The sequence below is a fragment of the Macrobrachium rosenbergii genome, chromosome 36, assembly GCF_040412425.1.
Source record: "Macrobrachium rosenbergii isolate ZJJX-2024 chromosome 36, ASM4041242v1, whole genome shotgun sequence".
Taxonomy (NCBI): Eukaryota; Metazoa; Arthropoda; class Malacostraca; order Decapoda; family Palaemonidae; genus Macrobrachium; species Macrobrachium rosenbergii.
The window spans coordinates 6,195,610-6,267,698 of NC_089776.1; the positions used below are offsets into that span (position 1 = coordinate 6,195,610).

At 36.6% G+C, this 72,089-nt stretch overlaps 3 protein-coding genes and 2 long non-coding RNA genes across 9 annotated transcripts in view; 2 read left to right on the top strand and 3 right to left on the bottom strand.

The window, feature by feature from the left end:
- The window catches only part of LOC136856571 (uncharacterized), a 14,299-nt gene extending 2,869 nt beyond the window's left edge, over positions 1 to 11,430 (top strand). The window contains exons 3-4 of the long non-coding RNA XR_010858406.1: positions 6,087 to 6,178; positions 7,128 to 11,430. This is a non-coding gene — a long non-coding RNA (uncharacterized lncRNA). The remainder of the gene's footprint in view (positions 1 to 6,086; positions 6,179 to 7,127) is intronic.
- A 14,588-nt stretch (positions 11,431 to 26,018) lies between these two features.
- On the bottom strand, positions 26,019 to 29,417 carry LOC136856461 (uncharacterized). Its single transcript, XR_010858344.1, has 2 exons — positions 29,313 to 29,417; positions 26,019 to 26,509 (listed from the first exon to the last, which is right to left on the bottom strand). It is a non-coding gene; the product is annotated as an uncharacterized lncRNA (long non-coding RNA).
- Positions 29,418 to 31,908: 2,491 nt separating this feature from the next.
- Positions 31,909 to 43,359, bottom strand: LOC136856574 (uncharacterized). 3 transcript variants are annotated; one of them, XM_067134441.1, is made up of 7 exons: positions 43,225 to 43,359; positions 36,769 to 36,985; positions 34,614 to 34,872; positions 33,766 to 33,887; positions 32,875 to 33,002; positions 32,644 to 32,762; positions 31,909 to 32,304 (listed from the first exon to the last, which is right to left on the bottom strand). In XM_067134441.1, exons 3-7 carry the CDS (start codon positions 34,638 to 34,640, stop codon positions 32,092 to 32,094), a joined length of 609 nt encoding a protein of 202 aa, XP_066990542.1. In that variant the 5' UTR covers positions 34,641 to 34,872; positions 36,769 to 36,985; positions 43,225 to 43,359; the 3' UTR covers positions 31,909 to 32,091. The 3 variants fall into 3 exon arrangements, with proteins under 3 accessions (XP_066990542.1, XP_066990543.1, XP_066990544.1); XM_067134442.1 differs by lacking the exon at positions 43,225 to 43,359 and adding an exon at positions 37,591 to 37,706; XM_067134443.1 differs by lacking the exon at positions 43,225 to 43,359 and adding an exon at positions 37,580 to 37,650.
- A 116-nt stretch (positions 43,360 to 43,475) lies between these two features.
- On the bottom strand, positions 43,476 to 57,530 carry LOC136856572 (lysosomal acid glucosylceramidase-like). Of its 3 annotated transcripts, none has more exons than XM_067134439.1 (13): positions 57,307 to 57,530; positions 54,451 to 54,642; positions 53,089 to 53,224; positions 51,614 to 51,776; positions 50,261 to 50,421; positions 49,464 to 49,587; positions 48,307 to 48,420; positions 47,593 to 47,737; positions 46,493 to 46,572; positions 46,038 to 46,148; positions 44,945 to 45,129; positions 44,721 to 44,830; positions 43,476 to 44,559 (listed from the first exon to the last, which is right to left on the bottom strand). In XM_067134439.1, the coding sequence occupies exons 1-12, from the start codon at positions 57,380 to 57,382 to the stop codon at positions 44,728 to 44,730; spliced, it is 1,590 nt and encodes a 529-aa protein (XP_066990540.1). In that variant the 5' UTR covers positions 57,383 to 57,530; the 3' UTR covers positions 43,476 to 44,559; positions 44,721 to 44,727. The 3 variants fall into 3 exon arrangements, with proteins under 3 accessions (XP_066990540.1, XP_066990541.1, XP_066990539.1); XM_067134440.1 differs by lacking the exon at positions 57,307 to 57,530 and adding an exon at positions 56,529 to 56,811 and having other exon boundaries at positions 43,476 to 44,545; XM_067134438.1 differs by lacking the exon at positions 57,307 to 57,530 and adding an exon at positions 56,529 to 56,810.
- Positions 57,531 to 65,310: 7,780 nt separating this feature from the next.
- The window catches only part of Hydr2 (abhydrolase domain-containing protein 2), a 63,250-nt gene continuing 56,471 nt past the window's right edge, over positions 65,311 to 72,089 (top strand). The window contains exon 1 of the mRNA XM_067134445.1: positions 65,311 to 65,645. Coding sequence (XP_066990546.1) covers positions 65,326 to 65,645 — 320 coding nt within the window. The 5' untranslated portion in view covers positions 65,311 to 65,325. The remainder of the gene's footprint in view (positions 65,646 to 72,089) is intronic.

Here is a 72,089-nt window from a genome sequence, read left to right on the forward strand (position 1 = left end):
ACTATACTATATATATATGTATTATGTGTGTGTAAATACTGTATGTAACATGAAAGTGAAATTGGTTTTGTTATCGTCTCAGTCACTTGACCTGTTTTATCAGCCTACCTTTATCGTGATATATCAGAAAACCTACTATATCTATATTAACTGGTATTAAACCTACATTTTATGCATAAACCTTAATCTATCTCAGTCTCATTATGTAAAGAGGCATGCATCATTATTTAACCAGTGTATTTCAAGATTTCTCACTATTAATAACCTTATTTTTTACAGTCACATTATTAACCTACCTTTTAACCTATCGTCTCATTATTAAACCTACCTTTTATCGTCTCTCATTATTAACCTACCTTTTTATGGTCTCATCATTAACCTTCCTTTTACAGTCTTATAAACCTATGAACCTACCTTTTTCATGGTCTCACTATTAACCTGCTTTTAAACCTATATTTGATGTCTCATTAACTGAACCTTATTAACTTTTTTATGGTCTCACTATTAACCTTTAATTTACAGTCTCATTATTAACCTACCTTTTGCTCTCATTATCAACCTCACCTCATTATTAATCTACCTTTTAACCTTCAGTTTAGTCTCATGATTAACCTAACCTCATTATTAACCTAATGGTCTCATTAATAACCACTTATTTTTACAGTCTCATTATTAACCTACCTTTTCAACCTACCTCTCATCTCATTATTAACCTAATTTTTACAGTGTCATTATGAACCTACCTTTTACTGTCTCATTATTAACATACCTTTTACAGTCTCATTATTAACCTACCTTTTATGGCCTCATTGTTAGCCTACCCTTAAGGTCTCATTATAAACCTATATTTTATGATCTCACTATTAACCTACCTTTTACAGTCTCATTATAAACCTATATTTTATGGTCTCATTATTAACCTACCTTTCATGGTCTCACTATTAACCTAACTTTTACGGTCTCGTTATAAACCTATATTTGATGGTCTCACTATTAACCTATATTTTATGGTCTCATTATTAACCTACCTTTTTGCTCTCACCTACTCTTTTACAGTTTTACTCATTATTAACCCTACCTTTTATGGTCTCATTAATCTAACCTATCTTTAACCTACCATTTATGTCTCATTATTAACCTTCCTTTTACACTCATTATGAACCTGCCTTTTATGGTCTCATTATTACCCTACCTCCTACTACCAATAATAAGGGCAAAAATAAAGCTTCAGTTTCCCGATATTAGGGGAAAGAATGCCCCATTGCATTGTAAGCATTTAAATTCATCATTAAGTTGAAGTTTCAGCCACTGTCAGTGGCCATCTGTATGTCATTTTGATTTTTATACATTGTTTGCATAGAGTTATAGAGGAGCATTTTTAAAATTATCTTTGTGGGTTGTGTTAAGGAGTTTTGGCACTATGTTTGCATAGAATTATAGAAGTTAGTCAGATTTATAACAAAGGCATTTGTTGATTTATTTTGTGATTTAAAACTCGTTTTTGGGACACGACAAATTTATTATGGTTATCATTCTTATAGTAAGGTTGTTAATTTGATGAGGGATTATAATTCTCTCTCTCTCTCTCTCTCTCTCTCTCTCTCTCTCTCTCTCTCTCTCTCTCTCTCTCTCTCTCTCTCCTCCACCTCTCTGCCCTCCACCTCAACACCCCTCACATCTGCCAACAGTCATCAGCCCACAGTCGAAGCCACAATCATCCATCCACAACCCTTCACCTATAACCTTCCACTTACAGCCGTCCACCCACAAACATCCACCCACAAACCCACATCCACCCACAACCCTCAGCCGACGATCATTAACCTACAACCTAAGCCAGAATCATCCAACCATAACCCTCCACTCAGTACCTTCCACCATCAGCCATCCCATCATTATCATCCACCCACATCCCCTCACCAATAACCTTCCATCCACAACCTCCTGCTGACAACCATCCACTACAACCCTCCACCCACAGTCATCAACCACTCTACCCACAACCTTCCACTTATAACCATCCACCTGCAGCTCTCCACCAAAATCCATCCACCCACAACTGTCACTCCTTCCTCAGTCGACGTTTCCTCTTCTGGACACGTCTCGAGGCCTGGGCCACTGTTTTGGCCTCACCAGTTTCAGTTAGTTCCTCTACTTCCTCGACTTCCTTTTTCGAAGACCGCAGTAACAAGTAGGCGTCAGTTAATTTTTCCAGGGCCTCGCTGACTCTCCTGCGGTCTTCGTCGCTCCGGAGCGGGAAATTCGCGAAGTTGGTCCACCACATCTTCCTGAACCAGTCGAAGCAAAGGTCAATCTCCTCTGCAGTCGCGTTTGGAGAACATCCTAATATCACATGTGGTTCGTAGTTATTCTCGATGAACTTGACCACATCCATGAGTCTTTGCTCCTTGTCTCTGTCGAATGATTCAGGGGGCTTCACTTTGACTTTTTCTCCGGATTCTCCACTGCGTCCTGGTGTTCATTCGCTTCTCTCTGTCCATTTACCTTCGCCGGATCCGCAGTGTTGGTTAATTTTCCCGTGGCTAGATAGTTTTTCAAATTGTCGATAATCTGCTGGAGTTCACCAATCGACCCACGCAGTTTGCCATTCTCTTGCCTATGTTCTTTTGCAGCCGATCTCATCTCGTGTTCTGGATACCTTGTCCTTCGGTTGTTCCGATCTCCGTCTACGTTATTGTCCTCCACGAGTCTGTGGAGATTGGTACATTCGTTTTTAAGACTCCCTAGTCTTCTCTCCAACTCCTCAATGTACTCTCGTTCGTTCCATAACTCAGCGTCTCTTTCCTTAATAATTCCTCTCAGGTAATCTATTTCTTCCTGTTGGTGGTAAATTTGCTCCTTGTTCTTGTCGTCGATGTTCCGCAACCTCCAATATTCTGAGGTTAAAGCTTCGTTTTCCTTCTGTGCCACATGATGAGCGTTCGACAGCTTCTCGTACTCTTGTTCTAAATCATTTATTCGCCGTCTTTGAAGGGAGTTTTCTTGCTTCGTCAGCTCGTTCGCTTCGTGGATACGAGCTACCTCGGCAGCTGTGCCCATCAGGTACTCCTTTTGGTCCCGTAGCTTTTCCAAGGCTTCTTGTTTCTGACGAGCGCAGGTTTGCAGTTCTCGTTGCAGATCGGCGTAGTGAGATTTGAGTTGCCCTCTTAAGCTGCCGAGATTCACCAGTGCGGCTTCAAGTACCGAACGGCTGTTCTTTTCCTTGAGGTACTCTCTCTGCATGCGGAGGTATTCTTCCTTGGGTTGAGTGACCTCATCCTTCAGCTTCTGATGTTGTTCTTGGAGGCATTTGTTCTTATTGTTCAAAGCCTCCAGTTCCTGTTTTAGGGTGTTATTTGTTTGCCTTAAGTTATCCAGCTCCTTGACAATCCGGAGGTTCTCGTCAGCAGTTGTTTTATGGGCAGCTTCCAAATCCTCGTAGACAAAATATAAATAACCAATAAGTCCTCCCAACATTCCTGCAAGGAGGTCGGCAACATTCGAGGAAAGAAATTCTGGGAACCAGTTACTTGCAAGGAAACCGGCATCATTCCAAGAGGAGAGGACTTTGGATATAAAAGAGAAATCCACGGATGTAGCAAATAAGTACTGGGCCATCAAAGTTGTCGCAATAGATTTCAAAAGTTTAGCCATCATACTGAACTGTACCTGAGTTAGAGGTCGTAAGCCCTTATAAATAGGGAGAGTTGGAAAAATACCTACCAAAACCAATTAAATGAGGGAGAGAGAACTCTGTTATGAAAAACCTGTAGACAAATCTCGCTTGAAAACCACGAGACATATTTTATATAAACAGTTCAACGCTACAGTTAGAGTTACTGTAGGATTTGGCCTAGAGTCTACAGTGCCACAGACCTAGCATTTACTTTATATTCTTTGGAATTGTTTAGATAAATTCCGAAGAACAGAAAGTGAATGCTAGGTGCATGGTACTTTAGACTCTAGGCCTAATGCTACAGTAACTGGAACTGTAGCATTGAACTAAGTTTATTTAAAAACACATCTTATGGTTTTTAAAGGGAGATTTTTCTACAGGTTAAACATTACCTCTCTCTCTCTCTCTCTCTCTCTCTCTCTCTCTCTCTCTCTCTCTCTCTCTCTCTCTCTCACTGGTTGTGGGTAGGTGGGTGGAAGGCTGTTGAAGGGTTGTGGGTGAGTAGTTATAAACAGAGGATTGTGGGTAGGGTTTGTGAGTGGAGGGTTATGAGTGTAAGGTTGTGTGTGGAAGTTGAAGGTGGAGGGTTGTGGTTGGTGAGCAGACGGATGGTTGTGGGTGTAAGGTTGTATATAGCGAGTTATGGGTAAATACAAGGTACATGACTGTGGGTGGAGGGTTGTGGGTGTAAGATTGAATGTGGAGGGTTGTGGTGGGGCCAGTGGAGGGTTGTGGATGTAAAATTGAATGTGGATGGTTGTGGGTGGATGACTGTGGGAGGAGGGTTTTGGGTGTAAAGATATGGGTAGAGGGTTGTATGTGGAGGGTTGTAGGTAGAGAGCAAGTGGAGGACTGTGGGTGTAGGGTTGTGAGTGAAAGGTTGGTGATGGATGGCTATGGTTGTTAGGTTGTAGATGGGATGTTATGCGTGGATGGCATCATAATGGTTGTGGGTAGAGGACTGTAGTTGTTAGGTTGTAAATGGAGTGTTGTGGGTATAAGGTTGTTGGTGGAAAGTAGTGGGAGGAGGGTTGTGGGTGGATGGGTATTGTGGAAGGTTGTGGTGTATGGGTAGGAATTTGTAGAAGGTTGTTGACTGAAGGTTGTGTCTGGAGAGTTGTTGACAAAGTTGCTGGTGAATGTTTTAGCGGAGGGTTGTAGTGGATGGTCGTGGGTGTTGTGAACAGATTGTGGCTTAGGTTGTGGGTTGATGACTGTTGGTGGATGTTGGGTGTTGTGAGCAGAGGGTTTTGTGTGTGTGTGTGTGTGTGTGAGAGAGAGAGAAAGAATATAATCCTTCATGAAAAAATTATAATACATTATATATATATATATATAATATAATCCTTATATATGAAAAATTATATATATATTATATATATATATAGATATATATATATATATATATATATATATATATATAATATATATATATATATATATATATATATATATATATATATATATATATATATAAAATCTGCATATATATAACGGATATGAGTTGAAATCATAGACGTCAGTTGAACTACAAGTATTGTTTTTCCTCTTCTTACCGAGCATATTCGTCACAAGTGAAAGATTAGGTTTATGAATGACTACGAAACCGTGGCGTCAGATGCTTGGCCCCCCCAGTTGAAATTCCCTTTGTAGTTAAACTTTAACTCTTACAGTTTTTTATACATTTGCATATAGTAAGAGTTGAAAATTGTTTGAAAATTGAGCTCTAGAATATATATATACATTCGAGAAGAGTAGATTTTACTGGTTACAGAATTGGTAAATTAGTTTTGTGTAATTATCTTTGGCCCCCTCCCCCAAAATATATCTTGGCCCCACCTAGGCCCTCACTGATGGAATGCCAGCTACGCCACTGCTTGCTGGTGCCCACATCTTGTGTGCTCTTGAGACAGCCATGAAATGAATGAGTGCTTGCCTTCTGAGATTTGTTCTTTAGGTCTGTTCAGTGGCGTAACTAAGGGTGGAAAGTCTGCTCTGGGCGGCACTCGCATCTTTTGAACGAAGCTTCTCCAGGTTAAAACTAATCAGTAGCTAAGATCAACAGTGAGTTTATTTTCAAGAAAATTCTATGGTTAGTTTTTAAGATATGGCGTCCCGCTTTTTTCAGGGAAAGATCTCGTTACTCGGTTACACCTCGGGGAAAATGCCCCCTGGCACCAGTACCAATAGTTACGCCACTGGGTCTGTTTTCCCAAAAGTCATAAACTACTGCTTGTTTTCAATATCTATTCACAACGCTTGGTCCTAACTGTCCTAACCGGACATTCAGACAGTGGGAAAGGAAAGAGTTTGTAGCTGAAGATTTGTGTCTATTTGAATTGTCTCAATTTTTTTCTGCTTTGATACATGTTTGGTGAATTTTCATTCTGACGACTTACTTTCCTTTCAGAAATAAGAAATGGGCTCACTGATGGGTACAGGTTTTGTATGCAACATCTTCAGACGGTTTAAGACAAGAGAGTTTCCTTGTTGCCAACAAAGGTCATTGTTTTTTTGTTTTTTGGATGTTCACAGTTCTGCCCTAAAATGGAAAACTGCAGTTTCTGCAAAATTTTCGAAATTGAGATATGCCACCTGTTGGACTCGTGAAACACTAATACACAAGTTACTGCAGTTACAGAATGATTCTTCAATGCTTTCAACGAGTATTTAGGGGGTCCCATTTGCAGTCTCTGCAAAATCAGTAGTAAGGCAAGGGAGTATCTACCATTTTAGTCAGTTTTGTGTTTTTTTGCAGATACTGCGGTCTTCCATTTGTCTCTATAAATCCATAGTTTATATCAACTTTTCCTGGATCTTCTTTGCATGGCTATTGGCCTTTCTGGTGATTTCCAGTGATGTATAATTTTTTGCTTCTGTCTCATTTCCGTTTCATTTTCAATAATTATTTCAAATAAAAATTCCATAAATAATGAGAATCATGGTTATTATATGTCTTCCTTTCAGTGTTCTGCATTGTGGGTCCTAGCTGCCCAAACATTGATAACTGATTTAGAGGATTTTTGTCTGTATTGCTGCTTGCTTCCTGTACACACACACACACACACACACACACACACACACACACACACACACACACACACACACACACACACACACACACACACACACACAGAGCAAGGCCTCTCTCCTGCAGTTAACATCAACAAAGCCAAAATGATAGTAATCTCTCTGAAATATTTTTCTCTGTTGCTTCAGTGCCTTTCGTCTCATACTCTTGCAGTCTTATTTCCCCTGTATCTTGGTCCCTTTCTCCCCTCAGTGTATATCTAAGGTAACGTCAGCATAAACATCTTGGGGTGGTTTATAGAGACTTAATCTCTTGGCATCTTCACAATGATATTCAGAGTTGATTTTGAAAAAGAAAGTCTGTAAAGTGTTGTGATGACAGTCATGCTTTGAATTCTAAAGTAATCTCTTTGCTTTCCAGGTATATACAGTATATCTGAGAAGCTGGAGCCACCCAGGGACAGGCAGACATTTCGCTCAGTTCCCCAAGTTTCAACTCATCGGATGAAGAAAAATTTGTACTCCCAGGAAAATCAACAGAAAATTTGCTTTTTTTTTTTTTGGAAACAAAAGAAAGAGTTTTTTGGGGACCTGGGGGGTATTGAATTGCTGCACCCTGACATCTATCTCGTCCTCTAACTTTATCAATAACAGAATCAGTCCATTATTTTTTTGCAATTTTCAAGAGTTTCTTGGCCTGTTGTCCATGAACGTAAGGACCCTTATATCACTGATAACTAATTTAAAGACTTAGCTTTCACTGAAAAAGGAAAAAATAAGAACTCATAACTCTGGTCTTAAAATTAACAGCTCTTGGCAAGATAAAAAATAAGCTGTAGAGTGTATAAATTGTACATTGTTGTGTCTCATGATGCCAGTGTATTTTGATTTTCATGTAATAAGTTGTATTTCATTTTTTTTATTGAGGAAATGGTTAATGTGTATGGTTTGGCCACTCTTTCGTTTGGCAGATAAGCTAAATGCTAATAACTCATGTGAGTGCTTATTGTAATAGTGCCTGGGAATACACTCCATATATCTGACAGTAATATTGGGGTGTAGTTTACCAATATTTTATTTTTGCATGTGCCTGAATGCCCCCAGTGAGAACAGGCAGTGGTGGAACTCTGATAGCTAGACGAAGGTTAGCAAATGGTGAGACCTTCCTATGCTAGTATTTCGATATGCACTGATTCAAAAATGCAATGAATCTTTTCAGTTTAACCTCATACGGTGCACTGTAGGCGTTATATAAAGTTGTAAGGTTCTTTGCAACCCCTTTCGTTCCTTTCATATCCTCTCTCTTCCATCTTACTTTCCTCAACCCTCTTCTAACAATTGGTTCATAGTGCAACTGTGAGGTTTTCTTCCTGTTACACCTTTCAGACCTTTTACTGTCAATTTCCGTGTCAGCGCTGAATGACCTCATAGGTCCCAGTGCTTTGCCTTTGGCCTAAATTCTATATTGAACTCAACTCAGCTCAACTCAAGTCACTCAGGTTAGATTTGGATACCTCAAAAACAGCTCCCTTTTACCAGTTTCAGTTAGATAAGAGACATTGCATCCTTGACTTGGCCCAGGCGAAATGATCAGGAATCGGTTGTACTGTTCAGTAGCATTCAGGAGAATCAAAGGGCGACTGAATGCTGCCAAGGTGTTTGAATCAGGGAGATGAATGCATTCGTCTGAATATATGAGGAGTATTTGTTTTGTGTCCAATGTATTAAATTGTTTGTCTTGTTCATCTAGTGCAGTACTCTTTATACCCCTCTGCCATTTCCCTACTATTCCTTTATGGACGATTATGACTAATATAGAAAACCTTTACTGGGCTAGACCTCACGGTTTTTTGATGACGTATTGTCCACCATAGCTAGGTACCGCTGTACACATTTTTGACTTCTAGTTATACCATTGTGTTTGGGCTCTTTTACAAAATATTCATTGGGCCCTTGAGACAATAAGTCAAGCTAGAAGGTCGTGGCCGCCGCCTCCTCCTCTCAGCTGTTACTGTAGGTTTTCTGTCCCCATATCTTGCGGCTTTCTTCAGGGTTCTGTTCTAGAACCCACTCTCTTTCTCTCTTGTCAGTCACACACACACCTTCCTGTTTACCTCTTCTCCTGCAGATGATTTAGTCCGTGTTTCATCTCCTTTTACCTTTATAGTCCTTCTCCTAATTGCTCACTCCTCATCTGTTGTCTCTGGTCCCAAGAACATATCTATATGGAAAGCCCAGCCCAGTCTGCACTTGCAAAAGTTGAAGGTTTCCAAGACACTTTTTGCAACTTTATTTGTCCTGTGTCGACTCCTTTTCTTGACTCATTGATTCGTTGTATTGATTCCATTTAAAAAAAAGTGTAATCCTTTTTCTAAGATCCATATTTTGGAAGGTCAGAAAACTGGTGATGTTGATATCAGGAATCAGATGTTTCAGACTGGTAATCTCCTAGGAGCTTAGATATTTTGTTTATATATATAATTTTGTGTATTGGCCTTGTTTCTCCTTGTTTTGAATATTGCTCCAACATAAGAGGATGAAAATGGAGAGGTGTATTCCCCTGAAACAAAGACGATGAATTCACTCGTGAGTTTTGTATGGCTCCTGTTGGTAAATATTTCATTATTTATCGTTTCAACAGAGAAAGAATGTTGTCATTGTTTTGAACCTCTTAGCTTGCAAGCAGGGATCGAAGTTGTAAGCCAGTGTGCTAAATAATAGTATTCACTATGTTAAAAGATAAAAATGTAATATATTGAATGTGAACCTTGTGTGTGAATCCAAATATGTTAAGCAGAGAAAGGTTTACCAGAGGAAGATTGAAAAAATAAGTTATTAGTTTTCTCTAAAATGTCTTTTAACAATTTAAATCTCAAGCATGCAAATATCATTAGGGTAAGTAATGGTTCATTGGTTCTCTGCAGTCTTGAAATTTCCATAAATTAAATATAATTCATAAGCAGTATTTGCAATTGCTCTGGAGAGCTAAAATAAAATTGTATTTCTGTAATTATTGCGTATTAAGAGAATTTGATGTGTTGGCCATATTGCATTTGAAGTAAATTGGAAATCCAAACTAAAGGAAGTGTTAGGCTTTGGGAGGGGGGTTGTTTTAGAAGTGTCATAGCGAAAATCATAATATAAAATGAGCCACAACTCAAGATCGTTAGATGAAAGCGTTGGATTGCTCGAAAATTCATTTTCCCGTTACACTGAATCGTAATTTTTTCAGATGAAGACTAAACTTGTGAAAGCTGACAATTTGAAACAATGTTAAGCAACAGTAACATTATTAACAACGATTTTTAAAGATAAAACTAGATTAAAATGTTTTGGTTTTTGTTTATACAAATGCTGGAGGCATTTTTATTTGATCTTAAAAATGAAATGGGGAACTTTGTGAGGATAAATGATCTAACTGTTGGTGGAGTACTTTGAAGAAAACGAATGGACCAATTGTTTCTTTTGAACCGAATTCTCTTGTACATAGAATCGTTGCTCTCCTAGCAACTCATTATAAGTTGACCACTTTATTGTAGCAGATTCATTAAGTGCCACACCTTCCTCCTTGCCCTCCTCAAGTTGCATCTGTGCACTTGTCTCTGCAAACGTTCAGTCTTCTAATCCTTATACAGTTTTGGCTTTGTGTGAGACTTATCATTTGTGGTAACTTCTCTGTTTAAAAGTTTTTGTATAATTTTGTATTTTCTGTTGATCTTCCCATTTTAGCAGCTCCTTTGTTTCATGTAAAGTTTTCTGTTGAAGTTCAATTTTAATATGGAATCATTTTGGCTCCTAACCTTAAGATGACAGGTGTTTTCCATTTTTTTTTTAATTGGAACTTCTCCTGTGCCTTTAATCTTGTTTCTTCATCTCTCTCTCTCTCTCTCATTAACAAAGTTTTGCCCAGGACCAATGAAGGATTCTAGTTTCATCTTGCTGTTGGTCTCTCTCTCTTGATGGAGCCCAGAGGATCACTTCTGTTGAACCTGTATTTCATCATCAGAATGAAGTGTCTCATTTTCATTTTCATCTATAGTTCACATGTCTGGTTTCTGTGGCAGGAGTTTAAGATAGATACTGACATCTTTCCATTCTCGTCTGTCAGGTGAATTACAGTCTGAATTCCTGTATGTTTCCTGTACGTTATGTGCTGCCCTTCTTCCAGCCATTTTGTTATTTTCTAGTCGTCTGATTTTTTGTACTAACTGTCCCCCCAACAACTTCTCTCGTCACCTGTCAGTCAGTGTAGTCTTGTCTGTTTTTGAGAGTCATCAGTCTAAAGTATTACCCGTAAAAACTTTTAAGTGACCTTCGATTCACGTTATTTCATTCCGTACAGAACCCCCCACCCCCCCATGACGTCATGGGTGATAAGTATTTGTAGGACGAATGAATATTTGATGACGTCATTCCATTCACATTGTAAAGGTTGTGACGTCATAGGTGACATTTGTATTGAATATATGACGTCATGGGTTGTGACGTCATGGGCGATGCCATTTTAGAGAATATTTGATGGAGTCATAGTTTGTAACTTTATTCCATTCACAAAAGCAACGTATAGCGTAGGTTGTGACAATTGTATAGTGAAACTTGATGACGTCATAGGTAGTGACGCCATTCCATCCCAAAAGCAATCACGGTAGTAAAGGATGTGACGTCATAGATGTATGTGTTTATAAGCAAACTGAAAACATAAGAGGAAATAAAGCCATTAGATAACCGGACGTCTTTTATTTATATCCAAGAAATAATTTCGAAGGTAGGAAAGTATATTTGTGATAATAAAAGAAAAATTAAAATTATTTTTTTGCCACTTGGAGCCGGCATTGCAATGCCCCGAAGGAGGGAATGCCCCCAGCAGGAGGTATACAGCCAGTCTGTTACCAACCTTGAAGCCGACCCAAAGAGCTTAAGTTTTCTAAGCTGACAGCTGATTGGCCGAGGTGGGATTTGCCTCATATACTTCCCTTGTGCTTTCCCAGATGTCTTCCAATTTTCTGTCACAAATGAGTGTTATAGACCCTTTCAAATGTCAAAGAAAATGGACAGAAATAACAAGATCGGGGTGGTCAAGTTACCACTGAGGCAAGCCCTAGCTGAAGTTCACTCTAAAGACTGTGGTTTCATACTTGGGCAAATGCTAGCTTGACGTGTAGTGTTCAATGCAATATGGTGTGGAAAAACCGTAGGATTGAACCTCCTGAATTTCGTTACGAAGCATGATGACCTCAAGAAATTCCAAGTCCTGTTCCTCTATAGACAACTTATTAGGAAATCCACGGGTGTAAACATACATTCCAACATTGTTTCCCGTTTTCCTTGAGATTTCGAAACTAAGAGTGTCTCTCTTTCACGTCTTCTTAACTAGAAACCGAGTCTCTTATTCAACCTTCATAGAAAACCGAGCAGGAACATTAAGCAAAAGACACTTCAAGATAGATATGTCTTGAACGTAAGAGCCATCTGATATTGACTCTATACCTGACAGAATCTTGACTTAGAGAGCTGTAGAGGATAATTTACTCATAATTATTCATTGATATGGGCTATATAATCCTGATTTTCAGAGATAATTATATATACAACTGACTTCATTCTTTTCAATACGGAGTTGACTGAAGTAACTTGGTACATTTTAAGGGTCTCACACAACCTGTTAACCTGACATCTTCCAGTCTTTTGACGTCAAATTTGATGTCAAGAGGCCAATACTGGTGGCAAAATTGGATTTTTGTAGTGCTCATAACCTGGTTACAAACATGAGAAATCAATTTTGACTCAAATATTGCCATTTGATATCAAATCTGACAAACTGCTAAAATGTCAGAAAATAAGCTCCCCTGACACTCCGTCCGTTGTAGAAATGCTCTATAGGAGTGACTTCAAATACCTTTATTATTTTTCGACTTGGTCCCACTTAGTTGAACTTTTTTGAACTGAAATTGGTAATTTTCACTTGACAGTTTTAGCATTAGATTTCCTTCCTTTAAATACCTTTGATTGACTACCTGTTTCCACGTAAATTTAATGATGCAATGTGTTTAATTTTAACTTGTAAGGCGCCAAGTTCCAGGATTACAGGGACATTTCATTTTACTTGAAAAATCTACTCAATTTCTCTTATATACTGAATTTAGACTATTTTTTGCCAAGTCGTTTCAATGTCTTCAAAATCACATATTTGCTGCACTCTATCTTACAGATTTGCTAACTTTGTTTTTAATTAAGAATTTATCTGTATTTTAAATTATTCCAATTTTATTTTTTAGACTTAGCCTCATAACCTGACACACACCAAAACATTGTTATTCAAAACTAAATTTCCGCTACATCAAATTAAATTTATTCATTCAAACGTTTTAAAAGTTTTATGCTTAATTTGGATGCTATTTTCAGTTTACATGATATTTTCGTCTACAAATAATTTATATTCTCAGATGTCTCTATGGGCAAAAGAATTACAGGAATTTCACAAACAAACCAAACAAAAGCTAATTAACTTTATTCCATCTCACAAGTCATCCTCCAGTCTTTTGTTACAACAAAAACAATTGATTACACCAAGACACACAGTCCCTCCAAAAGCAGACAAGTGACCCAAACCCTTCAGGTGGAACAAGTGTGCCTTGAGGCACCCCACCCTTCCCCAAAAAACCACTTCGTCTTATGGCCTCAGGACACCATTCAATGTACGTGATTGAGTCAGGTAAATGGTCAGAGACGTGCAAAGCTACTGTCCTCCTGCCCCGTTCTTCCTACCCCAGCAGGACAGCAGGTCGGACTAACGTCAGCCTTCACCGTACACGCGGACCACCAGGCCAATTTAGGTTCTGTGTGATGCACCTTGCAAAAATCCATCCCATTGCCAAGTAATTAGGGAGGAATGTCCAAGACTTGATTAGGACATTCCTTCGGGTGTTTTGAAGCTAGGGTGTCTATCCTCAGATTTTCAGCTTAACAGTTTTTACAAGAATTTGAAAGGCAGTCTTCTACAGGTCAGCAGAGCAGGGCTGTACGACTAACAATAGTTTTATATTCCTTACCAAATACAAGACTATAAATATCACTACTTTGCATATCTGAACAGGGCCACCTGACTAGAAATTCCCTAGAAATGAAAACTGCTGTTTAATAATGAATAAGAACACCACAATTTCATGTTGCTCACTAGAACTGCCCTACGCATTAAAATTACTTTCACATACAAGAACTTGGATACAAGACACCAAAAATTGCAAATTTGTATTGAAACACCAGTACAGGGCCACAGAATAATGGACATTGCCTTTTGAAATGGGAACTGGTCTGGAAAAACTTCATGTAAAATTTACTGCTTTTATTTCAGACATCATACCTCATGACTTGCCTTTAAAATGCTAGTGCTAAACTACTGACAAACCAAGTTTCAGTGACTGTTTGCTTGGTACTCTAAATCATGCCCCTTTGTCTTTTCTCTTCAACAACAACTGATCATTTCTTAAAGACCTGTATCAAAATAATGTAATGCTACACGAATCTCACAAGGTATTGATATTTTCAAAAGTGTCAAGTCACTGTAATCGATTTTTGTCTGTTAGTTTAGATAGAATTACCGATGTTCATTCCTGTTCCAGTCACTTCTACTGCATTTACTAGGTTACCGAACTAATTCTTGACGACGCAGTCACCTTTATATCAAAAATATCCCAGGGGATAATGAACCTCCATTCTTGCCAGTACTATTAGGCAAAAGCCACACTGGAAATAACAGAGGTTCTAAACTAAAATCCCTTTTCAACTAACACGCCTTCTGGCTAAAAAAAAAAACTATAAACTGACACACACTGGGCTTAAAACTCTGACACACTTTGTAGGCAAAGATCTCTGCTGAACTGACTCTACCTGGACAAAAAAACACACACACTAGTTAAAAAAAACTTTCTTGGCTAAGAATTGAAGAATAAGCACTTTCCACTAAAAAAAAACCAAATCTATCAACTTTTGGAAACAACTGCTTCCCAAACAAACTTGTTGACAACAAACAAAAATGTCCTTAGAAATCAGACTCACAAAAATACCTCCTTAGCAAAAGAACTCGTAAAGTGACATTTTAGGGGGTAGAAAACTCGTGAACCAAGAGATTTTGTAGCTAAATTTCACAAACTAATGATTTCTTGGTAATACAAAAACCTCCCTTGAACAACAGACTGTCTTCACAAAATTTCATCCAAACACACAGGTACTTTCTAGGTAGCAAACCATCAAGCTGGTATACTTTCTATGCAAAATACCATCCCCAGCCAACACACTTCCAGGCAAAAAACTGTACGTACCTAACTGACACATGTTTTAGGTTAAACACTCTCAAGAACTAACGTAGTAACAAAATCTGGCTGGTTTTTCTGGCAAAACAGTCTTTGGGTACCTCTCTGACACTTTTATTCATGTTTTTCTGGCACAAACCTCTCCAAAACAAACAGACTTTAGGTAAAAACCTCTCCAAAACTGACACTTTTTATTCCTTCTAACATGTTTTTCAGGCATAAACCTCTCCCAAATAAACCTCTTCCAAAAAACCTTAAAATTAACATTTATGCAAAAAAATCTCTCCCAAAGATACCTTCGTCTTGGGAGTGGCATCCTTTCTAAGCAAATAACTCCTTCGAACTGACATACTTTCTTGGCAAAACTGGCACGCACTCAGCGTTCCAATACATAAAACCCAAGATAAAGGACATTTTAATCAAATAACTACTGGACTAATAGACATTCTAATCAAGACTCTACCAAACCAGAAAATATTCTAGCAGAAAAAAACTGCAAACTAAGACTTTCTGCAAAAAAGAAAAAAAACACAAACAAACCCAAATTAACTGAATCTCTAGCCGAAAATAATCACAAACTGTTCGATTCCAAACAAACAAACTTTCTACCTAAAAAAATACAAAGTAACAAGACTTCCCAGGCAAGAATAAAGAAAGAATTAACAGTGTCCCTCAAGAATAACAACTAAAAGATAACCAGTGCAATTCATATGCTAACAAACTTCTAGCAAAAACAAAATCAGACATCTTGAAAGCCAAAGTATCAAAGCTTAACAGACCTCGTGAAGGCAAAACCATTACGTTAACAGACTGCCTGAAGAGAAAACAACCACAGATTAACAGAATAAATGAGAGCAGAAACAACACAGACAAAATAAAAATACGTCACAATTTACCAGAATTACTTTAGAGAGAAAATTACAAACCAGTATGCTTTCTAAACCTAAGCTGTTACAAACCAACACATTTTCTGAATTCAAAACATAAAAACCAAACTTTGTGAAAGCAAAGTATCATGAAGAACCATACTTTTTCAGACTAAGTTTTGCAGATTAGCAGGCTTTCTAAAAATGAAAGTGTTATTACACAATAAACTTCCTAAATGCAACAGTGTCGCTACAAGCTTCCTGAATGCAAGATATCAAAAGAAACTTTCCGAAACCTCAGATTGGAATGTAAAAACATCACAGACTAATATACTTTCTAAAACCAAAACCACAAAAACAACAGACTTTCTAAAACCAAAACCATCACAAACTTACAGACTTTCTAAAACCAAAACCACCATAAACTAAAGGACTTTCTAAAACCAAAACCACAAAAAAGTAACAGACTTTCTAAAACCAAAACCATCACAGACTAAAAACTTTCCAAAACCAAAACCACCATAAACTAACAGACTTTCTAAAACCAAAACTATCATAAACTAACAGACTTTCCAAAACCAAAGCTACCATGAACTAAGACTTTCCAAAACCAAAACTACCATGAACTAACAGACTTTCCAAAACCAAAACCATCATGAACTAACAGACTTTCTAAAACCAAAACCACAAAAAGTAAGAGACTTTCTAAAACCAAAACTATCACAAACTAACAAACTTTCTAAAACCAAAACTATCATACACTAACAGACTTCCTAAAACCAAACACCATGAAAAGTAACATACTTTCAAAAACCAAAACCATCACAAACTGACTTTCCAAAACCAAAACTACCATAAACTAACAGACTTTCTAAAACCAGAACTATCATGAACTAACACTTTCTCAAACCAAAATCACCATCAACTAACAGGTTTTTCTCTGCCATCTTACAACAATACTTCGAATTCCAAAGTATCACGAGCAAGGCCTTCATCAAAACGCAAACTATCATCATCAGAATAAACGTATTCAATCCCATAATACATATATTGTCAACTTCGACATAACATAATAAAACTCTAGAAGTCAAACCTTAAAAAACCCTACACAGATAGATTGACGTTTGGAAGGTAAATTGCCCATAAGTGTTAAAACCTATTGAATTTCTAACCTACGTCAAAACAGTGTCTTAAATCAAGCTATCCAACATCAGGTATATTAACTACAAAATCTGCTCACAATCTAGTGACTTTTCAAGTTACCATAAGGCAGTAAGGACTGCCAAGAACATTTTGGAGCAACAACATTTACTCAGCAACAAAATGCCTCAAAACAGCATCATCATTATTGCATAACCACCTCTCATCAGAGACATGCTTCCCCAATTCTAGAACCCAACAGAAAGCTCAGTAAACCAATACAATGATTCCATTGTTTACAATCCTTCAGAGGATACCTGTGAACACAAAGTCGATGAACTATCACAAATTTTGGTAAACATTTCAAAAAAATTGACAAACTGTTCTGTCTCTTCTGTAAGAAATGGCAACTGCTAGCTTCTCCACAGGATCTAATTCATCTAAATCTGATCAAGCTTTTCTGTGGAATGCTTTCACATTTATTAAGCCTTCCATGCAAAGGTAACCTAGATCCTCATTTCGTTAAAGGGAAGAGGAACAAACACTTCAAAAATTCATCTTTTGCAACCAGTGAAGTCTAGTTATTACCTCACACAGCCTCAAAATCCCAGCATGTCTTTTGGTAAGGTATTTCTGGTATATGAAAGGCTCCATCATTACATATTACACTTGTCAAATGTTCCTTACAATTTTATGACAAAGATTTTCATCAAAATTCCTCCTAATTAACAAACACCTGGTTTTGTCTAATTAATTGATGATGTTATGAACTTGCAAGTTCACACACAGACTCCTAAAAATAGTATTGTGGTATTTATCCCTTCTTTATTTCAGGTACACGAATGAAACGTCTGGCCTAAAACGTGAAGCGTTTGAGCCCCAAGCTGGTACCCCCTTTTGGAACGACGGCATGTGTCCGAAATATAATTGAAAGTTTTGCCATAAACTTGACCAAAAGGACAACTTTTAACTTTGCAAAGGTTATGAGAAACTAAACGATAACTTTTAACTTTGTAAACGTCTCAAAACTATATCTTTTAAGAGATCTGGCAGAATATAAATGATATTGTTTTGTGAAGCATTTTCATGCAAATCACTTAATAAAACCAGCATGTGATGCAGTCAGTCAAATGTAACAAAAATGAAAAATTTTGACCAGTATGTTCCCAAATCTTGGTAAATGACGCTCTACAAGTTAGAATTATTCCAATGCATCACCAGATTTACCTGAATTTTAGTCAGTTATCCCTGATAAAAATGAGTCAGTCGTATAAATGGATATCTCTGAAGAAAGAGCTTATAACCCATCAAAAAATGTTTAAAAGTAGATTCATGCACAGTTCTAAGAAAATAATTCTGACAACTACAGAGCCAACAGTACAATGGCAACCACATTCGAAAATATATACATCATAACCACATATCTTTTGCTTGATGTTTCTCGTTTTCTTCAACATTAAATAAAAGACTCAGATTCTGTTACAAGACGTTGGAGAAGATCCAGCGTCAAATCTCAAAGCAAACCGACAACAGAATGTCAAAATGTCTGAAAAATCATGGATTTTCTGACAAGTTATTCATAGAAAAAAATGAATTTGCAATTTAACAGCCATCATACATCGTTGGATACAAAGTTCTGGGAGTAAAACCCACAGGTCAATACACCATATCAAGACACTACATGCCAAGCAAGTATTTGCTTTAGTACAAAAATACAGCAATTTGAGTGAATAAGCCAAGGCTTATCTTAGAAGTAACATTACCACACCATCCTTGGCACTTCCTGTACATAAAAGTTCTCTGGCATTTAATTGGTCTAAAATTCTCATTTGTGACACAGAAAACTGGAACACATCTTGGAAAGCTCAAGGGAAGTATACAAGGCAAATCCCACCTCGGCCAATCAGCTGCCAGCTTAGAAAACTTAAGCCCTTTGGGTCGACTTCAAAGTTGGTAACCGACTGGCTGTATACCTCCTGCTGGGGGCATTCCCTCCTTCGGGGCACTGCAGTGCTGACCCCAAGGAGTCCTTTATTTGAATTCTTTCCAGTTTTGTTTTCTATCTACAAAAGTATATACATATATATATGAGAGGACTTCTGTACTTCAACTTACGTCCCTGAATAATAAGCAATAATTCTTAGCTTTCTTTAAACTGTATGGGTTTACAGGTCAATTTTTTACAGATATTGCTCTAGTTCTCACTTTATACAGTGCTAAAAACCTCCCTCTCAGATATTAACATAAGATGAAACTCCTAACTTAACCACATTACAAAACATGAACTACAAATTTGCGACAAAAACTCCAGAATCCTCTCTAGAATATGGTGACAAAACAAATTATCTGTACATCCAAAGATTGACCTCAATTTCATACCCTACCAATCTAAGACCCAAATATCTGGTGTCATGTACGAATGAGGAATTATAAGTGTGTAACCTACTTGTGTACTTTAAGAGTGGGAATTTTGAGTGTGAGGTAGTAAGAGTGAGGTATTTAATCCCTGTGTCTGAAGGTAATGGCAAAACCCCTTGGTGTATAATATAAGTGTGGTTTAAGTGTTTAGAGTAAGAATGTAAGTGTGAAAATGGTGCCTCACAGAGAGAGAGAGAGAGAGAGAGAGAGAGAGAGAGAGAGAGAGAGAGAGAGAGAGAGAGAGAGAGAGAGAGAGAGAGAATCTTCTCAAGGCAAAAGCATGTGGACTTCATTATAACATGAAAAGTGCAGAATTCTTGCCACCAATTGTTCAGGTGATCAGAACTGCTTCTACAGGGCCAGATGACTACAACTCCAGAGCCTGCAAGTTTGTGTTGTAAACATGGAAAGCGTTTCTGTTTAACAGCTTTAACAGGGGACTGGGTATATGCCCTTGAATGTATACTGTATGATATTCAAGTTGACTGAAAGAGAAGTCTAGTCACAAAGGATGGTTGAGAGGATGAAGCAAGAACAATCTCTAAAGTTATCTAATGATTTTTTTAAAAATCCGTTTTCTACAGCTTATAACCCTGCAAAAAAATATTGGTGCTTCAGATTTCTGCTAACGTGGGCCAGTAAGTGAAAATTTGCATAACTATGAGTCTCCAATTTCAAAGTTTATCTAGCCTAGACTGCAATGTACACATGATATATTATTAAAAGGAAACGCTGGATACAGATATAATTCTCTTGATTTTTAGTTGTGCTGACAAATAACAAAGGCAATAATTACTTTTTCTAGCTATATGGAGGCCAAGACTTGACAAGAACTGAGCAAAAAGTTGAAATGCAGAAGTCCCCGTACAATACAATCAATACAATTTGGTGTTACAGTACAATAATTTTCCCATTATACAAATTTTAAAGTTAAATTTTTACCAATAACAGTTACTGATCAAATAACTTTAATTCAATGGGAATTGTATAAAACATGTTAACAAAAAATAAAAAAATAATACCTTAACCTAAAATCTCCATATGTCAAGACACTGTTGCAATGGGAATTCTAAAATTTACGAAACCTATAAGATCGGAAACAATGAACGTGAACTTCTCAGACAATTTATGTTAAAGCCACAAGCATCTAAGATATATATTTTTTTTTATATTAATACATTATCCAATTTGATTAGTTTTTAAACAAACAGCTGCTATACATTTTTTTAATAAGTAATCTCTTCTTTCGTTCTGTATCTCCCATTCCTTCCGTTACTTCTTTCTAATGAACACCATATTCTTTGGAAGCCTGAATTTCAAGTCAAGTGGCCCCTGTGGTGGACTTGTTCCATATGAATAGGGTTCATCTTCTGAATCATAGTGATGATAATGAGAAGTCCACTAACATATTAATTTCCCTTTCAGAGTAAAAGTCTAAAAATATCTAGTGCTCCAGTGGAACGATTACCGACTAGTTCTCGAGAAGATTTTAATCTTCCAAGAAAGCCTACTGTATGTATCAGTATAACATTAAGATGAGTAAACCCTTGACATAATTCATATACCAAAAACATTCTTCTGAAACTCCCCTTAAAAGGTTTCATTTGAATTTACTTATCCATATGCTTAAGATACCATTGTTAACAATACCTAACCTCATTTAAAATAACGCTTTCAATTCGAGCTTGCTTACGATTCATTTACTAGAATGCAACTTTCATAAGAATACAAATTACCCTCAAGTATCATTTACCTAATATGCCATTGTTAATTGTCTCACATTCCCTTTAAAGCAATGCTTTTGAATTGGAGTTCACTTCTCAGATCATTTACCTACAATATATTTGACAATTATACAAAACTACCCTCAAAGTAACACTTTCAGTTTGGAACCTTCACATACCACCAGTGTCTTGAAATAAGCAGAGATGCCTTGAGAACAATACTCTTGATAAGATGCTCTCCAGTAGTTACGGTATTAACTTTAAATTGATGTATGTTTGATGTCAAGCAAGAGGCACTATTGTCATGGAAAGGCTTGTACAATATTCACAGAGTATCATACGTTTAACAGCTTGAAAAGAATGGAAAGTTCTTTATGCCATTCTGAGATAAAACTAATGAACTAAATACTGAAATATCTCCTCTTACATCGCAAAAATGTAAATGCTTCAGGCTGTGATATCTCCCCTGTATTAAACAAAACCTCTCAGTAACCTCAATTTTCAAAGTGAATGTACCAATGCTTACATAACATTACAATAACACATGACCTCAAAACTAATATTAATCTAATTCTATATAAATTCCAATATAAATAAATCAAAATCTATGGATTAAAGCTACGAGGAGTATATGAGAAAGCTTAACTCCAAGTCCCTACTATGATGGAAGCTAGTTCAAGAATTATAAGATTCACTGAGGAAAAATAAAAAATTTAAACTTCAGCCAAAAATATTATCTATTCTATAAAGGTTAATACCTCATAGGTTTTGACTCTACACAACTGTTCCTAACTATACTGGCCACTACGAAAATATTATCATTATTCAGAAGATGAAACCTATTCATATGGAACAAGCCCTCAGGGGCCATTGACTTCAAATTCAAGCTTCCAAAGAATATGGTGTTCATTAGGAAAATGTAAGAGGAGATAAAGGGGAAATACACTCACTTATTAAAAAAGAAAAAATAAGTAAATGATAAATTACAAAGATAAAAATGTATTAAAAAGAAAAAACTAATGAATTAACAAATAGATAAAAATATATTGAAATGCAAGGTGAACAGTATTAGGGTAGCAATGCACTGCACCTTCGCTTTAACTTCTGAAGTAGTTCCAATTGCACGACATCCCTCTGGGAGGCTGTTCCACAGTCCATTGGTGTGAGGAATTAAGGACCTACTCTTTCTTGCTACTGAACTTTTTGCTATTGATAATTTTTTTACTTTACAGTAAAATGACTGAAAATACTAAGCATAACCTACTATCAATCTCACGTGACCTTCGTATCCAGGCCTGCTAGCATTGAACAATTAAAATGTAACCATGACTACCTAATAGTATTACATTGCACTAATAAGAAATATATGTTTAATATTACGTAACCTGAAACATCCTTGACTACCTATTAGATATTAAACTATTGAGAATTTTAGGTAAAAATGATGTATCCTGAAATGTACTATGTTCCTTGGCAGTTGATGTTAACATTGAATGGAAATTCAAGTGAAAAAAGAAAATTCTCTATTGGAAACATAGCTGTGTTAAACTCATTGGATGCCTAAGCTGAGAGAGAGAGAGAGAGAGAGAGAGAGAGAGAGAGAGAGAGAGAGAGAGAGAGAGAGAGAGAGAGAGCTAAAATGAACAAGAAAATTCAGTTGCCTACTGATCCGGAAAAATGGAACTAATTATAACTGATATCAAACTGATGCTAGATTCAATTCAAAACAAAATGTAGTATCCTGAAACCTACAGAACACTTGATAGTTATATTAAACAGAACAGGAATTCATAACCAAAACCTATACATCCTAAAAATGACTGAGCTAAGAGACAACTTTAAACTTGTCAGAAAATAAAATAAAACTATCCTGAAATGTGCTGAAGTACTCAACATATTAAACTTATAAGTCTTGTCCAGAAAAGACTATGTATCCTGAAGTATATTGAGGTACCACAAAGCTATGACTAAACTGATAAGAAAGTTAACTATATAAATATACTGCAACACAGAGCTACTTGATAGCTGACAGAGATATTCAAGTGGAAAAATATACTATGTACCCTAAATTATACTGAATTGACAGCTGATGCTATGTGATAAGAGGTCTGGGCAAGACTGCTACGGATCCTGAAACATACTGAACTACATTTTACCTGATAATAAACTTATAAAAATGACATTTTCATGATAAGATAAAGTCAGATCTCTTCTTTCTGTATTTCCCTTTACCAGCCTCTTGCTTCTTCCTAATGAACACCATAAAATTGGAAGCTTGAATTTCAAGTCAATGGCCCCTGTGGTGGGCTTGTTCCATATGAATAAGTTTCATCCTCTGAATAATAATAAGTTAGGCAGCTGTTGACATAGGTGATTAAGCACTACATTCTGGCCCTGCATACAAATTTGTTTCATAAAAATGTAAGCGTTTCTCGAAGTCCAGTTCTTCTTGCATAGCAGATACTTGTGGAACTGCAAGTTGAGACTAGAGTCTGTTCAAAAATGTTCCATTTCCTCTTTCTTGCAAGCTGCAGTAAGCACTCTCCTGAAAAGACGAGGAAGAAGTTAATGAAGTCATGTCACGGTGAGATCTCTTGGCTTACAAAGCAATATGATAAAAGATAATTCCTCATAACCAGGCCCCAAGCATCCTATACCTAGTCCCCTTTTACTAAAATGGCAGAGATTGGACATGGCCTTTTCAGACCTGTACAGAATGTCTGTAGTCTTTTATCAAAGTCATCTTAATGAGAAGGTATTTCATTTTATCACAGCTACTGTAAGTGTTAATTCAAGACTTAATTGCAGTGCAAGTTTCACTAAGAAAATTGAGGCTTCTTGGTGTAAGTTTCAATTAGCAAATCAAAGTAAAAAGTTCCCTATCTTTCCTGTACTATTATTATTATTATTATTATTATTATTATTATTATTATTATTAGTAAATAGAACGGCCGTCTGGATGCAAGGATGTGCAGTTCCTTAACTAATGTTGGACACGTCATCATCATCATCCATTTTACTAAAAAATAGATTAGTGAAAGAAAAATTGCAGCCCTATAGCCTCAGTTTTGATTTTATTTAAGGTTAAAGTTGGCCATAATCGTGATTCTGGCAACGATATATGATAGGCCAACACCAAGCCGTGGTTGAAGTTCATGGGTCGCGGCTCATACAGCATTATACCAAGACCACAGAAAGATGGACCAATTTTCGGTGGCATTGATTATACGCTCTACAGAAAACTCTATTGCACCGAAGAAACTTGGGCACATTTTTCACTTGTTTATACATTGTACATGAGACATACTCGTATGCTTCTTAAGCACTGATTAGGTATACAAAAACGTGATACTAAGCACTTCCCTACCATGCAGCAGTAACTGGCCATAGTCCATACGATGACATCTTCGTAGGATAAACTGGAATTCCAGCTGGCTTCTCCTGAATGAGACGTGACCAGTCACGCAAAACGCCCAGAGACCTGAGAAACAAATGTTCGTTAATTTTACAGTTTTAATGGAATTTTTAAAGAATATTGTTCTGTGCAAATGTTATGTCGAGTCGACTGTCTTACAGAGTCAATACACCATTGATTTAACAATGCGGTTCCTGACCCTAGTCACGTTTGTATGATTTTAGCATGACACCTCTTGTGAAAATTTTTAAATTTCGGCCCATGGAAAATTATATTGACCTATACCTATCTCAAGGTTCATACTTTTATATAAGAATCTTCTATGAAACTAGTAACGTCAGTAATTGAGGCAAAAATGGCCTGTGCACTATTGTACCAAGTGTTGATATTTTTGTTCTCGTATCCACTCCAGAGTTATCGACAGGTTGATGGTTTCTTTCACAGATTATCCAACCAGATAAGAAAACTTACTTAGCAGTTTCAGTGGCTGACTCCTCCTGCCCTGTCGTGAAGGTTGGTGAAGCTCTCTACCTCGACACCTGCTTTCTTAGTTAGTACAGAGGTTCCTGGTTCCTGCTCGATGTCGTTTTGGTATAAACTGAAGCCGTTTCAGTACATCCATCAAGTCAATTTGATACAACCCAGTTCGTTTCCACCTCTCTCTCTCTCTCTCTCTCTCTCTCTCTCTCTCTCTCTCTCTCTCTCTCTCTCTCTCTCTCTCTCTCTCTCTCTCAGGGATGTCACACTGTCTAAATCCTCCACCGCCTCTTGAAGTCCTCCCCCCACTAAAACTCTCTCTCTCTCTCTCTCTCTCTCTCAGGAAGTAGTGTGCACTCTGTCTTATCCACCGCCTCTTGGTCCCCCCCTCCCTCTCTCCTCATCCTCTCTCTCTCTCTCTCTCTCCTAAAAAATTTAACACTAAAACGGATTACTAAAATACAGAAAAATTTACACTTTACGTAATTCAGATATCAAGTACGTTATAAATATAGATCAGGATCAAAATTAAATAATTTTCTATTAATTTTAGAAAGTACTTATTAATTTGCTATTACTTTTATTGCTCATGATAATTTCGCGATTCTAGTATAATAACAATACCTTAACATACCGTGTTGGTTTCTCAAACATCAAATTTCCAATTCTATAATTAATTTACTGACTTCGCGTTGACAAAAAGGAAAAAGCAAATGGTTCCTAAACCTGGAATGACGACAATCTTTACTCCAGAGCTGAATGTCGCACCAATGCATATGCAATAATCGAATGGACCTAAGAGGTCATTCAGCGCTGAAAGGGAGACAGTAGAAAGGTTTTAAAGGTGTAACTGGAGGAAGACCTATTGCAGTTGTTAACAGAAGGTGGGGGAAAGTCAGGGGGAAAGTATGGGGGAGAGAAATATGAACGGAGGAAGTACAGGAGGAGGAATGAAAGGGGTCGCAGCTATGGGCCTAGGGGACGCTGCTAAGATCCTTGACTAATGCCTACAGTGTACCGCGTGAGGTGCACTCCTTTTCTCGACGTGTCTGTCTCTATATGGTTTCAAGCTCTCACTCTCCTTCCTGGGTAACTTGGGTCCCTGGGCCCCACAATCAAACCCAAAAGAGGCCCCTTTACCAAAGATTTCCTCCGGAATCGTCGGAGATGGCCATTATTGCATGATTAACTTAAATTTCGCTCTGTTGAGTTACACTTCTTATTTCTCAGCTGAGAGACTGGGGTTGCTGATTTATTTATTAAATACTGTATATCTAGATCTACTATCGTCAGTAATCAAATCTGTTAGGTTTGATTGAGTCTTATTCAGTAACTCATGACTTGAACGATCTAAAATTAAAACATCCCAGCGAGTTGTACCGAACTGCTTTTATGGATGTACTGAAACGGCTTAATTCGAAATGGCTATGATTGCCCCTGAAGTGAAACCTCGTCTGTAAAAAAAATTATCTACATTAATTACTTACAAGGTAAAAAGTTATATACAAATGATTACATATCAACCTAAAACTACAAAGGTATCGTACCAGTTAATCCCACAAGTTATGTAAGCTTTGGGACAGCGACAATCACTAATCTTTCTCTTCATAACACATGACTGGAATCGTGTAACATAAAAACCATTAGTGTTTAAATACCGTTCAGTCATGACTAAAGCAACTGAGTAATTATTCAGTTACCAGTTTCTGATATTGAACGCGACTGACCCATTTTAAAGAATGGTGAGCAGCGTACCACCATTTCCTTCTTAAAATGCGTCGAGATATAGCAGCGTTTATTCCGACTACATAAAATAATGAAATGAAACTGTATAGTACAACATTTCACATTCAAATCGCAAACCTACGGTAATGTTCAAACACTCTCGGTGAGTCAAATATTTCACCAAGGTCTTTCCTTTGCTTGTCAATCAAAAACTGTTAGAAGCATCGACCCCACATAGAAGTGGTTGCATGTTCAGTGTATGGCACTCAGCATTTTCTGAAGCAGGCTTACACTCTCGCCCTACTGAAAATAATATTGTTCCCTCCAGCATAAATTGAACTACCAAGCCGGATATTTTGTCATAAGCCATAGCTAGGGATCTGGTATTCTAAACGCACGCTACGTGTGCTAAAATTCTGGCTCTATCAATTAATACTTTCTCGTTGTCTGAGTGTTATGGCAGTATATATTGGACAATCATTATGGATTCTTCTTTTGTCTACACGCGTGAGTTTGTGACAAATACATGCGCGAGTCCTTTTCTGTCATTATACCTCCTTCGGTGGTATGATGACAGAAAAGAACGCCTACATTTAACAACAGGTAAAACTCACACAACACATACCACTCTACAGTTACTGACTGTCTCTGTAAATATGTCCAAAGTACAGTTCGTCATTAGTCCATCGTTAACTTATATTAGCATTCTTAGAACTTGAGACAAAGAGAAGAAAGGAATTATCTCAACACATTCAAACAATGCTCGAACGCTTTCAATAGGCTTCAGTGAACAATGACCCCATTATTCATCCGACCCGTGAGCTTTCGAACAGATAGGTTTAATATTTTCACTATTAAGAATGGGGTATAAATTTCACAACGCTCTATACTAAGGGACACACGTTTTACCAAGGTTCGACTTCCGTAACCGATCCTAAAAATGACTGGATTGTCTGGCTAACTGCGCATAAACAAAGGCTACAATATGACATATACCCACTTGTTTACAAGGCTTTAAATATCAATCTTTGAACAACTTGACACCAACTCTGCCAACACGTACGGAAATATAATAAAAACATAATATCTTTGGCTAACCAGCGGTTATACGTCCACATAGTCTCGATAACATCGAATAAGCTCACGATACACCGAACTTTTCTACCCCTGCTGCCCGACGTTCATCAACACTTCCAGTTTTAAGTCACCTGAGTCTAAGACAAGACAGAACTTTGTTGACTAACTTACGGAAAGTCACGGTTACTTCACCTACCCTAGACGGCTGCACAAGACTGGGTCTCAAAACGATTTTAACAATTTTGCAAACTTGTCCTTTTGCCCGTTAAGTCACTGTGAAACTGAGACGGTGGACTTACGTTGAAGTCAATCTTTTATAATATATAGACGGATTTTTCTTCAAACGCACAAGACTAATGACATAAGTCTCAAAACGCTTTTAACAATTTTGGCAAACGGCTGATGGAAGACCAATTGGGAAGCTTTCCCTTCATCTCTGATAAAAGATACGGAGCTGTACGAATGCAATAAAGCCTGTCTTTAAAATATGCTCTCGTGCTCACGCGCGTGTAAATTTCCAATACCTATCACTTAGCTTCCATAGATCATACCCGCTGTGAAATTGGTGCAAAAATAAACAAAATGAGAGTCCATTTAACCCATAATCTCAAACTAATCAGAAAAACTGTCCCGGAATATCTTTAAATGATTTGAGAAATGAAAGTTGGGTCTAACTACAAGCCGTCGACTGACCACTCGGTAATCAGGCAATTCGCCTGCGATCACGGCTGTTCCCTTAATACAAGCATTATGTTGCAAATTCCTATGATTATTCAACAGGTACACGAATAATTGTCACATTGGTTATATAGAACAATAGATGAATTAAGTTACGAATTGGTGATATTGACTCGGCAAGCACTTGGCCGTTGATTACCATGCAGTGTCACACAAGGAGAGAAACAATGTATGGCATTGAAGGGGTGAGTCATCTCAAGCCTATCCGATTCCCATCACTTGAATTTTATTTATATTCTTAGATAATAATGATTTTAAACTGCACATATCATACTTTGCACTTTAGGGATTTAGAGCCAAAACAAATCTAGACAGTTGGCTCTTTGCCCCATCATCTGAGATCGAAATGGTCTGTCAGAGATCGTCTGTGTTGGTTTAAAGAGCCCAGGTGTCCACATCAGGCCTCTTAGCCCATTAACACTACTACACACACGATAAAAGCTCTGCTATGGACCCAGAGCCACAGATACGTCCATAAGCCTCAGAATTTTCACAGAAATTTGCAAAGACAATTTTTTGAAAGTATACGATGGTCCTCGAGCTTCGAGCGACTTTACAACCTACGAAATTTCTCAGAGAAGTGACAACACTAAACCCCGTGACCACAGTACTCCTTTCCGTACCATTCTTAAGATTTCCAGTGTTTATTGAAACCTCCAACGCCTACAAAACACTCAAGAATGTAAGAAAAACGACCTTGAAACTCCATATTCTTACCAGAGTCCTTCTGTTCAGGCCACAAGCTCTTGTTTACAATGAGCACTCAGCACTGTCCTTCGTCCATAGACCAAGTACACTGATCACTGAGCCTTCCGATGTTTGGGAAGGAGTTGCTTTGGCCAATCAGAGGCCTCCACCACACGGAACTTTCTATCGTCCCCTTTCGTTGGCTGAAATCTTTGACTTTTGGCAAATCATCTTCGTACACGATCTCCCATTGGCTGATGGAATGAGACCCAGTTTTCAAAAGGTATATCTAGGGGAGCCATTATGGAATAGTTGACGACCGTGTAAGTATGCAAATGAAAAGCTAAAAGTCAGATAATAAATGAATGATAATAGGAAGGGTTATAGAATAAGAGGAAAAGATATTGAAAGAATTAAGGACACGTAATCGATAAAAGTTGTATCCTACATAGCCTACACATACGTGTGTGTATTTAAATCTGATTGGGCTTCTGCTTGTCCTTGATCATGTGTATCTACACACACACACACACACACACACACACACACACACACACATATATATATATATATATATATATATATATATATATATATATATATATATATATATATATATATACCCACCAGTTTATCCACGAATGTGGCCATCGTGAATTTATAATCAGAACAAATAGGATTTGAAATGGGACTCAAATGTCTGGGCGAACTTCAGCTCGAATCTTATCACTGCTATGTTATATATCCAGTAAATGTACCTCGCTATTGAACCTCTCAGTTCCAGAGGTTCTTTATTCCTCACACCGTTGGACTATGGAACAGCATCCCTACCAACGTCGTGCAGTTGGAACTTCTTCAGAAGTTCGAACGAAGAGGCAATGCATTACTACCCTTATACAATTCTCCTTGCATTTTAATAATTTACTTACATTTTTACTTATTTATTCATTAATTTATCTGCTTTTCTAATAACTGACCCCCTCTTTCTGTAATTTTCCCATTGCCTCCTGTTAGTTCTTTCGAATGAACACCATAATATTCTTTGGAAGCTTATTGAATTTCCAGTCAAAGGCCCCTTTGGTGGGTTTGCTCCATATGATAGGGTTCATCTTCTGAATAATAATAATAATAATAATAATAATAATAATAATAATAATAATAATAATAATAATAATAATAATAATAATAATCAATGAAATATTAAGATCACCAATTACAAAAAAATGGTATTTCACAAAGTGATCTATATTTTTTTTTATTTTAAGCCCCTTCAAAGTCACTGTTGAGTTTAATAGCAAAAATTATCGATCTCAAGTAATCTAGATCTTATTAACTGAAAATAGTAACTAATAATCAGGGATTTTTTTATCATGAAAATAACAGTGTAAAGAATATACGCTTTATTCTTTTCACAGTCATCCTGAATTGCTTAATGCAAGACAGTTCTTTAAAAGCTAATTCATCAGATATAGACTGCTACACTGCCCTAAAATGGAAGACTGCAGTGTCTGCAAAAATACAAAAATGAGAAACATTGTAGATAATGCAGTTTTCTCTTGCCTTGTTACTGATTTTGCAGATACTGCAAATGGGACCCCCTAAATAAAGCACTGAAGAATCTTCTGAAACTGCAGTAACTTGTGTATTAGTGTTTCACGAGCCCAATAGGGGCATGTCTCAGTTTCGAAAATTTTGCTGATACTGCAGTTTTCCATTTCAGAGCAGTACAGCAGGTTCAGTGGAGATCAGTTGTGCCAGAGACTATTTTGTAAACTGGTGTTGTGTCACGCCTTTGACCAAAGCATCATCAACAGAGTGCAGAATCACAAATGACAAAAATTGAGGATTTAGTATCCATATGTAGGCCTAATGATATGAAGTGCAAAGTACATATAAAAATGATCAGCTTACATATAGTGGCGGTAATTGTTGAATCGTGAAATGATAAGTTATACAGCAATTAAGTGCTCCTTTTTTTTCTTTTGATTATAGACCTATATAATTCAAATCTAAAAGTTACATAGGCAAAGTATTACTCTTTTATGTCACAATGTTTATAGAGTTCTGTTCGGTTAACTTATTCGTTTGAATACAAGCTCTGGGATATGAATAAAGCTGTTTTCCTTTATGGAAAATGTAGGCCTATGCGAAGGACGGAAGTGCAAGATTTGTTTTCAATCTAAGTTAAATATTTAAGTAAATTCATCTGTTTTCATTTATGAAAAAATTTAGGCCAATACGAAGAACAGAAGTGCAAAATTTTTCTCTCCTCCGGGTAAAATACTTTGGCAAATTTTTAAAAGGCCTATGCAGAGAACATAAGTGCAAGATTTCCCTTTTTTCTCTCTCTAAGTTAAATATTTTAGCGTATTCATAAAAAAAAAATTAGGCCTATGAGAAGCACAGACGTGCAACATTTTTTCCTCTCCTCTAGGTAAAATACTTTAGCAAATTCGTCTAAAAAAATTCAGGCCTATGGGAATACTTTAGCAAATTCGTCTCAACAAAAATTAGGCCTATGGGAAGCATAGACAACATTTTTTTTCTCCCTCTAGGTAAAATACTTTAGGTAAAATACTTTATGGGAAATTCAACATTTTTCTCAGCAAAATTTTAGGTCTCAACAAAAATTTAGGCCTATGGAAAACACAGAAATGCAAGATTTTTTGCTCTCCTCTAAGTAAAAAACTGTAGAAAATTCGTCTAAAAAAATTTAGGCCTATACGAAGGAGAGAAACGCAAGACTCGTCTCAACATTCAAACATCGTACGAAAACTCATTGCAACAAAGACCAACATCAACATCTCGATTAGGCAAAAGATTCCTCCGCCACTTGATTGTAGGAGGGTGGGGGCGACCCAGAGCGCTCCCTCCTTCCAGGATTCGGTCCAGAAGGTGGCCCAGAGGGGACTGAAGACAGAGAATCCGAGGCTTCAGACTGGATGATCGTCTGCTGGTCGCTTCCGTAGGCTCGCTCTCCCCAGCGTGGGAGGTACAGGACGAAAGGTGCGTGGTTCTTTGGCTGTTGGGAAGAAAGTAATAATAATAATAATAATAATAATAATAATAATAATAATAATAATAATAATAATAATAATAATAATAGCTTTTCTTTAGACTAAGCCATTATAACGTTGTCATATTCTTAATAAACTGTCACAAATTTTGGCCTAAATATTTGAGTGTCAGCTACGCTACATACCAGGAACTTCCATGATATCATATTTACCTTTATATTTACCATAAATATTCTGCAATAACCACTTTCAGAAAAAACTGTCTAAAATTAGATTTACATTTTATACTCATACCAATATGAAATACTGACAGATTTTGTTAATATTTCATCAAGGCATCTTACCTTGGGGGGGCACGCCCCCCGGGCAGCTAGGGCAGTGCTGATCAAACACACAACAGCCGAAGCCAGACATGGCAGAGAAGCTATCAGGGACACCACATCCACTACGTAGAGTCTTACAACTGGAAACAAGTTAAAGAAGCAGATTAATCTCTCTATCTCTCTCTCTCTCTCTCTCTGTGTATACACACACACACACATATATGTATACATACATACTGCAGAACTCCCTACCTGAAGCATGGTCCGGTCGGTGGAAGGTTGAAACGCAAGCGACTGTCATCTGTCCAGAGAACAGGTACCCAGCCGCTGCCAAGCACACTAGGCACACCAGACCAGAGAGCCAGGCATGACCCACTACCCTGCAACACATTGATAAGGGGGTCACAGGTTTCAAAGGAAGTTTATTGTTATTATGCAGCCTATCGCAGTCACTAAATTTCAAACCTACTCCAAAACTCTCAGAGCCTTAGAACAAGGTATTGAGTCATTTTCATCTATTCATTAATTTATCAATGAATTTTCTTCTTTTTAATGAGTGAGATCTCTTCTTTCTCTATTTCCCTTTGCATTCTCTTACTTCCTAATGAGCACCATATTCTTTGGAAGCTTGAATTTCAAGTCAGTGGCCCCTTTGGTGGGCTTGTTCCATATGAATAGGGTTCACCTTATGAATAATAATAATAATAATAATAATAATAATAATAATAATAATAATAATAATAATAATAATAATAATAATAATAATAATAATAATATACTTCTGGAACCTCTCTTACTTTCACCTTTTTGTGGATTTCACGCATTAAGAGTGACTTAACTCTCAGCAAAAGACTTGCAAATTCTGATTTAGTCTCTAGTTTCCAGTACAGGATATTCTGTGACAGTATACAAATCTGCATGCAAAAGGAATAGGTCAGATTAATATCCCTTTTCAATACTTCTGTACTGTATTCAAATATTCAAAATTACTCATAGGAGTCATTGCAAGAATGAAAATTTAGGCGTCAGCACATAAGAGGAACACTTCAATAAATGCATAAATGAACAGTGCAAAGGATAAGGATAAAATGGCAATGAATCTGAAGATCAAAATCTACTCAGAATTCTAAAGACACAACTTACAGGGAATGTCTGAATTTCTGCGAGGTATGAAGACCCAACACAGCCTGAGCCAAGACCAGAATGGCCACCCACAGTCCGCCCATGATCACGACAGGGCGGCAGAGGCAGCCTGCGATCACTAGCTGAATAAAAAAGAAAAAAATTTTCTGTTTCAGTGACATGCATTGTCTAAAACAAAGACATTGGTTCGAAGTCACCTGGAAAAGATGGATGGTTAACAACAGTTTAACTTGTCTAGTGAAGTAATCAGACCGGTAAGGCAATGAATATGAGTTATACCTTTAAAGTAGATTGTTGCTAAAGTATTTTGCTGCTATTTGATGACTTTGCATCTCACTCTCTTACCAGAAAGGGTAGCTTTTTATTTTTAGGGGCCTAAAATTTTTTTGAGAGCTGTGCAAGCATTCTCTGTCCTTTTCGTACAAGAAAGTACTCCAGTTTTTGTACAGGAAAGTACACCAGTTTTTGTAAAAGGATGTACTCCAGTTTTTGCACAAGAAAGTACAGCAGTTTTTGTAAAAGGATGTACTCCAGTTTTTGTATAAGATAGTACTTCAGTTTTTGTACAAGAAAGTACACCAGTTTTTGTACAAGAAAGTAATCCAGTTTTTGTACAAGAAAGTACACCAGTTTTTGTAAAAGGATGTACTCCAGTTTTTGTATAAGACAGTACTTCAGTTTTTGCTCAAGAAAGTACTTCAGTTTTTGCTCAAGAAATTTCTACTTCAGTTTTGTACAAGAAAATACCCCATGAGTTTCATTTGCATCACGTTTTAAATTGAATCTTCAAGAGTAAAACTGAAAACAAAACACATCCTAGAGACTGAGACCATAATCTGACCTCTCACCTGCGAGAGAAACAAGATGGAGGACATGATGAGGTTGACCTTGGATAGCTGACGCGCACTCTTGGAAGAATAGCTCTCATTCTCGAGGTCCGAGGCACTGACCACTCTGATAGGCCTGTCGTCCCCCCCACGAAGGAATCGTAAAAGGGCGGAGATACTGAAGATGCGGGTGAAGTGGACTGGGGATGAAACGATGGATGTACTCGAGAGGATAAGGAGGAACCACGTCGAGGGAGACGGTTGCCTCTGAAGCTCTCCTCTGTGGAGGAAAAGAATAAAATTATTATTATTTTTCAGAAGAAGAAGAACCTAATTCATATGGAATAAGCCCACCAAAGGGGCCACTGACTTGAAATTCAAGCTTCCAAAGAACATTATGTGTTCATTAGATAGATGTAACAGGTGTTATTATTATTATTATTATTATTATTATTATTATTATTAATATTATTATTATTATTATTAAAGATTATGGTTGTTCATTAGAAAGATTCCTAGGGAATTATGATCCTCTTATTATTATTATCATTATTATTATCTTATTATTAGTTGCTAGAGACTCTTCTCTCTCTCTCTCTCTCTCTCTCTCTCTCTCTTGGTAAGGGTTTCCCCAGTAGTCCACTATTTTTGGTCCCTGCTTGAAATAGTTGTCTAGTGAGACTATATGAGATTGAAGAGAAAAGTTTAGGTCAAAGATTGAAAAAATCCATTTTGCCTCTCTAGACCTATGCAATGAATTACATTCGCCTAGGGGTTATCAAACTGTAGTGGGTCTTAGCCACGATAGAAAACTGTATGAGGCTCGCAATCTCATCCCTGAAAGCCTCGCCAGACCCGGAAGGCTCGATAATAAGAGATAAGAATCAAGCGGAGGTCGCCTCTTCCGCAATCACGTTCCCGCCACACCCTTTGGAACTTGTCAAATATTCATTCCTCTTTGTTCAACCTAGCGCCACTCTGGTCCATTTATGCCGTTTTAAATAAAAAAATTACATCCATGACACATATCTCTGGGAGGGAGGGGTGGCAGGGAGGGACTGTCTGAGTAGGGGGAGGGGGGGGTGAGAAAAGTGCTGTGTGGATCATAAAACCTGTTTATTGCGCTGGTTTCAACTCTGTGCTCACACGTACCTTGATATAATGATTTTATTTGTTTGCATTTGCTCCTAGAATTGTATAAATGAATACACACACGCACACACACACACACACACACACACACACACACACATATATATATATATATATATATATATATATATATATATATATATATATATATATATATATATATAATATATATATACAAGGTTTTCAGGGTCGTTATCTAGGACTAATACTTCTTGGGGGTCATTATCTTTATGATATTTGCAGTCTTTTGTTTATGTTTTTATGGTAATCCCCAACGGGCTTGTACTAAACACGCCGATACATACATACCAAGGGTTAAAACCCGTGGGGTCACTCTCTATAGAAAGATCTAAGTCCCAAATGTGATAATAGCTTAAAGGAAAGTGTTACCGTCTTGCATTCCCTGCATTTTCGTTTTTTTTTTATCGGTAACTTTTTCGGGGGTGCGATTGTACAGGCTAGGTATTCAGGCTAATCCTTATGCCATTTAGACTGCAATGCCAATTCAGAATTTAAGTTAATATCGATACTAAGGGTTTTCGCTTACAGAATCGGGTAGTCCTACAGTTAAGGGATCCAAAGTCACTGCATTACGTCAAGTCAAGAAGATCAGCACACAGTTATCAAATATTTATTGAATTATGGAAAACAATGCAAAAATGAGCAGTTTATCTGCTTACAGAAGCAGAGATTGTGAAAAAAAGGGACTAAAGGGGGAATGTAAATAAAGAAAAAAATCGTAAATCTCTCCTTCTGTGAGCAGATAAACTGATAATTTTTTTCAGATTTGTCAGAAAGTGGCTACTGAAGAGCAAGTTTTTAGCAAATATACTTCTGTTTGCAGATCTGGCGAAATAAGAAACCGAAAATAGGAAAGAAATCTTAAACAAATATACACAAGGGAGCAGTGAATTTGGACCCCCTAAACTGTAAAATTACCCAGAACAGACCGTGCCAACTTATCGACAAAAATGACAAATGAAAGTGCAAAGGTCAGAGGTCAGATCGAAAAAAAAACCCTTACCTTTGGAATTCATGACTGTAGACCAACAGGCGCAGGTCTGAAGAAAGCGAAGAAGTTTGAAGGACTTCTCAGCCAGACAGTCATCAGATTTTTGGGTTCTTCAAAAAGGGCTTTTTCACTCGAAGAAGTAAGATGGACGTTATTTTGCCTCCTGGGGTAGCGTGATCAGCGTCGTAGCAGCCATGGGAACACCGAGGGAATGAGAGAGAACAGGAGCCTGAAACGAAAATTGGTTGGCGTTGGAGTTTTTCTCGTAACTTGTACTTCTTTTCAGAGCAGGATGATTTTAAGCTTTTATACACTGAGGTTATTTTATTATTTATTATTATTATTCTAACATTTAACAGACACAACCTTGTTGTAACATTTAACAGAAACAAACATGTTGTAACATTTAACAGATACAAACTTGTTATAATATTTAACAGATAGAAACTTCTTGTAACATCTAACAGACACAAACTTCTTGTAACATTTAACAGACACAAACTTGTTATAATATTTAACAGACAGAAACTTCTTGTAACATCTAACAGACGCAAACTTCTTGTAACATTTAACAGACACAAACTTAATGTTGTAACATTTATCAGACACAAATTTGTTGTAACATTTAACAGACACAAACTTCTTGTAACATTTAACAGACACAAACTACTTGTAACATTTAACAGACACAAACTTCTTGTAACATTTAACAGACACAAACTTCTTGTAACATCTAACAGACACAAACTTCTTGTAACATTTAACAGACACAAACTTCTTGTAACATCTAACAGACACAAACTTGTTGTAACACTTAACTGACACAAACTCAACTGTTCACGAAAATGGCGAGGACAAACTTCCAAATGGAAGCGAGTGTCAACGGCGCGCCTGTCCGAATAATACTGACGGAGATTAAAAAAAAAAAGTAGTTCCGGTCGGGTGGGTGTCTATGGGTTCCCGTTTCCGTTTGACCCACCATCATGAAATATTGCTTTGACTGACGTTTACCTTCGTTTAGATGATAAAATTTTGTTTTTGGTTGTTGCTTGTGTTTGTAAGTCAACTCTCAAGAAAGATTCGAGACGACTCGAAAAGCAGAGTTGTAAGAATTATTATTATTCAGAAGGTGGATCCTTTCATATGGAACAAGTCCACCAAAGGGGCCACTGACTTGAAATTCTTCAAGCTTCCAAAGAATATAGTGATTAATCTATTTATTATTATTATTATTATTATTATTATTATTCAGAAGATGAACCCTATGTATATGGAACAAGCCCACCACCAAAGGGGCCACTGACTTGAAATTCTTCAAGCTTCCAAAGAATATTATGGTGTTCATTAGAAAGAAATAACAGAAGGTAATGGGAAATACAGAGAGAGAGATCAGTTATTAGAAAAATCAACAAATAAATAAATATATAAATAAAAATGTAAGTAAATTATCAAAATACAAATTGAACTGTATTAAGGTAGCAATGCATTGCATCTTCGACTGAACTTCTGAAGAAGTTCCAATTGCCCGACTTCCTCAGTAGGGAGACTGTTCCACAGTCCAGTGGTGTGAGAGGAATAAAGGACCTCTGGAATTTTGGAGAAGGGGGTGATGTGGACAGGACCTACCCTCTTCGAATGGTGCACCTGTGATCAGGCATTCTGGCTGCAGGCTGATTTCCGTTACTCTGACATCGACTGTGAACGCGGCCTTGCCCGAGGGAAGATGGGAGCCAATTGACCTTCGTTTATTCATGCGCGTCTCGTCCACTCAGGCCAACTCGGATGGCTTTGCTGTCACATAAATGGGAAATTCTGTCCTCCAGTCCTTATAGATGGATAGAATATAGCATTTAGGCCAAAGGCCAAGCGCTGGGACCTATGATGATGAGGTCATTCGGCGCTGAAACGGAAATTGAGAGAAAAGAAGGTTTGAAAGGTGTAACAGGAGGAAAATCTTTGGTAGCTGCGCTATGAATCAATTGTTAGGAAAGGCTTCAGGAAAGTAAGATGGAAGAGAGAGAATATTAACGGAGGTACAGTAAAAGGAATGAAAGGGGTTGTACTGACGGCACTAACCCCCTACGGGGTGTCGCATTTTTATCTCTGTCCCTCCTTTTATGTAGTTGTATTTTATCCTTTCAGTGTCTATATCCCTCCTTTTATATAGATACAGTTTATCCCTTCAGTATCTCCATCCCTCCTTTTATAGAGTCATATTTAATCCTGTAAGTATCTCTGTCCCTCCTTTTATATACCTGCATTTTATCCCTTCAATATTTCCATCCCTCCTTTTATATAGCAATATTTTATCTCTTCGGTTACACCTCTGTCCCTCCTTTTATATGGTCACATTTTGTCCTTTCAGTATCTCTCTCCCTCCTTTTATATAGTCAGATTTTATCATTTCAGTATCTCTGTCCCTCCTTTTATGTAGTCGTATTTTATCCTTTCAGTATGTCTGTCCCTCCTTTTATTTGGCCATATTTTATTCTTTCAGTATCCCTGTCCCTCCTTTTATATAGCTCGTAATTCATCCATGCAGTATCTCTATCCCTCCTTTTATATTTTATCCCTTCAGTATTTTTTATCATTTCAATATCTGTCCCTCCTTTTATGTAGTCGTATTTTATCCTTTCAGTATGTCTGTCCCTCCTTTTATTTGGCCCTATTTTATTCTTTCAGTATCTCTGTCCCTCCTTTTATATAGCTATAATTCATCCATTCAGTATCTCTGTTCCTCCCTTTATATTTTATCCCTTCAGTATCTCCACATTTTATCATTTCAGTATCTGTCCCTCCTTTTATGTGGTCGTATTTTATCCTATCAGTATCTCTGTCCCTCCTTTTATTTGGCCATATTTTATTCTTTCAGTATCTCTGTCCCTCCTTTTATATAGCTACAATTCATCCATTCAGTATCTCTATTCCTCCCTTTATATTTTATCCCTTCAGTATCTCTGTCCCTCCTTTTATGTAGTCGTATTTTATCCTGTCAGTATCTCTGTCCCTCCTTTTATATAACCATATTTTATCCTGTCAGTATCTCTGTCCCTCCTTTTATATAACCATATTTTATCCTGTTAGAATCTCTGTCCCTCCTTTTATATAACCATATTTTATCCCGTCAGTATCTCTGTCCCTCCTTTTATATAACCATATTTTATCCTGTCAATATCTCTGGCAGCAACATCCATATAAATTACTATTTTACCTTCCTTTTCTCTCTCCTTCCCTCCCTCCCTCCATTTATCGGCGCCCTTTGCCCCTTCACGTTCCATGACGAACCACCCACCGGCGACGATGACCTGCGATTTAGGTGGTGTCCTTCCCTCCCACCCCTGACCGGATATGGCCGCATTCACCCATCATGGCCGACGCCCTTTAAAATTCCCCTTTCCGTGTGGTCTATATTTACATTCACTTGCAACACCACCCGCTTCCCTGCATTTAAATGGGCGTGGACGGGAGGTTGTTTGGGCGGGGGAGGGGGGGAGCCGCCCGTTGGTGATATTATTTTTTTTAATTATTATGAATTAGTTATTTTTGTATATTACAAAGGGTTACAGCGATCTCTTGTATATAGAATGTCTCTAATCTCCTTCTACACTGTCGCTTTTAACACTCAAATACGTTCTTATTTGCAGACAGAGAAATATAAATCAGGGCTGTGCTCAGACTTTTGATCTAGAGAGAGAGAGAGAGAGAGAGAGAGAGAGAGAGAGAGAGAGAGAGAGAGAGAGAGAGAGAGAGAGAGAGTAATATTATCGTGAATATACAGGACAGTACTTTCACGGCTTCCGTCACTGACATATAATAGTATTTTCCAAATCACTCCGAGAGGTATGGCTAATGCAGTGGACATACGCATATGTATAGACATTCAAATTAATATATTAACGCTTAGACGTGTTCAAAATATCATTACACGCTGTAAACACACGCATGTGATTTTTTGAAATTACCAGCACACACACGACGTTTGGTCTGTGTTCCGTATTGTTTGATCATGTGTTGACTTCTGTTCTCAAAAAGAATATCAGGCAATAATATCTGAAATAGGTTTTTAAAATCTTTATGGTTTTATGCAAATGACTGACAGCAATTTGAATGACGTGAATGCAAACTCGAGAATACAGCAATTCATAAAAAAAGTGTTTCTTTAAATTCCGCTTTGTACTAGAATGAGTAAACAGTCTATATTTTTTATTAATAAATTGAACAAACCTACAAGGAATAATCATAATCAGAATGCTATTCTTCTTGCATTTTAATACATTTGTTTTGTCTGTTTATTCATTCAATTTTTTTCCTTTTTTAATATTTTGCCTTTACCTCCTCTTACTTCTTCCTAATGAACACCATATTCTTTGGAAGCTTGAATTTCAATTCAATGGCGCCTGTGGTGGGTCTGTTCCATACGAGTAGAACTAATAAAAATAATAATAATAATAAAATAATGGTACTACTACTACTACTGATAATAATAATAATAATAATAATAATAATAATAATAATAATAATAATAATAATAAATTATGATTAATATCCAAACAGCTATTAACAAGCAGATTCACCAGCTTAAGTTTAGCATTTGCAATTTTGTTTTCAAACTCACCTATTTGTGCAGTGATAATCTACTACACACAAGTGAAATTCACGTGAGATAAAAGTTATTTTTGCATCTGTTTTGAAGCATTTAGGCCTATTCCTGGATTAATTCTTTAAGTGACATTACATTCCTAGTCACATTTCAGTAAAAAAAACCTTTTTCAAACTTTATTTTTTTGTTAGTCAGATTATGAAGAATTACTGCCTTGATATATTTTGGATACCTGAATGAAACTGTGTTGATTATTATTGATACTTTCAATTGCTCTGTTAGGCAGACTGCATTAGGCAAGATATTTCCTGTTTGAATGTGAGTCTTCATATTTTGCTGATAAATGCAATGCACGTAAGGATGTCGATCTATGGGCTTCCGAGTTACCCTTCATGTGAGATGTTCTCTGGTTAATCAAATAGAATAGAATATACAATTTAGTAAATTCAGTCCTGCCATGAAAGCAGTCATTGTACACACGAGTGGAGCATGCCTTTGGTGGATCTGTTTGTGAAAAGCCTAACGCACGAGCTTTCCTTTTCCTAAAGATAAACGTGATGGTATAGCCTTGGAATGACCCTGGTCTTTGCACCTTTCCCCCATTTGGCTGCATCAGTCAGGTATATGAGATTTAGGATAGCTCCCCCAAAGGTGCAGCACAAGAGGTTTATAATGGCCATGCTTAGTAGCAGACAGATCTATGAGTTTCCCAACTTGAGAGAAGCTTCTCAAATAACCACACTTAGGGATTCCACACCAACCTGAACATCCTTCTTGGTATGCCTGGAGGTCATTCAATAAGGACTCAGAGGGTTTTTCTGAGGCAGCTGCAGCCACCACAAGAGGAGCTGGTTTTACAGTAATATGGTGGAAAACGACACTGATCTCGGTACTTCCACTTCATTGTTTTATCTTATTATTGTTACTCTAATGCAGGAAGCTGTTTGTTTCTGCCATCATGTTACACAGATCTACTCTATTACAGGTGTTTCAACTTCATGGGTTCAACATGGGCTTTTCAGTGTAGGTAAGAGAAGGTTCAGCCAGCACTCTGTAAAAATGCTCCCTCTGAGTTGCTCAAACCTTCTAATTGGGATTTCTCCCTGGGTGATCTCACACTGAAGATAGTCACTGTACGATGTCTGCATCTTCATAATAGGTCATCAAGAATCGTGCACTGTCTGGCAAGACCTCTCATGGTACAGGTTGTTAGTCATTTGCTCCCAGTTTTGTAGTAAAATGGCTAGTAGCCAGGATTGATCCACTACATTGTTCTACTTCCCCTCCTTGTCTTCTGCCACCAATAATGAAGAGAACATTTCATTCTGTCAACTGAAGGTTACCTGAAGGAAGCCATTGATTTGAGATGCAAAATCACCAGTTTAGTCTTCTCTAGATCAAAAAAGGAAGAAACAGTCACCCAAGGATACAGTCTCATTTTTTTGCTTAACAACTGATTTTGTGCACCTACAATTATGTGAATGTTCGTGAAACTGACAGGTTTGTTAGAGAAGGTTCCACTCTCTCATAACTCAATTTTACTTCTCATTCAAGGGACAAAATCTTACAGGGTTACTGACAAGTATGTCTCATGTTGATGGTATTCATACTAACTTTTCAAATCTGAAATGTCTACTTGATGTGAGTACTGTACTTTGCTTAACAAACCATGGGTTTTGACCTTTATATGTGCACACTTATGAGCCACCAAAACTTTGGTTCCTATCTCATTCCAATCTTCTCATGCTCTACTAGATCCTACAAGCTTCTCACCTAAATCATTCAGACACATCTATGATCAAATTGGGTTGTGATGGAACAAACTACGGCAAGTTTTTATAACATACAAGAGGTTTTGTCTTACATACCATTCTCTCATGTTGTAAGTTCCCTTCTCCCATCTCAACAAGGCTTGCCGGCTCACATACAACTTACATGAAAAAGTGAGGAAGGGGACTGAGACAAGTGAGAATCCTGACAGTGTATGCATAGTGAGGCTGCTTTCTTTCTGACAGACAAAAGACTTTGAACCTGGAAACATGTAGGACATAAACACAATATTAGGCTTATATATATTAAATGTACCTCCTGTATGTTATGGTCAAGTAAAACAAAGAGGAATGATTATGATCTGTTTATTAAAAATACCAAATTGTTCTGCCACTTTAAATACCAGTGGATAATACTTTATATTGTCCCTAGTTTGAGGAACTAGCGTAGCCATTTTTTCCTCATTCTGAGAAAATAGGGTTCAAAGATTTTGATATCATTCAGAGCTTCTAATTAGCTCATCTTTTGCATAAATTTTGTTGGAGAATCTGACAACGAAGACAGCTGAAATTTTGACATTTTATAGAGTATCAAAAACTGAGACACTCTGACTGGAAAACTCAAAAACTTAAAAAAAATGGGATATGCCAGTTTGTCAGAGCAGGGACAACATAACCCTTTACTTTTAAATGCAGTAGCAAAAAACTAAAGAATGTATATATCTTAACAACAATAACAGTTTTTAAATACAATGTCTGTCAATAACGTATCACATGTATAAGGAACAACATCTGTACTTTACAAGCAGTACATCAGAAAACGACTGGTTTTCTCACAACGACATGACAACACAAACAGAATATGCTAATAGGTTTATCACTGGTTATAACTGATAATGCTATTAACAATATAGTATTACATAACTTAAGAACAAATAAACAAAGCAATGCACTCTACTGCATGAATTATCATCATACAGGTATGCAAAGTTGCTGTAACAGCACCACAGAAATAGCAATTGTGACTGTGTGATGGAACGTCTTAAGCTAATCCCCTAGCCATTGGAAAACCGTGTGTTTCTCCCGTTGAAAGTGAAATTGTGAATCACCTGGCTTGGTGCGTCAGAAGGCACATCATGCATAAAAATGAAGAAAAAACTGGTCTGCCTAAAACTGATATACTCATTTCTTTATCTGACTGTGCATAATGAAAGGAATCTTATAATAAAAGGAATCTTCTTTGCGCATTAACAGAAAACTTACATAGTCAAATGGTAACACGTCTCACTCGATGATTATGGCAAGTTCTTACAGTGGCCACTCAGGTCATGCAAGACTTGTCTCTGCTGGTTTTTCAAAGTCCAGAAGTTTACTTTAGGCCTCTTATTACCTTTAGCGTCTCCCCACACTGAAGGGCTACCTTTGGAAAATGACCTGTGGTGAAGTGATCCTGAATTATTTTGAATGTGTACCTAGAACATTATTGTTATAAATACAGTATTATAAAAGGTACTGTCCTTGCAATGAGATATACATTTACATTACAGTTTATCACATACAGGTATAAATTCTTTGGTTAATTATTGTATACTTACTGATCGCTCAATGCTTCCACGTTACAGTGGTTATGGAAAATGCCTCCAATGTCAAATCCAGCACTCCAACTTTCTCCTCCTGCAGCTGAATCTTGATCTTTTCATGAGACCTGTTACAGCAAAACAAGAGATTCTATAATGCACAGTGATTAAAAGCATGCCCTAAATAAGCCTTAAAAATTTTCGTGAACCTCTAAGTGACAGAATTACAAGATGATACTCACTTGTTCAGCAGTATCAGTGACGTTGCGTTGTCCGGACGAACGAAACCAACATATGAAAGCCCTATTGTTGAGTTGTCGAAGGCTAATGAAGAGTTTATTTCCACTCTCTGGCTGCCTTCTGGTAATGCTTTTGTAAAGTGAGCAAGGGCGTAGTACATGGGCTGCTTGTAGAATTCTCCGTCTTTCTGTTAAAATATAATTAGTTTTAAAACATTATTGGAAAACAAGTTTTGTATCCTTTCTCTTTTGCTATCCCACAAGTCAGTATGTGTTATTTCCTAGAGATACTGAATAGGCACTGTTCCAAGCTTAATGATAAACATGTTTTTACTAAGCAAAATGCAAAATGGTACACAGTACTGACTTCAAGGCCATCTGAGATGAAAAGACACCAATCATATGAGAGATCATTTGAATGCATGTATTTACTACAAAACGACATAAGCAGAAAAATAAGCACATGTAAATGGCAGAGCAGGGAACCCCAACTCATGCCTTCACTTTCCCACCTAAGCAGATACTGTATTCAGCCTCCAGTTGGTCAGCCTACAACTGGGGATGTTGGCATACGTAAATATAAGAAGTTTGTAATTATTACGGATACAAACTTTAGTAAAATGAACGTGAATTAACCCATTAAGATATGTACAGTGCCTCTATCTTCTCTTACAAGTACAGACACCACCCTACTTACGAACATTCAACTTACAAACATTCAGAGATACGAACAAATGGGATCGTATATTAAAATTGTGTTCAGTTCAAATTTTATGTATCATTCATATTAATCACGTACTCTATAAAATACATTACTGAATGTACAGTGTATTGTTTTAGGATGAAAAAATGTACAGTACTGTATTGCCATTATATCATACTGTACTTAAATAGTAACCACCTTACGAACAATTCAACTTACGAACGACCATCCAGAACGTAACTCGTTCGTAAGTAGGGTGGTGTCTATTCCAAATGAGGTGTCAAAATAAATCCCTTACAAACAATACATGATCAATGGGAAATGTGTTACCAATCTGATGACTTGAGAAACCATATTGCTATAATTTCTTTCAATTACAGATCTTATACTTACAGCATTAACTATAATGGGAGAATCGACAAAATTTTTGGCCCAGTTAGGCCCTCCCTTCATATCCAGTGCCAAATTCCAATCAGTCCAACCAGACACCCAGTGCTGTAGATTCTGTAAAGGGTGGAAAGAAAAATTAAACTGCAGAAATAATCTTCAAGTTCCACATGAATGTTAATCCTATCTTTAATATTTTCTTATATCAAGACAAAATTTTACTTAATGTAAAAATCCAAAAATTACTATGTGAGTTGTGAGAAAAACGAAAAAGTTCTGGACTCAAATCAATGAAAAATTCCAGCAGTTCAAGAGCCACATAACATAACAAGAATTCTTCTGAAGGGTTAATTTTCATATCTCGAAGAACAGCAGTAATATCTTGTACGGGTAAGAACAGAATTCATGGTGAATAGGCATCACCTATTCCATATGTTGAAACACATACCGATTCTTCGTACCTCAATAATATCTGCAGCATAATTCTGAGCTCGAACCCAGGATCCCAGCACAACCTTCAGTGGCTGCCACGGCCACTGTCCTTTTACGTACGAAGAAAAGAATCGTCAATGAAAAATTCAATCTTTTGCTATTATCAAATCCTGTTTTAGTTAAAATCAGATTTAAATGTGGAATTATTATTTTAATAAATAAATAAAAACTGTAAATAAATTAATAAAATAAAAGGAGAATAGCATTAGTAATACTTTGCATCTTCACTTGAACTTTTGAGGCTCTAATTGCAAGACATCCTCAGGGAGACTGTTAGTTGGATTCTAAGATTTAGGCCAAAGGCCAAGCACTAAGACCCATGAGGTCATTCAGCGATGAAAGGAAAATTAGCAGTAAAGGAAGTCTGAAAGGTGTAACAGGAGGAAAACCTCATAGTTGCAATATGAATCAATTGTTAGGAGAGGATGGAAAATGAAAATACAAACCTATCTCAACTTTCACTTAATGAACAAACACTCAATTGGGCACCAATGATACTTGGCTTATATAGGTGTTAACAGTTTTTAAAATTTACTCAATACTAGTTTTTACTTTCTCCTCCAATGCTTACTGTTAAGAATTCCTAATCATATATGACTATGCCATTTGCTTTTATCCTCGTATGGGGGGGTAGTGGTGTCAGTGCACCTCGTGAGATGCACTGTAGGCATTACTTAAGGTTCTTTGTAGTGTCCCTTCCTTAGGCCTCTAGCTGCAACCCCTTTCATTTCTTTTACTGTATCTTTCTTCCATCTTACTTTCCACCCTCTCCTAAAATTTGTTTCATGTGCAACTGCTCTGAGGTTATCCTCTGTTTCACTTTTAAAAACTTTTTCCTGTCAATTTCCCCTTTCAGTACTGAATGACCTTATAGGTCCAAGTGCTTGGCTGTTGGCCTAAATTTTACATTCCAGTCCAGTCTAGCAAGAGGAATCTCTCTTTCAGTTATCCACTTTTACTAATTTACAAAAATATTCATAATCAGTCTGCATGCATCAAGTCAAGACAAAGAGTTTTGTACATATACAATAAAAAGAAAATACTGCAAATGTACACATTCCTTCCTTACCTGTACACGCTTCAGTGTATAGCAAAAACAAATCTGGATAACTCTTATGAGTATAATCTAGAACATTAGCTGGGGTAACAAAGTCGAGATACCAGTGAATAGCCACCCCTGATACATAGGTAGCTGCCTGTTTATTTGACATCACCTGAAATGTAGGTAATTTTCCGTTAACAACGTAAAAAAGATAATGAAATGTAAATACTACAACAAATATCTATGGGTAACAACACGTAAGATTATGAAATTCAAATTCTACTGTAAACACAAGTAGTTAAGTTTTATTTCTTTCAAACGTACTTGACTCGAATATGGTCATGACTGGTGAACAAACATTAAAATATTTAAGATGACACAAACTGCTCCTTTCCCAACAAAAATGCTTTTAGAATAACTGTTGTGGCTAATTTATCATTTGCTAGATTGAAAAATGTAAACTAAATGTTATTTTACAGATACCCTTTATCCCACACCCAAAAAATCTTTTTAAGAAAGGCTGTTGTAAATAATTCATCATTTGCTACATCGGAAAAAAAGATTCTAAATATTATTTTATCGATAACTTTTCATTTGCTATCAGCATAAATATTTCTTTAAAGATAACTTATCATTTGTTCTACGGACATACATAATTCTAGAAATGTTCAGTTTAAGATAACCTTAACAAGACGGAAACAAAACTGAAAACACCATTAAACGAACACAAAGGGTTCTTACATCCTTAACCCAACCTGTTAACAAAAACCTGTTGTCATCCAAAATCATAATCTTAAGAGTACCGTAGCTGCTGTTGTGAAGAGCTGGACCAAGATGTTCGCCAATCCACGCTGCCTATAATGGATGAGAAAATTCATCATAAAACAATAACAAGTAAACAGAGAGTTTAAAAGAATTGATAATTACAGGTATGCACTACTCTCTACAACATTTACCTTCATGTGAGGATATGTGAATATATTTATTCAATTTAATATCTGTATTGCTTCATAGAAATCTATCACAATGTTGTCTTTAGAGTAATCTAATGGATCATCATTCAGTTTTCTAAATTCCTTTATGAAAATCATCCATATCAATAGAGTACCTCATTATTAAAAAGCATGCTTTGAAGAAACAAATTATTACTGTATACTGTATATAATCCTTGTCTTTATTCAATTGATTATTTCTATAACATCTCATTGACCCTATCCGTAACGTTGTCCTTATAATAATGTAGAGTATTAACATTCAATTTTCTCACTCCTTTAAGAAAATCCTCCATATCAATACAGTATTACATATAAATACACCACAATTGGTCAACCTAGTTCTTTTAAAGCATATCATTACTCCAACTTCATCTTCTAAAGTGACAGCCTTACAGGCCTTCCTATTTGTACTAGATACTTTTTTGACATTTTACTTTTGCTAATGTTTTGAACAGAATCACATATAGAATTCAGGCCAATAGAGAGCTGGGAACTTTGAGGTTATTCAGCGCTGAAACGGAAAATGAGAGTATTGTAAACAGATCTGAAAGGTGTAACAAGACGAAAACCTCACAGTTGCACTATGAATCAATTGTTAGGAGAGGGTAGAAAGTAAGATGGAAGAAAGAGAATATGAATGGAGGCACAGTAAAAGGAACGAGAGGGGTTGCAGCTAGGGGTCCACAAAGAACCGCAAGGGGTGCACTGACGGCATTTTCCCCCCTACAGGGACTAATGCTAGGAAGAAAAGAACATCTTTCTTGTCACATGAGAGCTGGCAGTAGTGAATGTGATCTCCTATGATTAGGAGTAATCATTTTTCTTCATGTAAGCAGCCTGAATATAAAGGAAGTCTGTTCACTCCTGTAAAATCTGAACACTTGAAAGAACACAGAAACTTACTTGTTCCTCAGCAGTCCAACCAATGGAGTTGAAACTGAAATCCTTCACCAGCCCATCAGTAGGTTCATTTTGAGTGGTGAGGCCCCAAAAACTGATGTTATGCGATTCATAGCTCTTTAAAAATCTGTAAGAATCACGAATCAATTAGCATCATGATATGCTAAAGAAGGCAAAAATCACAAATATTAAAAAACTAGGTGATACTAGCTAAAAAATTTTTCATTTATAGTATTAAAAGTTTGCAATACACCCATTGCTTTGGTAATTAACGTCGAACATTTTGGAATTTTACAGCATACTGTGGAAAACTCCAGTTAAAATTATCAATGCATAAAATATATTTGTACTCCAATATCATCCTATCAGTAAATGTGCCTCGCTGTCGAACTTCTCAGTTCCAAAGGTCCTTTATTCCTCATACCATTGGACTGTGGAACAGCCTTCCTGCTGAGGATGTCGTGCAATTGGAACTTCAAAAGTTCAAGCGAAGGTGCAATGCGTTCCTACCCTAAAACTATTCTCGTTCTGTTTCAATACATTTTTATCTGTTTGTTAATTTACTAATTTTTTTTTAATAAGTGAGTGGGATCTCTTCTTTCTGTATTTTCCTTTATCTCCTCTTACTTCTTCCTAATGAACACCATAATATTCTTTGGAAGCTTGAATTCCAAGTCAATAGCCCCTATGGTGGGATTGTTCCCTATGAATAGGGTTCATCTTCTGAATAATAATAATAATAATAAAGGAAATCACACTAAAAATGGTCCATTTGAGCACAGTACTGTTATGGTACTTACAAAACATGGTACTGAGCCCAAGAAGAGTAAAACTGGGGGAGCAATTTTCCTTTTCCGTAAATCTTTCCATTAGTTTTCATCCAGCCTGGAGCACCCCAGGCTGAAGCAAATAACTTGACTGGATTTCCAGACATCTTTAAGGCACGCTTCACAAGCGGGATCTGAAATTCAAAAGTTTGCACTGAACCTCTTTGCTTACACAGTTATATGTATTACATAAAAGCAGGTCCTCATTTATACTGTATGGTATCTAGCAGAGATTGTTATTGCTTAAAAGTTACAGGCTTTCCAGGACTCGCTGTCCTCAACGTCTGGTAGCCGTAGAATTCTACGGCTTTCCAGCTAGTCCTGGAAATGGAATTTTTCCATATCTCCGCTAGATATCATCCAGTTTAAGTGAGGTCCTGTTATTAATTGTCTTAATGCACAGAGCAACTGTGTAAGTGATAACATTTATATGTACATATGCTTGATACTACATCTGAATATACAGCACTATAAATGCATGTGTTTCAAGTCCTCACAACTCACTAATCCACTTCATTTTGGTGTAACAAATTTCTGTTAGTTAGTCAGTTTAAGGAACAAATATATAATAGAATAAAATATAGAATTTAGGCCAAAGGCCAAGCATTGTGACCTATGAGGTCATTCAGCACAGAAACTGAAACTGACAGTGAAATGTTTGAAAGGTGTTAACAGGAGGAATACCTCGCAGTTGCACTGTGAATCAATTGTTAGGAGAAGGTGGAAAGTAAGCTGGAAGAAAGAGATTATGAACAGAGGTACAGTAAAATGAATGAAAGGGGTTGCAGGTAGGGGCCGAATGGACGCTGCAAAGGACCCGAAGTAAAGCCTACAGCGGTGCACTGACGCTACTACTCCCCTAGAGGGGAGAAGGACAATAGTGAAAATGGGAGTGAAAAGGGGTTGGGGAGTCACTGGTATTGTTTGGGTATGGTTCCTAAGACTGTAGGCCTACCATACTTAACAGGATAAGTAAATTATGCTTGCTATGCATATGTAGATATCTAACAATTACAGCATTAAACAATAATACTCTAGGACATATACACACCACTTCCCTTCCAAATCAACCAAAGAAGAAGGATAAGAAGTTGTCTCTGCATAATTAAGCCCCAGTGATTTTTAACTGTAATTACCAGATACATTCACAGCACTTCTCACTTTCTTGATTACCCTCTCATTTATAAGCCAAGGACAAACGTTCAACCTAAAAATGCCCAATCTGGAAGCTCTTGATCCACACAGTAATTTCAAAAGTTGTCCATGGTAATTTCGCCATTATTTTACTACTGATACTAACTGTGAAGCACTTTTTCCCATACAAACCTTGTAATTCAGATCTTCTGGGGTAAGAGAGAATTTAGAAAGGAGGGGATCCACGTCACCTAGCTTCAGATCATCGTACGTGTATGGACGGGTGCTAAAATCCGTCCCACCAACAGGAATGCGACCTAACGAGTACTCCAGCCCATTAGGCGAATAGTACGCCCTGAAAAACACAAAAATTACTTAAAAAGTCTTGACACAATTTTGCATTCAATTATAAAAAGTCCAATATTTTATAAATACAGCAACCAGGTTCCAAATGAATTGAGACATTTCAGTCAAAATAGTGGAAGACATCTTGATTCCTTAAAGTACAGAAAATTAAAACTGAATACCATAGATATTTGATGTAATCAAATTTTATAAACTGATATGTTTCTGTAGCATAAAGCAAGTTTTTTTTATAAATTAGTTGACCAAATTAAGTTCATCATCTCAGTGTAAATATAACTGATGGTTTAGTGATGAAGAAACTATGTTTTGACAATAAATTATTATTATTATTATTATTATTATTATCATTACTCAGAAGATGAACCCTATTCATGCAGAACAAGCCCACAGGGGCCACTGACTTGAAATTCAAGCTTCCAAAGAATATGGTGCTCATTAGGAAGTAGAACAGAAAAGATCCCACTTATCAAAAGAAAAAACAAATTAATAAACTAATAAATAGATAAAAATGTATTAAAATGCATCTTCTCCCCTCTGATGGACATAAGGGCACAAACAGAATGAGGTTGTGTGCTAGGTCATTCTTAGTATTCCTGTTAGTGGGTGGGGCTAGAGACCTACACTAAACAATCGAAGTGCTCCCGTGACTTAATTACTTGGTAAGTTACTTATGTGAAATGCACAGTTATATATCAAAATTGAAAACTGAAGCAACGGATATTACTATACAGAGTAATGTGAATTAAGAAGATACTTTTTTATATATTTTGTGAATTAACTAGAAACATAGAATACCACGGATACTGTGTTCTTGGTCTCTTTGGTGTTCTGGTCCCCTTTGTTACCACAACAAGCTTCTTTTTTTTGCAATAGTTTATAATTAAACATCAGAACATTCAACAGTGGCAGTAACTGCTAAGGGGGGGAATGTATGGTCGTACTGAGAGACTAGGCTCTACCACTGACAAAATTGGGGAGCCTTACAAGATCATACGTTAAAATTACTAAAGCAACTGAATGCAATTTTTCATGAGCCCCTTCATCGCATAAATCAAAAGGGTTGCTCTGAAGATGAAATCAATCTACCATTACCTTAAAAAGAACATTTTTCTCACAGAAGAATCTATGAACTGTACTTGTTTAAAGTTGATCAACTTTCTAGTGCTAGGAAGAAAGCATTTGGTATTGTTGTTTGTGTTCATCATTCAAAGTACTGCACAGAGATAAAAATAAAGAATGAATCGGTTCAACATTAGTAAAAGGCAGCATTAATTTCAACTGAATATACAAATGATCCATACCTTAAAATCATTTCCTGCAGGGGCTCTGGCACACTCTGGATGTTCAGACCTGACGCATCTGTAAATGCTCCCCCAAAGCCAATAATCTTCTGGTAAAGTTTTACGTCATCTCGGTCTATTTTCAAAATTTCCACAGCTGCAACAAAATTTGCAATTTAATATCTTGGCTAATATAGCAGCATTAATCAAAAATACTGCTGGGAAAAGTTAACAAATAAAAATCATACCAATAATCAGATCCTACTGGCATTTCTGAACACTTTTATAACTACAGGCGTTGACTAAATGTGATACCCTGAAAAATTTTTATAGAAAATATCTAGTGAACTCATTTCTTGGATAAAGAGAACCTAAATTATGATATAAGTAGACTTTTAAATTATAAAAGGATAGAAACTTTGATGGTTGCTAACATTTCAATGTTTGATTTTAAAAGCCTTTTAACATGCCATCAAATCTAGTTGCACATGTGTCTTCTCGGAAGAAGCAGTTGGTAATTGGTAATGACTAGCTTTTCTTTTAAAGTCACATCTAAACTACAGAGGTGGGAAGAAAAGGTAATAGAGAAAAGGGTTTTTGTGTGTTAGGAAAACAATTCCATGTGTACTCCTGTACAAGACATACAGTAGAAGTTTAAGTCTTTGTGTTCTGTATTACACTGCAAATGATGACCTCATCGAAAGACTCTTAATGATTCTGCTGAAGGTTGGGGAGCTTGATGCCCAAAGTTAAATCATTATTATCATTGGTACAGAGTCTGGGGTGCTGCAAATAACACCTACAGTTACTAAAAGTCCACTTATACTTTGACACGAGATATTCCCTTTAAATGGTTCTCTCTACTCTTGTACATTGTGTCCTTGCTACCTGAATTCCCTCTGCTCTAAGTCTTTTTTCACACTTTTCTCCATAATTTTCTTTGCCTTCCAGCTAGTCTTTATCCTGTTACTTCTATATCAACTACTTTCTAAGGTAGTTCAACCAAACTGCTTAGTTAAATTTCATAAGTTTTGAAGAGGATGTGAAAACTTGTAGTTTACTGAAATTCAAGGAATTTAGGACAACAGGAAAAGAATTCTACTACATCTCTTTAGCTTCTTAAAGAAGAGTTAAGTATAATTATAACTAAGCTTGTGTTTTGACAAATAAATGGCTATTAAAGCATATACTTTAACATATTTATCCAAATCAAATATGACTCCATCAACTCAGGGATGAGTTCCAGCTAAAAATACTACTTATCGTATCAAGTGTCAAGTCTATTTTGATCAAACAAGGCAATGTATTATTTATACTAATTAAGCATAAATGCATGATGTGACAAAAACAAAAAGACACAACTGTCAAATCATCATCACTTACGACTGACTACATCGTTCCCATGTTCCTGAAACTCTTGAATCTTGACATCCCACCGGACACCATCTTTGTTTGAGGAAATTACTTGAGCTTTACCAACCTCCGGTGGCTGCACAGCAAGGAGATCATCACAGTATTTTTCATTGCATACACAAACCGTACTTCCATGACCATAATCACGACTTTTGCAAGCTCCTGCAAAAAAAGTGTTACATATTTTACTAAAAATAAATAATATTTTCACACGGAAACCCATTGCATTATGTTAGCCTAACCTGCAGTAGCAGCATTCTCAAGAAATGTCCCTTTAGGTGTGATGTAAGTTTTCTACTGAATGGGGAGAAGGAACAAGGGAAATAAAATGTTACCAAGACATGTAAGCAAGTAAATATTGTTTATGATTTGGGGCTTCCTAAATCAGATTACATGGGGGGAGAAGGTTCAGAGGGGCTTTGCTTACCAAACAGGTACAGCAGCACCAAACACCCTAAGTTAGGTCAAGTTAAGGAAGGGTATTTGTATACTGTGGTGCATTACCGTCATTAGGTTACGTTAAGAAGGGTATTAGTGTACTGCATTACAGTACTGTCATTCCATATGGTCATGGAATATATTTTTATCTTATCCTACCTAGCATACGTCTTTCTATCATGTGAAAATCTTAGGAAATTTCTAATAAGAGCCACAGAGTCATTTGGTCTTTGTTGATATTCTGAGTCATTTGGACTCCTTTTCATCTGTACTTGATATTCTGATACCATTGCAATGTTGCCCATGCACGGTGTTAAATAATTTGTTCTAGATGTTTTCCAATAGCCTGACTTCCTGGCATCATGATGTCTATTTCTGACAGAAATGAACATAAAATTTATTCAAGCAATCACAAATGTAAAAAATGTCAAAACAATTATATTATTATTTGTAATTGATTATTATGGGGTGAGTGTAGAACGAAAAGGAACAGGTTCTGGTGACAAAAGCAAACCTAACCTTTCCTTGGACCCCCAAGTAACACTAAACATCGGAAACAATGGACTAAGCTTCCATTCAGAGGTAGGGTTAGAGCCTGATCCCATCGTTCTGAAAACTACCCAAAGTCCTGTACAGAAAAGGACATTGAAAGGTAGAGAATAACACATAAAGGAAAAATGAAGAAAAACAGATACAATAAAAACAAACATATAAGAGAAATAACAAAGTAAAATCATTCTCATCATTAACAAATAAACTTGGAGTCATTATGATGTCGGATTCATGGCCTATATCAGCCTGCCCCATCAGTTGCACCAAGTTCTAACTTATCAAGCTCCATCTTTTCAATAAAGGATTAGGAAGACCATTACACAATTTGACCACATAAGAAACAGGCCCAAAACTTATAGAAAACTGACTGGTATTGAAAATAGAAGAAGGAATGGCCAGACGTGGCTTTGGGTAAAACTGAAGATTACTACCGCATGCCTATGGTTCAGTAACTACCAGCATACTGCAAATATTTGCACAGTGTTTGGTATCTTCCCCTTGGGAATGAACGTAAAGACATAAACAAAAGACTGCAAATATCATAAACAAAAGGTATATAAAAACAAAACAAGAATAAAGGCAGCAAATAGGTTATAACAGTCGCCATCTGGCAGAAACCAGGCCGTGGTACTGCCCTAGTCGTCAGTGCAAAATGGGCACTGTGTTTAGTACCCAACCCTTGGGAATGAACGTAAAACATAAACAAAAGACTGTAAATATCATAAACATAAATAAAAGCCATAAACATAAGAAAAAAGTCGGTAAATATTGCGGTCGCCATGGTAGTGGCTTAAGTCTCCAGTTTTACCTTCAGACCTTCATAAAATGGTTTGTGACCTTTATTAAGCTGTATTTATTTTTAAAAAATACATTTAATCTTGACTGTTATCTTGACTACCATTATCTTCAACTAGCTTAAGAGAAGTATTTTGCCCCGTCATTGCCTCTGAGGTAAACAAGATAGCAGTAATAACAGCGGATTTTACTCAGGCCGAAGCCATAGCGTTCTAATTTATAACAAATAAAGTCGAACTGACGAATATATTTAAAATTCTCACCTCCTGTGTCGTAACTTTGCACCCAAGATAACTCAAAACTAAACACACACAAGGTCACGGTGAAATGACACTTCATGTTTTGAAAATGTAAACAAAAACATCTACAGATCACCAATAAGACCTAGAAGCGTTTGTCATGTGATTTTTGGTCATCGGCTGAAATCGCACTGACAAGATATTCTAATTTCTAGTTGACTTTAATCTTAACAGACATCAAAATATAAAAAAAATATCCTTCAACTATGACGCTTTATTTAACCACGTAAAAGGAAATGAACGAAATGCAGTCGACAGGAACAGCGCTGCTTTGGAAAGAAGAAGAAAACTCAACGCGAGCAAAACGGTACATCTTTCAATTTTCGGGTTTATGGTTGCTGATAATGATTAAAATAAACATTTTGAAGTTCTATAAAGTAAATTAAAACTAAATACGATTAAACTTGGAAACAACAAGGGAATAAAACTTTGCGCCTCACGTAAATAGTATAGTGTGCCCGCAACTGTGTTTGTGGAGTGAACGCTTAGGAACCAGGCACCAGGGAACGATAAATAAAGTATATTAAAGTAAAGCTAAAGACATTTAAAATTGTAAAAAGCAAGGGAATCCAGTGTCAGTTCAAATAATGTAATAACAGTATGAAAGAGAAAAGCTATAAAGTAAAATTGTATAAAATTAAAAAGCTCTGCACCTCACAAGAATAGTGGCCGTAACCGTGTTTGTAGAGTGATCAGGAACAGGAACCATAGCTCTCTATACCGCTATATTTAAAGTTCTTACCTTCTGTGTCGTAACTGTACACCAAAAATAATTCCAAACTAAAAACACAAAACGTCACTGTAAAAAGACACTTCATGTTTTGAAACTGTCAATAAAACTGTCTAGTGATCACAAACAAGAAGTTGATGCGCGTAATATTTGAAGATCTTGAGCGTATGTCGGCTGAAATCGCACTGACAGGACGTTGCGTGCGATATGCAGCCTTTTTCTAATTGACTTTAATTCTAACAGAGATAAAAAAAAACTTCTTCAACGATGATTACTCTTTGTTTAACCTCGTTAAAGAAAATGAACGAAATTCAGCTGACAGGAACAGCGCTGTTTTAGAAAGAAGAAGAAAACCAAACGAGGACGAAACGGTATGTTCCCTGGCGACAAAATATGTATGCATACCAATGTAAGTTATGAGGATGTATAAACAACATTACTGACTCACAGACAGGAACTTGGCGATGCATTAAAACAGAATTGTTATAAATAGACCTACAGGAGGAACTGTCAGCTGCTTTCTTTTTGTAATCATTGAAGTATCTGAACTATAATAGCCGAAGATGAAATGTTTGGAAAATTCACATAAAATAAAACATTTAAAATGAAGCTGATACCATAACTGGAGAAAGGAACGAAATAACATCCAAAATTAGAAAATCACATCACGATATTTGATGCGCCGTTGCATAGGGAAAGCCACAACCCGGAACCTGAACACGTCATAACCGATAGTTAGACTCTAAGGAACCAGTAATTTTTACAAAATGTAACGAATTTATACAAATTGGGACAAAATAACACTAAATACCTTGACATGTCCAGTCTTTAGTGGTCTGAGAGACCACTAAAGAAAGGATGATTCATAAAAATGTGAGCGAGGGGTAATGGAAGTGAATGACTCAGGATATTTCTTTATTGTCTTACCTCTCTCCTTCGTCGAGGGAGAAAGGACTCTCTCTCTCTCTCTCTCTCTCTCTCTCTCTCTCACACACACACACACACACACACACACACACAACGCACAATCCATTGCAAGCGTTTGATGATAAAACCTATTTGAAATTTAAGAAAGATAAATGCTTTGTCAAGGGAGTTAAAATCTTTGTTGGAGTAATGATATTAACTAAAACGTGCCGATAAAAAGAAAGAAGTCACGTGCCATTTCGTGCGCTTAAATGTCGAATTACTCACAGGCTCACAGCCCTAGAACCATACTATGTTAGTCTGCTGACAAAGAAAGTTCACTGGTTCCTTCATTTAACACGAGGGATTTTATCATGAGCAAATCAAGTACCTTGCGTCGCTTTCAGATACGGCCTAATTTAGGTAATGGAAAGGGGAATCATGCTTCATTGTGGTTATTGAATGAATAACACAATATGCGGTTTAGACCAGATACAATGTTTCGTTTAGACCACGTAAAACATTCTATGTTGATTACATCAAACGTTCCTTGTTGATCACATAGAATATTCCGTTCAGTTAAAAGTCTAATGTTTCGTTTCGTGGTCTTTTAAGGACTACAATGAACCTAAAAAGTAAGGATTTTACATACACTGCAACTCTTTCATCTACTTATCACCCTTCCCAAGCCAAGCCCAGGCGAGCCCTTTAAATCAAACAACGACGCACTTCGAACATCATCCCATGACTCATGAGTGGTGGTTCTCTTACTAGTCTTACTGGAAGTATTGATTCATTCATCAGAGACTTGCCTCGCCATGAAATATTTACCGTTTTCAATATTTATTTTCTCTCATGGCTGTATATTATTCCAGTGTTACAAAACCGACGTTGGTCGTAGTAGTAGTAGTACAAGGTCATGTGACAGCGAGATACAAATCGGAGAAAGTGGAATAAATATTCCACCAAAGGCAGGCGTGAGATACATCATCAAACCAGTCACGCTAATTAGTCACAGGCTGTAACTGTTTTCCAGTAATTATTTGGCCATGCTCTTTCACCCTTTCTTTTTTTTTTTCTTTGAATAATTAAGCAGATGGACTAAATGCCATCAACTCACATGTACGACTGTCGAACGATAGCAATGCAAAATAAATGTGGGCCGTGTGGCAGACAACCGCCACCTGGAAGGAAGGAACGGAACAAGGCTGATGAATTACGCAGAAAGGTCCTATTGATCAGCATTCCTTGTGTTTCCGAAAGCAGCCCAAGTATGGACTGACTAATCAAGACAGAGAGATTTTGACACACAAGGAAAGTAGAAAATGAGTCTGCCATCGATCACAAATTAGACCGATATCGTCAAAAAAAATTTCAGTTGTTTTTCATTTTATTCCATTGATACATAATGCGATGAGCATTAAACAACAAAAAGATTGAAAATGGAATATAGGGAAATATAACTCTCTAATAGCAGCGGGAAAAAGCGAGGATTAGCAATAAGTCAAGAACAAGCTTCATTTTAATATATGATATGAAAGACGAACCAGAACACCAAAGAAATCACGGTGGAAAATACGACGTATTTCAGTATTAAACCAGATACTCAAAAGAATATATTCAAAACGCAAAAAATAGGATATACGAACCTAACGTAGAGTTAGGCACTGAAACAGCAAATCTGTTGTCACTCTAAGGGGAGAGGTGGGGCACTCTTCTATGAAGCTGCAGTATATAAATAATACCTTAAATGGAAACTACATATAAGAAAAAGATGGGAAATGGCGGAAATAAAGTAATATCCAAAAGTAGATAATGAGATAATGATAAGTGTTATTCACCTTGCATTTGAATACATTTTATCTGTTTATTAATTTATATGTATATATATATATATATATATATATATATATATATATATATATATATATATATATATATATATATATATACACACACATGTCTGTGTGCATGTATGTATGTATGCGTCTACTCCCAAGCCGAGTGACTAACTAACTGTCAAACATTCTTAATATTAATTGGGGAAAAATTCTAGATTGTGTACACGTGTGGGAAGCAAACTAAAGGGCTAATGGTTGAGGCAGGCGTGCTTTCTCGAGTAAACAGTTCGTGTGAATATGAACGAGTGATTTTATAAATGAGATAAACCATTTTAGTTTTCCTGTAAAAGAAAAATGTTGCGCCAGCTTTGTCTGTCCATCCGCACTTTCCTGTCCGCCCTCAGATCTTAAAAACTACTGAGGCTAGAGGGCTGCAAATTGGCATGTTGATCATCCACCCTCCAATCATTAAACTTACTAAATTGCAGCCCTCTAGCCTCAGTAGTTTTTATTCTATTCAAGGTTAAAGTTAGCCATGATCGTGCTTCTGGCAACGATATACGATAGGCCACCACCGTCCCGTGGTTAAAGTTTCACGGGCCGCGGTTCGTACAGCATTATACCGAGACCACTGATTATACGCTGTAGCGGCGGTACGGAAAACTCGATTGCGCGGAAGAAACTTCGGCGCATTTTTTACTTGTTTGAATCATGTAGGTAGTTGATAAACAATGCTCAAGGTTACGCCACTGACGCTTGGTGTGTTTGATACAAGTATTGACTGTTGCATGTTCTCTGTCATGTTTCACGTTCATTGCATGTTCTGTGTTATTCAGAACTGTTATTCTGCGTGGTATCATAGCAACGGCTATTAGAAGCAAGTAGTTCTTTGTGAATTGTTTTGAAAATTTTGTACTTTGTTATTATTATTATTATTATTATTATTATTATTATTATTATTATTATTATTATTATTATTATTATTATTATTATTATTATTATACAGAAAAATGAAACCTATTCATATGGAACAAACCCACCAAAGTGGCCACTGACTTGAAATTCAAGCTTGCAAAGAATATTATGGTGTGCATGAGGAAGAAGTATAAGAGGAGATAATGGGAAATACAGAAAGAAGAGATCTCACTTAATAAAAAAGAAGAAGAAAACAAGTTAATAAATTAATAAATAGATAAAAAAATGTACTGAAATGCAGGGAGAATAGTATTAGGGTAGTAACGCATTGGCTCTGCGCTTGAATTTTTGAAGTTCCAATTGCACGACATCCCCAGGGAGACTGTCCCACAACACAGAACTGCGTTCGGTTCAGATTTCTTCATTCTGCTTGCCTTTCTCCTTCTGTTACCTTTTTGAGAAAAGGCCACTCATGGGTTGTACAGTTTACCAACTCATGGGCCAAGCCAATTTCAGCTCTGATATTGCATTCATAACTTAGGTACAGTCTCCAAAGAGGAGTGCTAGGCAAACATTCAATCAGCTGAAGGACTTTTTTTCATATGATGAAAACTCCGACTAGAATATGTTTTTGCTTCTGAGCAAAGAAAAAAATTCGTGCTTGAATTCAAGCAAATTGAAGATAGACTAGGGGGCTTTGTGTTGAACTAATGACTCACGCAAGCATGTGCGAAGTTGCTCGTTGTTTGGCACATATTTGAGGTCTAGAAAAAAGGTCTAGAAGTTCGTTTTCTGATGAAATATGCAGCACGCAATAATGCTTCGAATAACGCTGAAATTTGCAGTGGTAGCTTTGTGATATTTCGTGCTGCGTGCGAAAGCACGTTTGCACGCAAAAGAATAACAAAGAGACGGAAAGTTCATTCTGTTATTCAATATATAAAACTTATGACCATCTACCTACAATCACTCAGTTCATTAGACATTTCTTCCCGAAGGGGTTAGTGCCGTTAGTACACCTCACGAGGTGCACTGTAGGCATTACTAAAGGTTCTTTGCAACCCCTTTCATTCTTTTTTTTTACTGTACCTCCAATCGCATCATCTTTCTTCCATCTTGCTATCCACCTTCTCCTATCAATTACTTCATAGTGCAACTACTTTGAGGTTTTCCTCCTGTTACACCTTTCAGAACTACCTATACTCATTTTCCAGCGCTGAATGACCATATAGGTCCCAGTGCTTCGCCTTTGGTATAAATTCTATATTCCATTCCATTTCATAAGACATTTCTACTGTTTGAGTTCACCTAACAGTGTTTCCAGTCACCTAATAAAATTTCCAGTTGATGTAATCGATGGATCAAAGTGTAATTCAGATCTTGAAGACTTTCTGATGTGGTGCCAGAAGCACAATCATGGATAAATTTAACCTTGAATAAAATAAAAACTACTGAGGCTAGAGGGCTGCAATTTGGTGTGTTTGATGACTGGAGGGTGGATGATCAACCTACCAATTTTCAGCCCTCTAGCCTCAGTGGTTTTTAAGATCTGAGGGCGGACAGAAAAAGTGCGGAAGTACAGACAAATAGCTTTCTTTAACAGAAAACTAAAAATGTCAAACTACGACTGACTGTTGCTGCAGCTCCAAAAACTCACTCTCGAGCTTCCTGGACAGGGCCTGCAACCCGTCAATGCTTCACAGTTCTGTGAACCAAGACGGCCATTACAACAGATCAGATACTGTCTTATTTATATCTTGGTTAATCTGCATTATAATTTCTTTATCTATTTGCCTGCTTCTAATCAGAAAATAGGGATTATTTGTATTATACAGATAAAAATATAATGGAAATTAAACCTTAAAATATATACCTATTCCGAAATCATTTCGGGAAAAAAGTGACTATAGATAAAATTTAAAGGATATTGATTTTTGCTTATTAGAGATGTCATTTCACATAGAGAGTATTATTATTATTATTATTATTATTATTATTATTATTATTATTATTATTATTATTATTATTATTATTATTATTATTATTATTCAGAAGACGAAACCTATTCACATGGCACAAGCCCACCAAAGGGGCCACTGACTTGAAATTCAAGCTTCCAGTGAATATTATGGCGTTCACTGGGAAGAAGAAAGGGAATATTAGACTCTTTTCTGACGAATTTCTCAAATCTTCTCCCGGTAAATGCATAGCAACAATCATTGTTACTATACAAAAGACACTTCATACCTTCCTATAAGTCCACAGACTTCGTCTCCTGAAAAATTACGTAAAAATACACACCACTCCTGAAGTATCTGAGGGTCAACATTATCTGATCGTGGTGTTTTCTCTTTCGTACCCTCGATGATTCAGATTGGTTGCTGTTTGTCGATGGGGATAAAAGCTTCTTCTTCTTTCTTTTCTCGTCCTTCACTTCAACCCTTCAAGGTGATTCGTGTTACGATGCCGCCAGGTAATCCAAGACTTTCCTTGTTCGCGTAATTTTTAGCTTTCTGTAAAAGAAAACTATTGAGATGGCTTTGCCTGTCCGTCCGCACTTTTTTTCTGTCCGCCCTCAGATCTTAAAAACTACTGAGGCCAGAGGGCTGCAAATTGGAATGTTGATCATCCACCCTCCAATCATCAAGCATACCAAATTGCAGCCCTTTAGCCTCAAACCTTATTTGTGCTTTGCATTATTTTCCTTCGTCCAGCTCGTGAAAAATTAGTTTCAATTTGTAGGGTACTCATCTAAGTGCCATTTTAAAGATTAACAACTGAAATTTGTGGTCCAAATGTTTCTATCTGTACTTCGGCGCAATCGAGTTTTCTGTAATCAAGTCAAGTCAACCGATAATAGATCTATCTTTCGGTGGTCTCGGTATAATGCTGTATGAGCCGTGGCCCATGAAATTTTAACCATGACCCGGTGGTGGCCTGCCATGTATCGTAGCCGGATGCACGATTATGGCTAACTTTAATTTTAAATAAAAACAAAAACTACTGAGGTTAGAGGGCTGCAATTTGGTATGTTTGATGATTGGAGGGTGGATGATCAACATACCAATTTGCAGCCCTCTAGCCTCAGTAGTTTTTAAGATCTGAGGGCGGACAGAAAAATGCGGACAGAATAAAGTGCCGACGATCAGACAAAGCCGGCACAGTAGTTTTCTTTTACAGAAAACTAAAAATGAATTCCTGTAATACGCTGAAAAATGTCTATATTAAAATGGTAAGATAAAAAAAATCACAGATTAAGTAACAGATATATAATGTTTTTAGAAATATGCAAAATTATGATAAATAGCACTTTTAATCATATTCAGTGAAATTTACATTAGCTAATGCTATTTATGCGAGCTATTTCACACAAATACATAAAGTAAATGATGAAACATATTTTATGAATCCCTAAAAATAGAAATCTTACTTAGACACGTGTTTTTTATTGGTCTTTGTAAATCTAGTTTTCCGGACAGTATGGCCATTTTAATATCATTTTAAAGCTGAATTATTGTAATTTATCCCATTACTATATGAAAACCAATTCTGTGTAAATCTAGTTTTCCAGAGAGTATCACCATTTTAATATAATTTCAAAGGTGAATTATTGTAATTTATCGCATTACTATATGGAAACCAAAATAAAAATAATTTGTAAATGATTTAGTTGGCTACAAACAGTCTCTATGTTGACATAAAAAATATTAATGAAATAAATATGGTTATGGTTTTCATTGTGTTGCCTTTACCTAGTATTTTTCAACTACTTTTTTCAGTAGTAGAAAGCACTGAACTTTATAAACCAGTTTGGGCACATGCAGTGGATATTCTTAGTAATATACGCATGATGATGCGGTTGTAAAGTTATTTTACATATTTGGTGGCTAGATCTCTCTCTCTCTCTCTCTCTCTCTCTCTCTCTCTCTCTCTCTCTCTCTCTCTCTCTCTCTCTCTATATATATATATATATATATATATATATATGAAGATGAATGGCCCATAAAACACTTTTGAACGTTGCAACCATATCCTTCTGTGCCCCTGTTCATTGGTAAACCCTTCTGTTCACTGAACAGAGGCACAGAAGGAAGTGCCCGAAACATTTGGTTGCAATGTTCAAACAGTGTTTTATGGGCCTTTTATTGCACTGTGACATCACACCATAAAGAAAACATGTTCCCACACTCGTTAGATAACAAGAAACGAATCTCTCAGACATCCTTACGTAAAAAATCTAAAATACTTCAACTGACTATCGTTATTTCTACGAGTACGTATGCTCGATAATCGCTCTAATTGTGTTCTTGAGTTATGTCACACGCGCAAATAATGGCGTTACAGTGCGTCAGGGATATTGTATAACAGAATGTTGTCAAGTTGGCAGCGGTGGTGGGCGAATGATGATGATGATGATGATGGCTGCCTAGAGACCGGGGCGGGACGTGGTGGTGGCCTGGGAGTGTTGTCAGTCGGTCGTCTACCGACTACCGCCCTCCTCACTCAGTGTAACGCTAGACATCAAGGTGGGAAGATGTCAGCCGTGGTGGTGTTCGCGGTATTCCTTCTCATCTGCACCATCTTGAAATTCTTGAATGTAACGAGCCCCCCCCGGCCGCCTCGACTCGTGTGCAGCGATTCGAAGTTTTTGGAAGTGATACTGAAGCACTGCCCCCACCTGAAGGAGACGTAAGTCCCGTTTTTGATAAATGCGAGGGGAATAATATTTGGCCGTGTTTGTGTTCGGATGTTTGGGGCGGGGTCTGCTTCTTCTTCTTCTTCTTCTTCTTCTCGTTGTTTGACATCCGTTGCCGACGTTGTTTTCGTTGAGTTTTCCTCTGTCAGATTGAACTGCGGTTGTTTTCCTCGGCCCGGGAAAGGTATATTCGACGATGCCACAGCCTGCTGTGAGTGGTCCGGTGTTTTGCCAACGTTTGCGGTCGAGGATGGCGTGAAGATGTCCGTGCGCAAGTGTTAATGGCCTCGATCGGGGTTATATTTTCTCACCCGGCGAACGTGGTACCGTTTGATCTTATAGTTTTCCAAGACACTTCCCCATGTAATTAGTATTTGCGCCACTTGTGCGGCAATAACGTAAATAATGAATTGTTAAATATCGATTCCCCTTTTTCAGAAACGTTTCAGCGCTCTGGACTGTAAATTTGTCGACCCAGCACAGGATAGGCCTTGAAAATCATACTAATTTTTGCAAGACATTTTTGACGTAGAAAGTTTATATTTTATGATTATTTTTTTTACATTGACCGTTCATTTACCTTAATGTGTTTTAAGACAAGATTTCAGATAGAAAGTCCTATATTTTCTAATTAGTTCGATATTTGAAGACCGTTCATTTATCCTTCTGTGCTATAAGGCAGATTTCAGCTAGAAAGTGCATTATTGTATAATTACTGTTCATTTACCTTAATGCGTTTTAATCAGATTTCAATTAGAAAGCTCTTTAGTGTATAATAATTACGATTTTTGTAGGCCGTCCATTTACCTTTTGCGTTATAGGACATTTTTCACATAGAGCTGTATTGATAGGCTATAATTATTTCGTTTTTGGAGAACCTTTATTTACCCTTCAGTGCGGAAATCGTTAAGAAACGGTCTCTCAGTCTGACCAAAAACCAGACATGTTTAATGGTTCGAGTTAAAATAGGTCTAGAGCCGTGAGGTGAGCAATTAACCTTTTGCCTGGAATGTGAAACTTGTGTGTGGGACTCTTTTTTTTTATTATTATTATTTTAATAGCTGGTGTTTTGCTTTTTCACGGGAGTTTTGTTTCCCTCCACGCTGAGATATCTTGACGATCGATATGCCCGATAAACAGTGTTGCACACGTCTTGTTTTCCCATAGTACTACTGTTAACCGAATGACAATTTACATACCGGCAGTTGTACGGATTAGGAAATGCCACCTTTAAGCGTGGGCAAGGGGGCCACAGAGACAAAAGGAAATGGATGCATCGGGTCTGGGCATGACCACGAAATTAGTGAAAAGAGAGGCTGAAGCAGAAAGAGAATTAAAAGGTTGGCATAACGGAAGTTGACCGTAATCAAAGTTGTATCATTGCATCATATCCTCCCCGCAGTGGAGCCCGAACTAAAATAAGTTACAACGATAAATGTTTTGTTTACGTCTTAAGTCATCGTGGTTGGGACCGTGGCGGATGTAACAAAAGAGAAATAAAGTAAATATAAGGTATATATTTATCCTCACAGTTGGACCAGTCAAAGTAAATATAATAAAATAATCGATGTTTGACCTTGCCAGGATGTGATATATATATATATATATATATATATATATATATATATATATATATATATATATATATATATATATATATATGTATGTATGTATGTATGATGTATATATAAAGAAACGTCCATTTTAATTGCCCTTAATGTGGTAATTTAGTTGTTGCAGTTTTGTAATCTAAGACATCTGTTGATCTGGGGTACGTGTTCTACTTTTGTCGTAATATTACACCGCGCAATATTCACAATGTGCGTACAGAATAACCAGTTCAGACATTCTTAGGTGGTAAAGGAAATTGCTGAGTAAAATGTGATATATACATATATATATATATATATATATATATATATATATATATATATATATATATATATATATATATATATATATATATATATACTATATATATATATGTAATTAAATGTATATATATGTATATATATTTATGTATGTATATGTACAGTATATACATGAATATATACATACGTACTGTATATGTATATCTCGTAGGCGTCCAGGGAAAGGCACAATAACAGTTTGGAGTTTATTCCAAAGGCCGATGGTTCACACCTAGATTGTTGCATGTTGAAGGCTGATGAATGTATACAGCGAGTTTACCACACATTAATTATTCATACCATATATTATAAAATACTAATTAAAAACCATGAAATCAGCAACTCATTTAAAGTACTAAAATAAGACAATTGAAAGGAATACAAAAAAAAAAAAAAAAAAAGGTAAAGAAAAGGAAGCGATGAGACAAATTAGACCATCAGGCAATAACTAATTGAGCAGGAGATGTTTGGGTGTTTAACGATGGAACAGTTGATTCATTCACAATTGATTCTAAAATTGTTACATCGCTGTCTGTCCGTGTTTGTCTTATTCGAAAACCTTTGTTATCAATATATGTTACCGACATGTTATGCATATTTTTGATTCCGTGATGTTGGATTGTTCCGGGTGGGACGATCTGCTTCCGGTTCTAAGACTGTAACAACTCCCCACTGGGGGTCTAGACGTACCCTCGGCAGTCTTTTGGTACGTCCAACGCAGGGCTTCTGATTACGCCTGGGGCAAGTATATTTGTAAACAACGTTGGGTGTAAACAGCCGACTGACTTTGCCCTTGAACAAAGCACTTGATTAAGAACTCGATGGTGGAAAGATTTTTTTTTTTTTTTTAATCAGCTTTAGGTTCAAGGGAGGCAGTTCTTCCTGAAATAAGTCTAGACATTTTCTCTCTAAAATTTCATTGTATAGGAAAGGAAATGTTGCAGAATTTTCATTCTTTTGGCACAGTGTGGATAGCAGTGGGCTTTTTCATTTTTCGATTTAATCGAGTGTATCATATATAGGCCTATATATATATATATAATTATATATATATATATATATATATATATATATATAATGTGTGTGCATAATTATATGCATACCATACATCATTATACGTGAATTCCTTTTAAGATATACGAACATTTCTGTAGCATGCAATTAGGCTTACTCGTTAAATCAGAATGTTGCCACGCATTTGAAATGTTTACGGAAATGCGTATCCTTGTAAATCTTGTAAATCCTTCAAAAGGATTTGGGTGTTTCCACCTCACTGCCCCTCAGGAACCTCTCCCTAGGAAAGGGGGACGCCCCTGGAATGGCCCAGTGTCAAGGGAAACTGTGTAACCTGCAGTAGAAAGTTAGAGGCTCGGTCTAGCTCTCTCCAGACTCTTCAGATACATTTTTGAAGAAACGGGTGTAGGCCTATGATCGATATGGCTATTGCCAGCGATGTTGCATGTTTATTTTACGTTTAGTATCCTTATATTAGGCAAGAAAAAAGTTAATGTCAGTATTATTATTATTTTTTTTCTATCTCAGTCATCCTATTCGACTGGGTGGTATTTATAGTGTGGGGTTCCGGGTTGCATCCTGCCTCCTTAGGAGTCCATCACTTTTCTTACCAAGTGCGCTGTTTCTAATAGCACGCTGTTCTGCATGAGTCCTGGAGCTACTTCGGCATCTAGTTTTTCCAGGTTCCTTTTCAGGGATCTTGGGATCGTGCCTAGTTTTCTTAAGATTATGGGTACAATTTCCACTGGCATATCCCATATCCTTCTTATTTCGATTTTCAGGTCTTGATACTTGTCAATTTTTTTTCTCTTTCTCATCTACTCTGGTGTTCCATGGTATTGCGACATCAATGAGTGGTACTTTCTTTATTATTATTATTATTATTATTATTATTATTATTATTATTATTATTATTATTATTATTATTATTATTATTCAGAAGATGAACCCTATGCATATGAAACAAGCCCACCACAAGAGCCATTGGCTTGAAATTCAAGCTTCCAAATTCTATGGTGTTCATTTGGAATAAGTGAGAGGAGGTAAGAGGCAATGCAGAAAGAAGAGATCTCACTTATTAAAAAAAAAAAGTTAATAAATAGGATACGTAGTACATATTTCGTTTTAATCGACAGCTGTTCTAGAACATTGGTAGGAGGTGACATTTGGAAGTCAGCTTGCGCGTTAATTATGGAGCGTTGTAACCGAAAGATTATTCTCTGTCTCTCTCTCTCTCTCTCCCTCTCTCTCATTATATATATATAATATATTTTAATTATATATGTACGTATATATAAAATATATATTGTATATATATAAAATATATATATTTGTATATATATATAATATAACGAGTGTGTGTGTAAATTGCTTTTACAAGAAAATAGACTAAACTTATGTGCATTAATTTTAAAGTCAGCCTGATCGACCAAAACAAATTTCAAACGACCACCCAATGGGACAATGCTATATAAAAGCTTTCAGAAAACATACACACACAAAAAAACACATAAACTCTGGCTGCATAAAACATAATCATCAGTCTCCCGACTTGAGCACAACCTCTTCCTGTATCGATCAGCAGAAAACTCACGAAGAAGGTGGTGGGGTCGAGAATGACCTCGGACGGAAGCTGTCTGACCTCCGGTGGGCGGTGTCATTAGTTTCATTGTCATGAAAGGGACGTGTGAGGAATTTGGAGGTGGGTGTTGTTGGCGGGGTGGGGTTGGGTGGGGAGGTATAGAAAGGTCACCTTAGGCTTTAATTAAATTGATCTTGGGTGCTTTTTGAGGTTGTTTGGGCAGGGGAAGGAATTTGGAGGGAGGGAGTCGCATGTTTGTTTGCGTAGAAATTACCATTGAATGTCCTGTGTATGTGTATGTATATTGTATATGTATATATATATATATATATAAACGAGTATATATGTTATATATACATACAGTATATATTTATATATTATATATGTATATATATGGAAAAAATCAACACACAATCACTTGTGGAACAGAAACAAATTTAATGCCTTACATCAGGATCGAACCCAGGTCTTTCAGTTGAAAGACGAGACTGCTGCCAACCAAGACATACAATTGAAAGACCTGGGTTCGATCCTGATGTGAGTCAAATTATATATATATATATATATATATATATATATATATATATATATATATATATATATATATATATATATATATATATCTATATATATATATATATATATATATATATATATAATATATATATATATATAATATATATATATATATATATATATATATATATATATATATATATATATATATATATATATATATATATATATATATATATTAGAATAAGTGAAAGTGTAAAAGTGGTTTTTAGAGTATGACATGCCCTGACAGTTTGGGCTACACATGCCACATACATCATCAAATTTTGGCCAGGTATCAAATCCAAGATACAAATAAATGTGTTCGGTTTCACAGCCTGAAGAAGACAAAACTGACTCTCTTGGAGATCGAATATACTATTTGGGCATATTTTCTCCCTTCTGCAATTCCTATTGAAGTCAGTGGCAATATTTGCAAGACTATCTTTTTGGCTAGACTTTGGATCAGCCAATACTTCGTTTTCCTTCACGACAAAGTCTAGATAAAAGGATAGTCTTTGCAAATAATGCCATTGACTTAGGAATATATATATATATATATATATATATATATATATATATATATATATATATATATATATATATATATATATATATATATATATATATTATAAATTAGCTAAATTAGCAATAATACATCAAAATAGGGGTGCCAGCATATTTTTGGCAGGTAACCGTGATGGGTCTCATGTCGTTCAATATTATGATCCTAATCCACAGGGGTTGAGATGAACATTTGGCTTGTAGCTGTTTCTTTTGCATTCTCTAGTGTTCCTAGAGAGAGAGAGAGAGAGAGAGAGAGAGAGAGAGAGAGAGAGAGAGAGAGAGAGAGAGAGAGAGAGAGAGAAAGTCATTATTAAGTTTTAAGAAAGCAACCAACCGTTGGAACTATTATAGACACTGGATTGAAATATGCAAGTATGATTTAGTTTCAACTTGTGTTTATAAGCATCATTGATTCTATTCTCTGATTACCGTTAAACGCTTTAAGAAAAGGTTCTTTGTGCTGATGTAAGGTAAAAGGCCCGTGAATGTGTTTTAATGTCTTGTGGTTGAGTTTTGTCAATTTCCGTGAGATCTTCCAGTAAGGAATATGGTCTCAACTTATTATTATTGTTATTATTATTATTATTATTATTATTATTATTATTATTATTATTAGCTGAAACCTATTCATATAGAACAAGCCAAATGGGGCCATTGACAGGAAATTCAAGCTTCCAAAGAATATATTGTTCATTATTATTATTATTATTATTATTAATTCAGAAGATGAACCCTATATGGAACAAAGCCCACCAAAGGGCCATTGACTGGAAATTCAAGATTCCAAAGAATATATTATTATTATTATT

Excerpts from the sequence above, each read along its gene's own strand:
- LOC136856574 (XM_067134441.1), bottom strand. The coding sequence starts at position 34,640 with ATGTCCTCCATCTTGTTTCTCTCGCAG. Across the intron at positions 32,763-32,874 it reads CCGACCGGACCATGCTTCAG|TTGTAAGACTCTACGTAGTG; the intron begins GTAGGGAGTTCT and ends ACTTGTTTCCAG. Across the intron at positions 32,305-32,643 it reads GGGGGGCGTGCCCCCCCAAG|CCAAAGAACCACGCACCTTT; the intron begins GTAAGATGCCTT and ends TCTTCCCAACAG.
- LOC136856572 (XM_067134439.1), bottom strand. The coding sequence starts at position 57,382 with ATGAAGTGTCTTTTTACAGTGACGTTTTGTGTTTTTAGTTTGGAATTA. Across the intron at positions 49,588-50,260 it reads TGGGCTCAGTACCATGTTTT|ATTTTTAAAGAGCTATGAAT; the intron begins GTAAGTACCATA and ends TGATTCTTACAG. Across the intron at positions 48,421-49,463 it reads GTTGGACTGCTGAGGAACAA|GCAGCGTGGATTGGCGAACA; the intron begins GTAAGTTTCTGT and ends CATCCATTATAG.